Raw genomic sequence first — 72,089 nt, 5'->3', positions numbered from 1 at the left:
TTATCCAGAGCGAGCAGAAGGGCTGCCAAAATCACTCTGGACCCCTCACACCCAGCACACTGCCTCTTTGAACTTTGACCTTCTGGTCGACGCTACAGAGCACTGCGCACCAGAACAGCCCGACACAGAAACAGTTTCTTCCCTCAGGCAATCCATCTCATGAACACTTGATGATAATAATTGTGGAACCAACATCACTACTGCCATACACTTTTATACACATATACACTTATTTAACAACACACTTTACATGCCAATTTGCACATAACAGCTGCACATAAAACCTTGTATATAGTAATAAACACGTACATACACTTGTCAATCTGTATATTTGCATTCACTACTTACTTCTATTTTTTTTAATATATTTATTATCTGTTTTTTGTCCTGTCTCTGTAATCCTGTTGCACTGTAGAAGCTCTGTCACCAAAACAAATTCCTCGTATGTGTGAACATACCTGGCAATAAAGCTCTTTCTGATTCTGATTCTAATATTCGCCAGAAGTTTATTTGTGGTTGAAAAACTCTTGCTGTGCATAATGCCCATTAGTATTTTCATTTTCTGATTTTACTATTTGATCAGATGCTTCATTTTCACTTGCCGTGCCATAAAACAGATGAAACCCCCACAGATGCAGACAGACAGAGGTGTTCAGTCAGTATAAATGTGCATGTCTTACCCGGTGTGTCCTGTGCAGCAGCTCTTTCTTCTCCTGCCGGAGGGAGCTCAGTGCTTTCTCCTTCTCCTTCTCCATCTCCTTCAGCTGCTTCTCCAGATGCTGCACTCGTTCCTGCAACACAGCGAAGCCATCATCATCATCACCATCATCTGCAGGTTCAGTGGTGTTTCAGTGAAAGCATTAGTGAAGGATGAAGGTCAGAGATCTGTCATGAGGAGCAGCTGAGTCAATGAACAGCATCTCTCTCTCTCACCTCCAGCTGCAGACACAGCTGCATCACAACACAACACCAGACACTACTGCATCAGCTGAGGACAATATTATTCACCTTCCTGTGAAATTATAATTTAATATTTCCCAAATGATGTTGAACAGATTCAGGAAATTTTCACAGTATTTTCTATAATATCTTTTCTTCTGGAGAAAGTCTTATTTGTTTTATTTCGGCTAGAATAAAAGCAGTTCTCAATTGTTTTAAAGCCATTTTAAGGTCAATATTATTAGCCCCCTTCAGCAATATTAGTTTTGGATTGTCTCCAGAACAAACCACTGTTATACAATGACTTGCTTCATTACCCTAACTTTACCCTAATTACTCTAGTTAAGCCTTTAAATGTCACTTTAAGCTGTATAGAAGTGTCTTGAAGAATATCTAGTCTAATATTATGTGCTGTCATCATGGCAAAGAGAAAAGAAATTAGTTATTAGAGTTATTAAAACTATTATGATTGGAAATGTTTTTAAAAAATCTTAAAGGTGATTATTTTTTCTTGAATTTTATAAAATTGTATATAAATACAGCATATTTTAATGTTTTATTCTTGTGCATGTATGAGTTTAATATGTAAGCTGAATCTGCTTACAGGAGCAGAATGGTAAAGTCTCATTCAGAGTCTCCATCAATCTGTGAGTGTCTGTTTTGGCGTAACGCTGATGTGATTATATTGTTTTCTGCATCATGTGTTTGTTGTGTCAGCAGTGTATTAGCGCACATGCTCGGTGCGTCTCTGCTGATCCCAGAACAGCCAATCAGAGCAAAGATACAAAGTGCTCCATTCAGATTAAGTCAAGAATTTGAAACATTCAACTTGCAAAAGTCACTTGACATCATGTTTACAGCTTCTCAACTGTGAATATTAAGCCGGCACTACAGGTGAAGTGTTCATTTATCAATAAACATCTATTCAGAAACAGCAGATCTTACAGGACAGGAGTGTAAATGACGATGTGTGTGTGTGTGTGTGTGTGGTGAATTGTGGGTAATCTGAGCTCACCTGAGAGGCGTTGCGTGTGTGTTGTACTCTGGTTATTTCTGTCTCGATGACGGTTTCAGTCTCTCCATCCTCTCCGTCTCGCTCTTCTTCTACTCCACTCTCCAGCTCTAGAACGCTGAACTCCAGGTCCTCAAACACCCGCAGTGTGGCCTCCAGAGCATCCTTCTCCTGAAACACAAAGTCAAGTCAATTCCATGTTTGATTATAACATGCCTTTAAAAACAACAAGTGTTTACCAAGTGCATGTACTAGCATGTAGCATTTAAAATGAGAAAGAAGCAAATCTCCTACCACAGCTATACTGATGACACTCAGATCTACCTAGCCTTACTGCCTAATGACTACAGCCCCATTGACACCCTCTGCCAATGCATTGATGAAATTAACAGTCGGATGTGCCAAAACTTTCTTCAGTTAAACAAAGAGAAAACTGAAGTCATTGCGTTTGGGAACAGAGATGAGCTTCTCAAGGTGAATGCGTACCTTGGCTCTAAGGGTCAAACAACAAAAAATAAGGTCAAGAATCTCGGTGTAACTCTGGAGTCAGATCTGAGTTTCAATAGTCATGTCAGAGCAGTCAGTAAATCAGCATACTATCATCTCAAAAACATTGCAGGAATCAGACGCTTTGTTTTCAGTGAAGACTTAGAGAAACTTGTTCATGCTTTTATCAGCAGCAGGGTGGATTACTGTAACGGCCTCCTCACTGGCCTTCCCAAAAACAGTCAGACAGTTACAGCTCATCCAGAACGCTGCGGCCAGAATTCTGACCAGAACCAGGAAATCAGAGCACATCACACCTGTCCTCAGGTCTTTGAATTGCCACTGTGTATGAAATGTGCTATAGAAATAAACTTGCCTTGCCTAGTTTGACTTATTTAGATAATCTACACTCTTTATTCTAGTAATTATTATAATTTATAGCAATATTGTCTATTTTTATTCCTTTATTATGTAATTTATTTCTTATTTGCTGTATATTTTATTAATTTATTGATGTTAATATATAACATACTTTATACATATCCAAAATGCTTTGGCAATACTGTACTAAATGGCATGCCAATAAAGAAACTTTAGAGAGAGAGAGAGAGAGAGAGAGAGAGAGAGAGAGAGAGATCAGCATTACCTGTCAGCAGGTGGACATGGCTCTTAAATAGCATAAAAGTAAAAGAAATAGATTTCTTTTATTTCAACAGACTTTTTAACAACTTTAACTCATTCAGAAATGGTGTATAACAGTGTCATAATAAATAAATATAGCTATTTTGTTTGTTGCACGTTGATGACCATTTATGCGTCTTTTAATCCGACTACCACCTCACGTATATTTCAAACCTGTGGGAAGCACTGATTATAATATTTAATTTAATGATCAACTATTTTTGGTGCTAAAATATTATTGATGCCTCTTAGTATTATCAATGTTAAAAACAGTTTTTCCTGCTTTTTTTCGTGGAAACCATGATAATCTTTATTATAATAATAATAATAATTTTTACTGTAAATTTTAACCGTCATTGAAAAAATAAAGCATACATTTCTTACTAGTCTCAAACATTTAAAAATAATAATTTGTTTCACAGTTCCAAAATATGAAGCTGCATGACTGCTTCATCACTACTAATAATCATAAACATGTCGGCGCAATAGCCTAGTGGTTAGCGCGTCGACATATGGTCAGGGCGTCACGAGTTCGAATCCCGGCTCGAGGACATTTCCCTACCCTACCCCCCTCTTTCTCTCCAACTTCGCTTCCTGTCCTAAATACTGTCCTACCTAATAAAAGGCAAATTGGCTAAAAATAATCATAAACGTTTTGATCTTCAAAATCCTCATATTTTACTTATTTCTGAAGGATCTCTGAAGACTGATGCTAAATATTCAGCTTTACATCACAAATATAAATGACACTTTACTGTTTATTCACACAGAAAACAGCTCATTTACATAGCAATAATATCTCATGATTTTTGATTTTATGAACAGAGTCTCTTAACAGAATTGCCTGTTATCTCCCCTCACCTGTTGTAGCTGCAGCATCATCTGCTCTCTCTGGTCCTCCGGCTGTGACGGGATCTGCTTCTCCATCTCCTCACACCTGCTCTTTATCTTCTCCACCTGCAGACGCTGTTCCTCCAGCTCCACACGCTCCTGAACCACACCACAGCGTCAGCAAATCATCAGCAAAGCTATCTTGTACATGTCTAAAGGAGTTTTTGTCCTAACCATCTGCAATGGCGACATACAAAGTTTGTATTTCATCACAGCAGAACAACAGCATAAACTACTCATAAACTACTATGGCAAAGATCACCTCAAGTACAGATTATGAGCTTTATTCAGAGCTAAAGCAGCATTCCCAGCACACTGTAAAAAATCTGAAATGTTGTTAGCTCAAGCCTTACACTGTTTCCCCTAGGTTTACATGTTTGGGCTGGGGGGATTGGGGATGCTGCGCAGTGTTCAGACTGACACAGGGAGTCATCATGGTGTTAATTTGTTTCCTTTAATGACAGCAGTAAATGACTGAACAATTATTTAAACTGTACAAGTGTTAAGTTAAAAATGAACATTTACCTTTATATCTTTTTTATTTACAAAGTGTGCAGAGGTAGGGGATGCTTCGATCAGGATTTTTGCAGCCGATCCCGAGTACCGATTCCTTGTCATGATGATCGGCTGATACTGAGTACTGATTCTAATGCTTCAAGCTTTATAATGCATTGAGCACATTTTCCCTCAAAGTATGAACCTTAAGAGAAGATCTTGCCTTACCTAAGAGAATAAATGAAGGATGCTGCATATAATCCTTTAATCACGTCTCTTATAACCATTTAGGTGTGAACGTGTCATGGCCAGAAGCAGCTTTACAGGAAATAATTCATCCGTTCATTCATTTGATTTCAGCTTACTCCCTTATTTATCAGGGGTCTCCACAGCGGAACATGTCGGATCCATGCCGGATCCATCACCCCAATCTGTTGCGGGACCTCACAATTCACAAATTAAGCACTGAATGTTCCCATCTTAACTGCATATCAGAGTGAAACATCATGTGTTGTATCATATTAAAAATGATTTCCTATTATGACTTAAGCCTATTATGACAGTGAAATATGCAAATTTGCTTGTAAGTTTTTTAATATGTTTATATTTATGCCATTTTAAATTTAAAAAGGGGCAGTTTTATTTAATACATGGAAAAAATACTTGAGTATAGGCTAGCATTTGAGTTCTTGAAGAAGTGTGCTTCGCTTTTGTGGATTTATGCAGATTTATATTTATGCAGATTTATTTACGTTGATTTATATATATATATATATATATATATATATATATATATATATATAGTTAAAGTAATTATAACAATATAAAGAAAAATAAAAACAACATACAATACTTGATATAGCTGTCATGAAACGTGATTTTTTTGTACAGTATTAAAATAAATACTTGTTTTTTTTTTTATAGGCTCATTTTACAAGTTAAACAGTTGGTTTTACCCAGGTTTTACCACAGCTTAATATACTCAGCCAATCTCTGGGTGTGCTGGGGGCATTATTAGCCAAGCATAAACCAATGAATAGGATTCGCCTAATAGCATCTCACTCTAAAATTAAAATATTTTCCTTTTTTAATGTATAGTTCACGCAAAAAAATTAATATTGTCATAATTTACTCAACCTTTACTTGTTCCAAACCGGTTTGTCTTTTTTATTCTGTTTAACACAAAAAAGATTTTTTGAAGAAAGCTGGAAACCTGTAACCATTGACTTACATAGTTTATTCCCTCTGTGTAAGTCAATAGTTACAGGTAACTTATGTTAAATATATATATATATATAGCTAATGAATAAAAGAAATGACTTGCATTGCTTCTTTGCCTACTTTAAAGCTTTGGGTTGGGTAGTAATAGTACACCACTTATTTTTTTTAGGACTACACCACTGGTCCACACACAGACTCAACACAGCCCTACATTAGTGTGGGCAGATGGCGATTTCTAATAGATTGAATACATTTAAATTATGATGTAAAAACTATTTGTTTTTGTGAAATGATCCAAGATAAAATGCACCTAAACTAAAACAGGATTCATATACTGAATAAATGCTAACTCTCTCTATTCCAGCAGGGGGCGCCTATGAAACAGCAGAAATAACTACTTTGCCTTGGTTACTGCAGTTAACACAGCAGCCTGATGTCAAATCTAGCAGGATTGTATTATTATTATTAAATTCAGGCAAACATTAGCATACAACTATACACTGCACAATCAAAAGTGCTACAAAACTGAATAGCTTGTGAAAATGCAGTTAAGGCTTTTTAATACTTTAAGGGCCTTAATTTTTGAAGACCTTCTCTCTCCGTGTGGATCGCTGGCTCCTCCTGTGTTTGTGTTTCTCCTGCAGCACCTGCAGCTGATCTGTGTGTCTGTGCAGACGCTCCTGCTCCGCCTGCAGCTCCGCCCGCAGCAGTGCCACCTCCAGCTGCAGCTGCACAACACAAACACAACAAACTCAACACACGGCATGGACAGAGAAAAACAGAGCTGGAATTTTTAGTCCAAGTGGCTCACAAATATACAACTCATTATAGAATTGTGGGTACTTTTTAAAGCATTGTTCATTCATTAAAATCCTTATAGCGTTACTTGACATGAAGTACAAACATACTTTTTCCATTTTAGTTCAGCTAGCAAGGCAACATAATTATTTTTAGTCAAAGGATTAAAATAACTAAAACTTTATAATAATTTTACTAAATATATTAATTTTATAATAATTTTGACATGTTATTGACTTGGCTGACTGTTAAATATGGATATTCTAATGTTGTGTTATGCATCCCGCCTATCTGTTGCAGCGCAGGAACATGTTGAATGTAAAAAAAGCATTCGTGAGCTAAGAAAGACATGTGGAGGAGAGCAAGTATTGAGTATTTAAACTGATAAAACCTGAAACATGCAAGTTAGCAGCATTAACTGTGAAAGAGAAGCTGTAAACTCTGGAGAAATTGACAAAGTTAAACTGTGATGGCACAAAACGTTATTATTCTATTATTATTCCCTCCAGAACTGTCTTGAGCCTCTGTCTGCGCTCCCAAAGAGCGTCTCAAGCCTCCAAAAGACACTGCATTCACTAAATTCATTCTAAATCACTAAATTCTTCAGCGCACTGAAACTTTTAGTCACTTAAAAGTCCAACAATGCACCATGACAATCAGGGCACATCAATTCGCATTATACAGAGCCTCTGGTGTTTCGCGATCGCTGAATCCTGCAAAATTCTTAATTAAACGCTAAATAATTGCAAAAAATGTAATAAAACATCCAGATAATCAAATATTTCAGTTTGCAATTAACTGTTTCACATGACTTACAGACATTGCATACGCAGCCACGTGATGTATTTGAGTGTCTCTCGAGAAATGTAGACGTCTCACCTGCGCCCTCACAATACTAACATTACAGGGAATGGAATGGGGGGGGGGGGGGGGGGGGGGGGGAGTTTTCAGCTTGTGCAGTAAGCAGACGCAGATGAAGCGAAAGTGATTTACATGTGAAGTCATGGCAAAGATGAGATATAGACATCCTGTGGCGCAAATTGGGCGTTTTGTGCGTTTGACATGCTTCAGACTGCAAAAGAAAGTTGGAGCAAACGGAGCAACAGAACAGACAGATGGAGATTGGTTCACAGATGAAGGCTGCAGGACGGGACCGAATTGAAGGACATTATTTGTGCTTTACAGTCATGGCTGCTATTATGATGTGCGTCAAATCGATGAATGATTTCATGTGAACGAGAGAAAATGCTTCCCTGCTATTGCCTGCTGTTTTAGGTCTGTGTTATTAACGCTTGTCCTATGTGTGACATGATGTCAGATGCTTCGGGGAGTGAAATCTGAGAGAAAGTAAGATCGTGGATAAAAATAAGAGTTATACAACCTTCCTTTGGCTTAATCCCTGCTGTTTTAGATCTTGTCTTGGTCAAAATAAAAAAGCTTTATTTTTATGATTTGTGTCATTGTCATTGTGTCGGATTGCACACCTAACACAGTAGGCTATCCAATATGGTAAATAACATATATATATAATTATTTTTAATTATTATAATATATATAATTTTTACATTTTACATTTTTACATATCTTTAAATTATCCTCAAGTTTCTGATTTAATTTTTAATCGCAAAAAAATCATGAAAAACTATGGCGTCTGATTAAATCTACCCTTAACACAAGCTGAATATGTATAAGCTGAACAAAATATGAACCACATGACGCAAACTATAAACTGTAATGATAAAAAAAGAGACGATTTTCATAAATTAATCCATTATTTGATTAGTTTTAACATGAACGAACATAGCTAGACAGGTTAGGAAAAATCTAGCAAACATTTATAATTGTTTTATGGTTAAATGTTAGAGGTGTGAAGCTATACTGGTCTCACGGTTCGGTTCGGTTACGATTATCATGCCATCGATTCGATGTTTCAGTGCATCATGGTGCATTGACAATGCTTTCCATACACAGTGTTGTATTTTTGGAGGGTGGCTATAACAAGCTGTCTGTATAAACACACACACGGACACACAGCACCACACTGTCTCTCATTCACACACATACACAAACATAGACAGCACCAAACAAACACACGCACTCACTCACACTGAAATTTATTTCCGCGCTGCATGAGATCTGGTCGGGTCCCGCAACAATGCACAGGTACAGCCGCGGGAATGCATATAGCCGAGAGGAAAAGATAGGGGAGGAAGAGTCACACCAGCAGCCGAGAGGAAACGTAAGGCCAGCAGGTGAAATGGGCCACAGTGAGAGAGAGAGAGAGACTTTCATTCCCTCAATCACAGAGAAATAGGGGCTTCTGCTGTAAGTGCCAGTGAAAGACTTTCCAGAAAACACACACACAGTCAAATTTAAGTAGTTGACGCCTGTAGTGTTGTAAATACACTACTCACTTTCCTCGCGACAGAGCGCATATGAGATAAATGACTTCAGTACATAACCCGTTATGATTATTACTGAACCGATACAGAATTGTATGCGTCTGCATCACGGTGCACTGAAAAAACAATTCATTTTGACACCCCTATTAAATGTTGCTGGCATTTGAAACTATTATTTAGCTATAATGTACTTTTAAAGTACAATTAACATATGGAAATTATTAGTTCTGCTGTTAGAAACTCCAAATTTGATGATGTACAATGAGGACTGTCAGTGTGTCCTAATGTGTAGTGAACCAAGCTCATCGGTGCACTTACTAGTAGAGCTGTGCGATTTGGGGAAAATATCTAATTGCGATTTTTCTGACAGATTTGATTTGCGATTAAATTTTGTAGTCAAGATTCAGGTCAGTAATCTACAAGTCGTGGCAACAATTCTGCGAGAGCTCTTAAAACAACCTTTTTTGTTTGGTTTGACTGAATATACCAAAATATTTCCATATTACCGATGTCCTGTTTTTTTAATATTAATTGGTCTATTAATGCTTCTGAAGCAGCAGATGCCATTATCCCAATTGTCTGTGCATAGTTTGGTTGTGCAATTCGGTTTGGGCAGAACAGAAGTGTGCTCACTCAGTTGGCTAGTGAGACTGTCACACATAGACGGCAGACACGCATTTACTCTGGCCGGGGAAAATTAAATAATACATATATATATTTCATATCGCAGCTTCTTCCGATTAGCTAATGGTAACGTTTCAAATTCGAATTGCGATTCAATTTCGATTAATCACACAGCCATACTTACTAGCGCTTGAATTCGCACACAACCTACTGATGAACGACCATGGTGGACACAGCTTTTGACTCCTTAAAGGTTGCGTGGAGTGCTTTGAGATGTGCATTTTTGACTTAATCTCAACTGAAACATGAAGAGAGGGCGGGACAGCTCCTCCCCTTTTATTAACAGCCAATAGTGTTTCGTTTTTCTCCCAGCACTGCCAATGAGAGTGGTTGAGCTCAAGCGCATCAATTGAAAAGCCAATAAGAAAAAAAGGCAGGGCATGTCAAACACTAGAGAGCATTTGATTGGTCAAAAGATTTGATGAGAAACTGAAGTATGAGGTGACGGCAAAAAAAGTGACAAAGTGACAAACTACAAAATGTAGATGTTTATATCAGGTTTATATCTTCTAAATATGAATTTAAGCACTGTTTTGGAGCACACTAGCTAATAGATATCTTTAAATCTAACATATTGAAACTATTGAGTACAAACATATTGAGTTATTCACAGCTTAATTAATCAGTGAAGACACACCCACTCCAAGCCCACCTCTATTTTTAGCTCCTCCCTTTGCTGGTCGAGCTCTGTGATTCGCTGCTGCATCATGGAGGGCGTGGTCAGGATCTTCTCAGAGTCTCCGCCTGTGTGTTTGATCCGGTACTGCACAAATGAAGAGCGAGAGCTGAATGTGCTGTTATACTGAAGCTCATGTTGTTTTTATCATAACTCTGGTTTACCCGCTCGCTTTCTGTGCTGCTGCCCTCGGTGTCGGACTCGGCTCCTGATGAAACTGGGCTCTGCTCCACAACTCTCAGGATCCAGGGCGATCTGCGAATGGTGTCCATGTTGTGTCTGGGCATGTCTGATTCAGCAGAAATAAAGAAACAGCTGAATTGTGGAATTATGGGACAATTGCACATTACTGTAATTCAATCTGGCTCTGGGGGAGAAAACAAACAACGGTCAAATGACTGATACTAACATGCACTGCATGTGGAGAAAGAGTCTCAAAAACACAAACAGAACTGGAAATCAGCTTATATTGTGTTTAGCAAATGATGCTTTATTAGATTTATCAGAAAAAGGTTTTACAAAACTACTCATTCTCAAATAAAAAGCATTCATTTACATGCGTTATATTCTAAATTAATGCTGAAACAATTCTGACGTAACATGTTATTAGATTTATTTTGTTATAAAATATTTGTAACAATTTTGTTTTGCTATAAAATATAAAAATATATATATTTAAATTAATTAAATACAATAATTGTCCTGGACAGCACGGTGGTGCAGTGGGTAGCACGATCACCTCACAGCAAGAAGATTGCTAGTTCGAGCCCCGACTGGGTCAGTTGGTGTTTCTGTGTGGAGTTTGCATGTTCTCTCCGTGTTGGCGTGGGTTTCCTCCGGGTGCTCCGGTTTCCCCCACAGTCCAAACACATGTGCTATAGGGGAATTGATGAACTAAATTGGCCGTAGTGTATGAGTGTGAATGTAAGAGTGTATGGGTGTTTCCCGGTTGGGTTGCGGCTGCGTAAAAACATATACTGGATAAGTTGGCAGTTCATTCCACTGTGGCGACCCCTGATTAATAAAGGGACTAAGCAGAAAAGAAAATGAATGAATGAATAATAATTGTCCTTGTGTTAGTGTATAAATAGACAAATAACATTTTCATTCATTATTTCATTTTCCTTCGGCTTAGTGCCTTTATTTATTAGAGGTCGCCACAGCGGAATGAACCAACAACTATTCTAGCATATGTTTTACACAGTGGATGCCCTTCCAGCCACAACCCAGTACTGGAAAACACCCATAAAAAACATTCACACACACTCATACACTACGGCCAACTTAGTTCTTCAATTCCCCACATTAGGTAACTTGAAGTTTCTAATTAAAGGAATGTTACATATAAATGAAATATGTTTCAATTTTAAAATAATAGTAGAACATACAAATCTAACATATGTGAAAACTGAACATTAAAATGAAAAGAACAAACATTACATTTTTAATAAAAAACATTTTGATAAATTACTTCACATCTAGTGTACTTATGTTAATACATTAATATTAAATCAAAAGAATAAAATAAAAATGTGACATTAAACATTATAATAAATGCATGACTAAATTTAATAATAATGTAGATGTATTATACACACACAGTTTATATTTACAGTTGAAGTCAGAACTATTAGCCCCCTTTGAATTTTTCTTTTTCTTTTTAATATTTCCCAAATAATGTTGAACAGATTCAGGAAATGTTCACAGTATGTCTGATAATATTGTTTCTTCTGGAGAAAGTCTTATTTGTTTTATTTCGGCTAGAATAAAAGCAGTTTTTAATTTTTTAAACACCATTTTAAGGTCAATATTATTAGCCCCTTTAAGCTTATTTTTTTTCTATCACCTCCAGAACAAACCATCATTATACAATAACCTGCCTAATTACCCTAACCTGCCTAGTTAACCTAATTAACCTAGTTAAGCCTTTAAAAGTCACTTTAAGCTTGAAGAATATCTAGTCTAATATTATTTACTGTCATCATGGCAAAGAGAAAATAAATCAGTTATTGGAAATGAGTTATTAACACTATTATGATTTCTAATATTATGATTAGAAATGAGTTGAAGAAATCTGCTCTCCGTTAAACAAAAAATAGGAAAAAAAATAAACAGGGGGGCTAATAATTCTGACTTCAACTGTACATTTTAATAAAAACTAATAACTAATCAAAATTATCTGGTCACACTTTACAATAAGGTTTCATAAGTTAATGTATTTACTAACATGAACTAATTATGAACAATGCTGGTTCAGCATTTAGTAATCATAGTTCAACATAAAGGTGCAGTTTGTAAGTTTGACACCAAGTGGTTGAACTAGATATTGCATTCTTTGATCAAAACAAATGCAAGCACAGGCTACCAAACTGATTTAATTTGAGTTGTAAATAAAAGCAACGGCATCAGAATATCTGACTTCAGCATTGTTTTTCAGATAAACAAGAATTTTCATTTAGCACGTATCTGAAATATCTGCAAACATATTTTTATGCTTTAAAAGAGTCAACAACTTACATACAGCATCGTTGAAATACAAATGCATGCTTGTTAACATTAGATAATCCACCGTGAGTTATGATTAGAACATGAACTAACAATGAACAACTTTATTTAAATTAATTAACCTTATAAACAATGTAATTAAAGTATTGTTCATTGTTTGAACATGTTAGTAAATGCATTAAAATAACCTTATCGTAAAGTGTGACCAAAATAATATTATATAACATAGTGTCATTTATTGTAAAAGTTCCTCTTTCATTTTCCTCTATGTACACACTGACATAATATGATAACAATGGTCTTTCAAAAGCCACCATACCACAGTAAAGCAGTGAAGATGAAAGCACAAGTGAAAGATAAAGACGGTGGATTTTCAGCAGTTTGCTCAGGTGTTTCTCACACTGTAAACGCCTGACTGAAGCTGAAATGCTGAACTGAGGAAGTCACAATACTCATAATATCAATATAATAATGATGTACAGAGTTAATACCACATGGTTCAATATTATGTTGAGTATTGTGACTTCCCTAATTCAGCACTCCAGCTTCAGATAAAGAACCAATGCATAAAATAAATAAATATAATTCATCACACATGTCTGCGGTGCATATATAGCATCATTCATTCATTTTCTTTTCGGCTTAGTACCTGATTTATCAGGGGTCACCACAGCGGAATGAACCGCCAACTATTCCAGCATATGTTTTACATAGCGGATGCCTTTCCAGCTGCAACCCAGTACTGGGAAACACCCATACATACACTACAGCCAATTCAGTTCATCAATTCCCCTATAGCGCATGTGTTTGGACTGTTGGTGAAACCAGAGCACGCGGAGGAAACCAACACCAACACGGGGAGAACATGCAAACTCCACACAGAAACGCCAACTGACCCAGCGGGGACTCGAACCAGCGACCTTCTTGCTGTGAGGCCTCTATAATGATAGTTTTGCTTTATATTGTGCAGCCCTATAATTGTGTGTTTTTCCCATCAGTCGGTCCGTCCAGCACAAACCTTATTAGGCCTGGGCAGAACCGCTGGGATAAATATAAAACTCTGATATGAGGCGTTCTGCAGGAGGAAGTGGCTTCTGAAATGTCACAGGCCGGTTTCATGTTTCTGTTCCCAGAATAAACACACACTCTCACACACTGCAGCACAATGGCCAGCGCAGACGGGAATTTACCCATAAAAGAGCGATTACTGCACGCAGATATTGACTACATACAGCTGCTTTAATTAGCCTAATGTCACTGAAAGCATGAACACACACACTTCATGCAATGCATTATGGGACATACTATATACTGGGAAAAGGGGAAAAGAAATTCAGGGAAAATGAGGGAAAAAAGCAATAAAATAAATAAATAAATAGCAAGGTGTAACGGAGGCCAGCTAGTAAGTGCTGTGCAGGTAAACCTCAGTCCTCTGACCTCTTAAGGTGCTCTAGAGACAGACGCTAGAGGCCATGGTCTTTAGCCTCCTTGGTAGAGCACCCAACTCCCATGCGGACGGTCGCTGGTTCGATACCAGGTTGGGTGGCGTAGGACCGGTGGGTTTACAAAGGCATTTATTCTTGGATTCTCGTGATGATCGCCCACGCAATACCGTTCTTTGTCATGAGCCGCAGTATCAGTTATAACTTGATGTATACAGTGTTAGATTTTACATTTAGCAGCCGTTTGCATTGAATGCGCAGTGAATGCAATGCTTTAAGATTTGGGTCATTAAACAGCAGATCCACTCCGAGATTTTCAGCACTCTCTCTGAAAACACTCTCTCGGATGGCAGATCAACATTCACCACATGACCGCTCTCATCACCTTTAGGTGGGTTTGCAAGCCTTTGTAGCCTACTTTTCACTGCGTCTTCCTCAGACATTTGCATTTCCCGCAGCCATCTGAAAGCAGAAAGCATTGAGTGATTGGCAGCTAATATGAGCCAATATAAGATCTACGCGGTCTTCGCACTACAACCGTTATATGCAGTCGTACAAAAGAATATATTAGGAGGTCGCACAGATTCAATTTTTCGAGCCCTGTAAAATGCTAATTAGCTTCAGGGTTTTTGCATACAAACTGACATCATAGTTTGCCCACTCTACTGCTGCGTCCCAATTCGCATCCTAGTATCCGTCCTAAATGCAACATCGGCTCATTCTGAAAATGTATCCCCTATATACGTTTCTGAAGGTATCCCACGTCTCAAGGTATACCGCGGTATGGAAAAGTCAAGGCTTTAAAACCGCCAACATTTTCTGCTATACCGTTCCTAAGGTATGGGTAAAATTTTATATTTACATTTTTTTGTTTTGTTTTTTAGGAAAACAGTATATTCAGCAGAAAAAATATCCAAGGATGCCGTTTTAAACCGTAAAGAAATCTGTGCTTTTGAAACTAATGAAGACAGCAGAAGTCACTGATTCATTTTCATTATTATTTTCCTTGTTTATATACACTATGAACATCAGCTACGCTAATTATTTTCTTTATTCTCCATTTCCACCTGGGGATACTCTTCCCGAGGCCCTCAGACTATGCAGAGTCACTGATTCGATCCAAGACCAACGACGAGATGATCCCAAGGTTTCCATATCCTGGACCAGGCCGTATCCTGAGCAGCTACTGTGATAGTCATGGAGGAGTGGAGAACATGAGACTGATTCCTGTGACGCTCCAGAGACAGACGAGTCTTCGCTGAGGCCAGCTTCCAGCCTCCGCCACTGAGACTGCAGCTCTGCACAAGACGTTTGGCCAGCGGAGAAATTAAAATGGTCGTGCCCAACTGAGCCTGGTTTCTCTCAAGGTTTTTTTTTTCTTCACTTCCGCCTTTAGTGAAGTTTTTTTTCCCTCTCCGCTGTCGCCACTGGCTTGCATGGTTTGGGATCTGTAGAGCTGCGCATCGTTGGATTTGCTCTTCAGTATTTGGACTCTCAGTAGTGATTATTAAACCACACTGAACTGAGCTCAACTGAACTGAACTTAAACACTACAAACTGAACTACACTGTTCCTATTTACTGTGACCTTTTATGTGAAGCTGCTTTGACACAATCTACATTGTATAAGCGCTATACAAATAAAGGTGAATTGAATTGAATTATTTAGCCTGACGTGTTTACTGCTCCAAAATATTAGAAATCTTCAAAAAATATAATATATTGTTTTCAAAGGGGGAAAAGGTTTTGTTTTTTACGCAGACATTTAAAAGGAGTATATTTTAGAGGAGTAATCCCAATACCGTTGTTAGATAAATTAATTTTATTCATTTCCATATATTCTATTTATATTCTTTTTATATATGTATACTTTTAAAGGAACAGAACATTAATGTTAAATGTGTGTGCTTCTTGATATAAACACATGCTCAACTTTAGTTTCAATCAGTTCAATCAGTGCCAGTTGCAGGAATATTGTTCTGACAATGATTTGATTATTTGATCAATAGGATTCTACCAAACACACCGTTTTGACCAGTGTTTCCCAACCCTGTTCCTGAAGGCACACCAACAGTTCACATTTTCAACCTCTCCCTAATCAAACACACCTGAATCAACTCAGCAGAACATTAGAAGAGACTCCAACACCTGAAGTTAATGGGTCAGATAATGGAGTCATCCAAAATATGTACTGTTGGTGTGCCTCCAGGAACAGGGTTGGGAAACACTGGTTTAGACCAATGAATAAAGACAATGCATCATCATCTGTTTGTACGCCTGTATATAAACTGGACTCAAAGGACTACCCTTTAAGCAAGCAGAATGGAACCTCTTGTGTTGCTTCTGTATTGTTCCCTTGCTGCAAGAACATTAAATCATTTAGACGCAGACTTGAGACGCAGAGAGGAGTTGACCACAATGAAGGGGTTCGAGTCCGGTGAAGAACGGTTCCAGAAAGCAGTTAAGACAAAACCAAAAGCCAAAAAATAAAATAAACAAGTGAATAACAGGGTGAGAATGTGGTAAAATCTGAAAATGTGGTAAAAATAAGGGCTTTTCTTTTTCTGGATTGCTTTTTAAGACGGTTGGGTTTAGGGAAGGAGGAGGGTGGGTCAATTGATCGGTCAGTCAGTCAGTTGACAGCGGCCTCTGGTGGATTTACGTGAGAACAGCAGGCACGAATGGCATCCGAGAGAAATTTAAGATCTGAAAAAGCATACAAAGCGGCGTCTGGAGGATTTACAAAAACAAAAACTGCAAAAAAATGTAGCTCCTGGGACGTATTTGGTGCACTTCAGAAATGTATACAGAGGTACGTTTTCAGAATGAGCCTGGGTTGCCTAAATAGTATACGAATATAGAATGAGTGTAAATGTAGAACAATCTGTACTTTAACCACAAATATTGCCCACAATACATTGGATGTGAATTAGATTAGAACTACAAACTCTGATAAAAAGTGTAAACAAACTACAAAGACCCTGACGTCTGGCTGAGATCAAGACCTTTCATTACATTCGGCTAGCTAAAGCGATTTACTCCCGGGAGGGGGTAGAAATCAGGGGCCGTGCGATTTACTTCCAGAAGGAAGTTGAAATTGGGGGGCACGTAATTAGAGCTGTAAAGCTTAACTTTTCGACATTAGGTGAAAATTAGAATCTGCTGGAGACGTCCAATAGATTAATAGGTACCGAAAACATCCACAGAGGGGGGAGGTGATCACCAGAATGGGGAAATCCCAGAGTAAAATGAGAAAATATGCCACACTGATGTTTTGGAGTATGGAAAAACTGTCCTTGCGCTGTTTTCATCTGTTCTTATATTATTTGTTTCTATTTTATTTATACTTGTCCCTTTTATTCCTGTTTATGTAAAGCACTTTGAATTGCCACTGTGTATGAAATGTGCTATAGAAATAAACATGCCTTGCCTTACAAACACGGCTGACGGAGACCAACCATCAAGTAGAGAGGCTTCAGTAAAGTTGTTTGAATGACTATTAATGAATAACTAGTTTACAGGAAAAAAATATTGAAATCACATTTTTTAATGTTATATTTCATCTGCAACAACACTGTGAACGTTTATAAAGACATTAATATCTGAATGGAGAATTATCCAAACACCTGAGGAGATTTCTCTACATGAAAGACTCGTGAATGTCAGATTAACCTGCTGCGGCTTCACCAATAATGTAGATTAAATTAAACATGTGTGTAGATGATTGACAGGTAACTAAGCAACAGAACGTCCCAAAGATTGGATACTCTTCTGTTACACACTCAAAAATATGTACTTTTTTAAGTGTGCAAATTGGGACGCAGCATATATTTGCAGAGCTCTGATAAATACTAAACCCTATTGGCTACTTTTAGAAAAAGTAGGAGGAGCTAATAATAAGCCCCGCCCTCTAAGTTGAAATTACAACACACATCAAACAAAACTGAACACAGTTCAAAGCACTTTACTGGACATTTAACTAACCATGATTACACAACACGTGACAGCAGTGAGTCTGAACATAGCACTGATCTGAGGTCTGAAGTCCAGATGTGATTCAGTGCTATTATGTGGAGAAAGGAGCGTCAGTAATGAGGGAATAATAGCAGAGGAGTGGCGGAGAGATAACATGAGCCATAAACATCCGTTATATAACAGCGCCCGCGCCCTGATCATCAGCACTAACCAGTGTTCACACTCGCTCACTAATGAGTGCACTCGCATTCCTCACCAACACTACAGCTCTGCCACTATATCACAGACAAACCCTGGAAAACCAGTTCACTGAAAACCCAGAGGACACTTCACATTTACGCACTAAAACACCAGGGGGGTTGTGCAAATAAATCTCAACTACTTTAAATAAAATATATGGAAAAACAAGAAAATAACATGGTGTGTTAACAGATAAAAATATTAAATTCATTTTAAATATTAGTAATTCCAAGTACATCTTATGATACCGATGAGCTTTTGGCAGGGGCGTAGTGGACATTTTAAAAGTAGGGAGGACGGCTGTATGAGATCATATGTTCATATAATTATTAATCACCTGTTTCTAAATGGTCTGTCTCTAAAAGTGAGGGGGACGGATCCCCCCCGTCCCCCCCAGTTGCTACGCCCCTGGCTTTTGGGAATGCAGTTTTCACTCAAAAATTACTTCAATGTATATGACAAATAATTACCAAAAAAACTGAAGTAATCTACTTTATTATTTAAACTAAACAAGTCTTTTCTTGTTAAACATACACAAATAGTTTATTTTATTTATGACCTGAAAAAAAGCGATCATTTACAGCATATGCTTAAAAAAATTGGCATTAATATTTAAAAATTCCTTGTTATATTTTCCTAAAAATATACATTTATTTCTTATTTAATTTTATTATTATAGTTAAATTTTTTTTTTTTTACAAATTTCTCATTTTCATGATCCAATGTTATATTAAAGATCCAGTTTTACTGTGAAATATTACGATAATAAACTTGCTTAATATATAGTTTTCATTCCTGTAAATTACAGTATTAATTATTTGTTTTAATTGTTTATATTCATTTACATATTTTGAGTAAATATGTTAATATTATCTTTTATATTACTACATTAATGTTATGTATCACCTAATGTATTCATTATTAAAATATTTTAATTAAATGTGTGAAAATATTATGTGCATTTTTATTCATTACAGAAATTTTATGTATTTAGATTTTTCATTAATAGATTTATTTATTTATTTAAAGTGCACTTTAATATTTTCTAATTAATTAATTTAATTAGATTTTATTGTATGATAATAAAATGATTATTGTATTGTAATATTGTAATTTATTATTATATTATTATTATTAAATTATCTATTTATTTCATACTATTTTTCCTGAAGCTGATGAATGCATCTATTCTAAAACTGTCAAGCAAATTAATTTCATAATCAACTACAGAAAATAGCATTTCATTAAATACAATTTTGATCAAAATCTTGCAAGAAAAAAATGAAAAATGCACTTAACACAATCAATTTAAGAGGTAAATTAGTAGAATTTTAAACAGCTTTTTTATAAAACATCACCGTTATTTCAATTAAAATAAACACATTTTCTGCAGTGTACACTGATTTACTCAGTTATTGCTAATAAATGTCACAATTACAAAGAAACACCAAGTTAAATTTGACATTTGCATGTGAAATTATTCATTCATTCATTCTCCTTTTCTCCTTCCATTTATCACCACAGTGGATTGAACCACCAACTATTCCAGCATATGTTTTGCACAGCGAATGCCCTTCCAGCCACAATCCAGTACTGGGAAACACCCATACACACCCTAATTCCCCGGGGCCCTAAGCGGCTGCTTACCTCTCTTATTGGTTAAGTCCGCCCCTGCATACACACATATTGTCCAACCCTACGCAGCGGATGCCCATCCAGCCCATTCACACACACACTCATACACTACCGCCAATTTAGTTCATCAATTAGCCTATAGCGCATGTGCTTGGACTGTGGGGGAAACCGGAGCACCCGGAGGAAACCAACACAGGGAGAACATGCAAACTCCACACAGAAACGCCAACTGGCCCAGCCGGAACTCAAACCAGCGACCTTCTTGCTGTGAGGCGACATCGCTAACCACTGAGCCACCATGTCACCCCAGCAGAAATCAAATATGTTAAAGAAATCATTGTTTACATTACTGAAATGGTGGTAACCTTTATAATGTTTGTTATTCTTGGAAAAATATGTGTCTTACCTGTACAGAGGTGTCTGTGGTGCAAAACTGGTCTCAGAACAGCATTCTTCACACTGATGGCTCACACTAAACAAAAACACACACAGCACCATCAACAGACCGCACTAACAGCGTAACTATAGTTTATCAGAAACCAAAAACATCCCATTATTGTGTTAGAGATGCTGTTATTGGGAATCAGTTTGAACATTTGTGTGTACAAAGAAAAATCTGAAATATTATTATAAATATGTGCACAATATCTGGATATTTTAGTGACTGTTGTTATGTACTGTATTCATGTACAATAACAATTAAATTATTTCATTAAATCTACTTAAATATACTTTTTAATATCTTTTTATATTAATTCATGAATAAAAAACATGTACATTGTTTTGTCTTATTTACTTAAATATACATTTTAATCAACAGCTTTTTACTCTAATATAATAGTAAGTAAAATAATAAACAAATGAATTACTTATTAATATTAGTTATTGATATAAATGTATTGCCATTGAGATATTATTAGAGAGACTGTTATTATTGTTATATTGATTATTTAGTCACTCTAGTACTGTAATGATGTGCTTTTAATTATTTTTACTATTTACTTATATATTTTTATTTAATAATTTTACTTTGATACATACGAAATTCTCCACAAAAGTATTTAAAAACATGTATTTACGCAAAAATATTTTTATTTAATCGCTTTTTACTTGAATAAGTAAAACAATAAACAAAGGATTTATTATTCATATTAGTTATTAAAATTCCCTTATGATTATTTAAATATTATTAAATGTATTTAGTTATTAAATGTATGTAGTTATGTATTTTATATATCGTTTTTACATTATATTATGTTACATATTTCTAACATAATTACGTATAATAATATTTAATATAATTACATTATATTGTTATATATTTATGTTTTACTGTTTACTTAAACATATTCTTAATTGTTTTAAATTTTAACATCAATTATTAACATTAATTTCGTTATTTTTACTATTATTTTTATATAATTCAGAAGATTTTTATTATAATTATGGAACATGTATTTACTTCAATATTTTTGTACGCTGCTGTTCTCTAAACTTGTGTTATGCAAATAAAGTGAACTCTTATTCTTCCCATAAACACCTTATAAACACTATTAAGGCTGCTGGTAGCCATAGCAAATATGGATACTGATTATTTTCAATAAACCACTGGAGACTATAAAATTTACATAATTCTAACGTAAATAAATAATAAAATTAATCACTACACCATGACAGTTTGATATTTACATATAGTACATTTCTTTAATCCACCCGGGATGTTTTACTTGAAATGTAAACGGTCATTAACGTTTTACACCATTACAAACCGACACATACGCGGGAAATTAGGATATTTAAAGTTATTTAAAGGTTTCAATGAAGTAAATTCGACAGATTCACTTAAATAAACCCAAACTTATTTTTCTAAGAGCTCTCGCTGACTCTTATCCCAATAATTCACCGAAATCTCCATTCAACAAACCGTCAGATTTTTCGCGCGTCAGTTTCACTCTTATCGTTGATAAATTCTGATGAAGCGATCATACCTGAGATGGACTTCCGTTCAAAATCCGCCAACAGTCCCGGCAAACACGGCAGAATAACACACACAACTGCGGGTTTAGTCGATGAACAGGTTTGAGGAAACAAGCGAAACAACAAACACACACTTTCACTCAACCGTTTGACTGAAAGAGAGAGAGAAACTGCGAGAGCGAGAGAAGCGGATGTGTTTCGATACTCCTCGCGTACCCTAGGTAGTGCGCGAGTGGGCGGGGCCTGTGGAGTCAGCCGACGCTCCAGCGCGCGCTCCATTTAGGGTCCTCGGTATGGTTTGAGACGCAGCCCCGCTCAATGTGACCGTCAACAGGTGAAAAACTACAGACTGACACATTCATGACCTCACAACAACGGGGATATAGGTTAGCTAAATATAACTCATGTCTAAATATATGTTTATTACACAGTATGAGAAATAAATAAACACTTAGGCATAAGTCACATTTATTTCTGGAAATAATATGACTCTATAAAAAGATGGGTTGCTGTAAACCAACGTTGGGTCGACTTTGTACCCAACTGTTTAGTTTAGAAAGCTTATTTTACATTTAACTGAAAACTCACTATTTATAATAACCCAGCATATATATATATATATATATATATATATATATATATATATATATATATATATATATATATATATATATATATATATAGACTATATTTTGAATAATTATATGTATTAAAATAAAATATTAAAATATTATATGATTTTTAAAAAATGTTTCTTATGTGTTTATGTTTTTACTATCATTGCCTTCTCATTCGTCAGTCTTTCTAACTAATTATTATTACTTTTATGTGCTTTTATATTTAATAAATCTTTTGTTATAACAAGTTTTATGTGTTTGCTTTCAAACAGAACCAGTGTAACACAGATTATATCTAAAGTAGCCAATAAATATCTTCATTATATCTAAAAACGCATACATTTATTAAAATATTAATGTTTAAGGTCGCTCCTACAGTACAGTTTACAAATAATCAGTGCTAAATGAGCTGTATTTGATCCAGATATTATCTTAATACCGTCCCATGTAGTAAAAGTACTCTTGTAATAGTCATAAAATTAGCATTGGAATACAAATCAAACAAATAATTAGGTTAGAAAATTAGAAAATCTAAACAAAAAATGCCTAAAAATAAAAAGAAACTAAAAAATAAAGAGAATTTGACCTCCATTTATTAGCAGCGTTGCGTAAAGTGACTTTATATGTAATATATTACAATATTATGTCTTTTTAATAAATAATCTAAATGTGTTAGACACTTTTTAAGGAAAACAATGTGAAAGTATGTGTTTTATTAATTGTGTGTGTGTTTAAACAGGCTGAAGATTGTAATATATTACTCTTAAAAGTAACTTTATCCAACACTGTTCATTAATTGGTTGTAAAGCTACTTCACAAATGAAGAAACAAATAAAGAAATGAACATCGTGAATGACACGGCGGTGAGTAAATCATCTGTAAAATGTTGTGGAAGTGAATTAATCCATAAACACAAACATTGAAAAACAAACAAACAAACAAACAAACAAACAACAGAACTAAAATAGTAGTTTCAGGCGTTTAGTGTGTTTAGTCTGATCAGTCGTAAATCTGAATGAAGTTCAGTGTCTCTCTCTCTCGCTCTCTCTCACACACACACACACACACACACACACACACACACACAAAAGCAGAGCAGATGGAGGACAGCCGAGCAGCGAGCCGCTATTGTGCAGCTATAAACAGTGACCTGCAGAGAGCATCAGTTCAGTCTGTTTCTCTTTAATCTGCTCAATAAAGGCTGGTGTTGTCCTGCTGAAGCACATCTGTTCTGTTCTGAGGTCAGTGTTTGTCTCTACAGGTGAAGAATTACAACACACCTGCTGTCAAACTGAGCTCAAACACACTCCTGAATGTCTAAGAGACGCCCCGCCCACACCCACCCACTCACACCCCATTGGCTGAGCTGGTGTGAAGCCACACCCACTCATAACTTAAATACATGAACTTGAGTTTCAGGAGCTTGTTTCTTGTGTTTTTTGAGCACATCTTGCTTTTTTGTCAAAGATTAAATAAATAAATAAACAAGTGTGTGTGTGTGTGTGTGTATTTGCAACATTTTATATTGTAATTGTTTAAACTCACAATTGTATGTTTTTCCACATTTTTTACCCCAAAAAACATAAAATAAACTTTTGCAACTGTTAAATTAATTAAATTAATTACCTCAATTGTGAACTAGTCTCATGAGTTTAAATTTCACAATTTCAAGCTATAAACTCATATTTATTTAATAAATTCCAGATTAAACTCATATTTATTTAATAAATTACAGATTAAATGCAGATTTATTTAATAAATTCCAGATTAAATTCAGATTTATTTAATAAATTCCAGATTAAATTCTGATTTATTTAATAAATTCCAGATTAAATTCAGATTTATTTAATAAATTCCAGATTAAATTCTGATTTATTTAATAAATTCCAGATTAAATTCAGATTTATTTAATAAATTCTAGCTAAACTGTTTCTTTCTATCTTTCAATTATTATAACAGCGACTCTATATCAGCTGTTTTTTTAAATAATCTTTACTTTTATTATTTAAAAATTCCACAATTCTCACTATTTACTCTCAGAGTTTACATCTCACTGAGCTGTTCTGAGATCAGAGCTGTACAATTGTAAGTTATCATTGAAAACTATAATAAATTAAGCTAAAATAGTACTGTAACTGTGAGAAAAGAACGCATTCAATTCTATTTTAAATGTCTGAATTGCAATTTATTTTCATTTATTCAGTTTCCCTTTACAGTCCCTTTATTCATCAGAGGTGACCACAGCAGAATGAACCACCTGGGGATACTCATTCCGAGACCCCTAGAGACTATGCAGCAACACTGATGAGATCCAAGACCTGTGAAGAGATGATCCCAAGGTTTCCATAATCTCGGACCAGGCCGTATCCTGAGCAGCTGCTGTGGTGGTCATGGAGGAGAGCATGAGACTGATTCCTGTGAGACTCCAGGAACAGACGAGTCTTCGCTGACGTCCAGCTTCTCCAGCGCCTAGACTGCAGCTCTGCACAAGACATCTGGCCATAAGAAAAATGGTCATGTCCATCTGAGCCTGGTTTCTCTTGAGGTTTTTTCATTCTTCGCTTTCGCCAATTGGTGAAGTTTTTCCCTCGCCGCTGTCGCCACTGGCTTGCATGGTTCGGGATCTGTAGAGCTGCGCATCGATGGATTACTCTTCAGTGTTTGGACTCTCAGTAGTGATTATTAAACCACACTGAACTGAGCTAAACTGACACTGTTTAAATTCACTAATATCTTCTAGGTGAAGCTGCTTTGACACAATCTAAATTGTAAAAGCGCTAGAGAAATAAAGATGAATTAAATTGAATAGCTGCAACCCAGTACTGGGAAACACCCATACACACTCATTCACACACATGCACTACGGCCGATTTAGTTCATCAGTTCCCCTATAGCGCATGTGTTTGAACTGTGGGGGAACCCGGAGCACCCGGAGGAAACCCACGCCAACATGGGGAGAACATGCAAACACACAGAAACGCCAACTGACCCACCCGAGGCTTGAACCAGCGACCTTCTTGCTGTGAGGCCACAGTGCTAACCACTAAGCCACCGTACTGCCCACAATTGAATTGTTTATTAATTAATTTTCCTTTTTTTAAATGATGAAAACAGCAGACAGATCAGCCTCTCAGTCAGTGCGATGAACTGCAGAATCACAGCCAGACTCATCAGCACATAAACACTCATGCAAAGCACACTCTGTCTGAAACCTCTGCTTATTTCACTCGCAAATCATCTGGTTTTTCTCGTCTGTCCTGACGGTGAAGGCATCGCTGGAAAAACAACACTCTGAATGTGTGTGTGTGTGTGTGTGAGCGACAAAAAGAGCGGAAAACCTGCAGGACACAGCAGTGTTTCAATTAACATTTATTAAAAACAGATTAAATAGATATATATATTAGAGATTTCCTACTAAAGATCCTATTAGATGAGCATTTGTGTGATATTATGAATGATTATCAATAGTATTTCTGTACTGCTCAACAATAAAAAGCATGATATTATATGAAACAGCACACAGATATGTCAAGTATTTGATGAAACCCAAAAACAAACAAACATGTAGACGTGATTAATGAATGGAAACATCATGTCTTGATTTCTCATAGTTCTGTCTGCTTACCCTGAATCAGAAGAGCACATCGATGCAGACACCACCGTACTGTATTTAACGTATAAAAATAAAATCGTCTGCCTAAAATCTTCAAATCAGCACGCGCTCAGATGTCGTGAAGTCCACACACCAGGTTTGCAGGCACTGAGATATCTGTGAACACATCAACAGTGCAGAGATCAGCTGATGAAATGAGAAGAGCTTTAGTTAGGGTGATCATACGTGTTATCTTTACTGGTCAGGATTTCTGTATTTGGCTTTGTTTTACTGTTTTCATAGCTGCTGATGGTCATGACTGAAGCGTAGTTTCACCATTAATGTACAGCACTGAACATAATCGCATGACAGGCCGGATTTACTGTCAGTTTGTCACAGTATTTTAACATAGTGAGGGTTTTATTCTTACTTTCATCATAGTATTGTCACATTGTGAATGTCTTAATTGTTACTTGTGTAACATTTTGAATGTCGATTGTTTTGTTTCTATTGAATGTCTATTTTGAATGTCTAATTTATATTGTTACTTTTGAAACGTTAATGTAACATTGGGAATGTTTTTATTGGTATTTGTGTAACATTATTGTAACATTTAAAAAATTTTACTGTTACTTTTGTAACATTATTGTAACATTTTTAATGTTCATATGGTTACTTTGTAACATTAATGTAACATTGTGAATGCCTTTACTGTTAATTTTGTAACGTTATTGTAACATTGTGAATGCTTTTACTGTTAATTTTGTAACGTTATTGTAACATTGTGAATGCTTTTACTGTTAATTTTGTAACGTTATTGTAACATTGTGAATGCTTTTACTGTTAATTTTGTAACGTTATTGTAACATTGTGAATGCTTTTACTGTTAATTTTGTAACGTTATTGTAACATTGTGAATCCCGTTACTGTTAATTTTGTAACGTTATTGTAACATTATGAATGCCTTTACTGTTAATTTTGTAACGTTATTGTAACATCGTGAATGCTTTTACTGTTAATTTTGTAACGTTATTGTAACATTGTGAATGCTTTTACTGTTAATTTTGTAACGTTATTGTAACATTGTGAATGCTTTTACTGTTAATTTTGTAATGTTATTGTAACATTGTGAATGCTTTTACTGTTAATTTTGAAACGTTATTGTAACATTGTGAATGCTTTTACTGTTAATTTTGTAATGTTATTGTAACATTGTGAATGCTTTTACTGTTAATTTTGTAACGTTATTGTAACATTGTGAATGCCTTTACTGTTAATTTTGTAACGTTATTGTAACATTGTGAATGCTTTTACTGTTAATTCTGTAACGTTATTGTAACATTGTGAATGCTTTTACTGTTAATTTTGTAACGTTATTGTAACATTGTGAATGCTTTTACTGTTAATTTTGTAACGTTATTGTAACATTGTGAATGCTTTTACTGTTAATTTTGTAACGTTATTGTAACATTGTGAATGCCTTTACTGTTAATTTTGTAACGTTATTGTAACATTGTGAATGCTTTTACTGTTAATTTTGTAACGTTATTGTAACATTGTGAATGCTTTTACTGTTAATTTTGTAACGTTATTGTAACATTGTGAATGCTTTTACTGTTAATTTTGTAACGTTATTGTAACATTGTGAATGCTTTTACTGTTAATTTTGTAACGTTATTGTAACATTGTGAATGCTTTTACTGTTCATTTTGTAACGTTATTGTAACATTGTGAATGCTTTTACTGTTCATTTTGTAACGTTATTGTAACATTGTGAATGCTTTTACTGTTAATTTTGTAACGTTATTGTAACATTGTGAATGCTTTTACTGTTAATTTTGAAACGTTATTGTAACATTGTGAATGCCTTTACTGTTCATTTTGTAACGTTATTGTAACATTGTGAATGCTTTTACTGTTCATTTTGTAACGTTATTGTAACATTGTGAATGCTTTTACTGTTCATTTTGTAACGTTATTGTAACATTGTGAATGTATCTACTGTTACGTTTGTAACGTTAATGTAACATTATAAATGCTTTAGTTACTTTTGTAACTAATGTAATATTGTGAATGCCTTTACTGTTAATTTTGTAACGTTATTGTAACATTGTGAATGCTTTTACTGTTAATTTTGTAACGTTATTGTAACATTGTGAATGCTTTTACTGTTAATTTTGTAACGTTATTGTAACATTGTGAATGCTTTTACTGTTAATTTTGTAACGTTATTGTAACATTGTGAATGCTTTTACTGTTAATTTTGTAACGTTATTGTAACATTGTGAATGCCTTTACTGTTAATTTTGTAACGTTATTGTAACATTGTGAATGCTTTTACTGTTAATTTTGTAACGTTATTGTAACATTGTGAATGCCTTTACTGTTAATTTTGTAACGTTATTGTAACATTGTGAATGCTTTTACTGTTAATTTTGTAACATTATTGTAACATTGTGAATGCTTTTACTGTTAATTTTGTAACGTTATTGTAACATTGTGAATGCTTTTACTGTTAATTTTGTAACGTTATTGTAACATTGTGAATGCTTTTACTGTTCATTTTGTAACGTTATTGTAACATTGTGAATGCTTTTACTGTTCATTTTGTAACGTTATTGTAACATTGTGAATGCTTTTACTGTTAATTTTGAAACGTTATTGTAACATTGTGAATGCCTTTACTGTTCATTTTGTAACGTTATTGTAACATTGTGAATGCTTTTACTGTTCATTTTGTAACGTTATTGTAACATTGTGAATGCTTTTACTGTTAATTTTGTAACGTTATTGTAACATTGTGAATGCTTTTACTGTTAATTTTGTAACGTTATTGTAACATTGTGAATGTATCTACTGTTACGTTTGTAACGTTAATGTAACATTATAAATGCTTTAGTTACTTTTGTAACATTAATGTAATATTGTGAATGCCTTTACTGTTAATTTTGTAACGTTATTGTAACATTGTGAATGCTTTTACGGTTAATTTTGTAACGTTATTGTAACATTGTGAATGCTTTTACTGTTAATTTTGTAACGTTATTGTAACATTGTGAATGCTTTTACTGTTAATTTTGTAACGTTATTGTAACATTGTGAATGCCTTTACTGTTAATTTTGTAACGTTATTGTAACATTGTGAATGCTTTTACTGTTAATTTTGTAACGTTATTGTAACATTGTGAATGCCTTTACTGTTAATTTTGTAACGTTATTGTAACATTGTGAATGCTTTTACTGTTAATTTTGTAACATTATTGTAACATTGTGAATGCTTTTACTGTTAATTTTGTAACGTTATTGTAACATTGTGAATGCTTTTACTGTTAATTTTGTAACGTTATTGTAACATTGTGAATGCTTTTACTGTTAATTTTGTAACGTTATTGTAACATTGTGAATGCTTTTACTGTTAATTTTGTAACGTTATTGTAACATTATGAATGCTTTTACTGTTAATTTTGTAACGTTATTGTAACATTGTGAATGCTTTTACTGTTAATTTTGTAACGTTATTGTAACATTGTGAATGCTTTTACTGTTAATTTTGTAACGTTATTGTAATATCGTGAATGCTTTTACTGTTAATTTTGTAACGTTATTGTAACATTATGAATGCCTTTACTGTTAATTTTGTAACGTTATTGTAACATTGTGAATGCTTTTAATGTTAATTTTGAAACGTTATTGTAACATTGTGAATGCTTTTACTGTTAATTTTGTAACGTTATTGTAACATTGTGAATGCTTTTACTGTTAATTTTGAAACGTTATTGTAACATCGTGAATGCTTTTACTGTTAATTTTGTAACGTTATTGTAACATTATGAATGCCTTTACTGTTAATTTTGTAACGTTATTGTAACATTGTGAATGCTTTTAATGTTAATTTTGAAACGTTATTGTAACATTGTGAATGCTTTTACTGTTAATTTTGTAACGTTATTGTAACATCGTGAATGCTTTTACTGTTAATTTTGTAACGTTATTGTAACATTATGAATGCCTTTACTGTTAATTTTGTAATGTTATTGTAACATTGTGAATGCTTTTACTGTTAATTTTGTAACGTTATTGTAACATTGTGAATGCTTTTACTGTTAATTTTGTAACGTTATTGTAACATTGTGAATGCTTTTACTGTTCATTTTGTAACGTTATTGTAACATTGTGAATGCTTTTACTGTTAACTTTGTAATGTTATTGTAACATTGTGAATGCTTTTACTGTTAATTTTGTAACGTTATTGTAACATTATGAATGCTTTTACTGTTAATTTTGTAATGTTATTGTAACATTGTGAATGCTTTTACTGTTAATTTTGTAACGTTAATGTAACATCGTGAATGCTTTTACTGTTAATTTTGTAACGTTATTGTAACATTGTGAATGCTTTTGCTGCTACTTTTGTAACGTTATTGTAACATTTTGAATGTATCTACTGTTACGTTTGTAACATTAATGTAACATTATGAATGCTTTAGTTACTTTTGTAACATTAATGTAACATTGTGAATGCTTTTACTGTTAATTTTGTAACGTTATTGTAACATTGTGAATGTATCTACTGTTACGTTTGTAACGTTAATGTAACATTATAAATGCTTTAGTTACTTTTGTAACATTAATGTAACATTATGAATGTTTTAGTTACTTTTGTAACGTTAATGTAACATTGTGAATGCTTTTACAGGTAATTTTGTAAAATGAATGTAACATTTTTTATGGTTTTATGGTTACTTTTGGAACTTTATTGTAACATTTTTAATGTTTTTATGGTTACTTTTGTAACCTTTTGAATGTATCTACTGTTACTTTTGTAATGTTACTGTAACATTATGAATGTCTGTACTGTTACTTTGGAAACAATAATGTACTATTGGGAATGATTATAACTTTATTGTAACATTGTGAGTTTTTACTGTTTCTTTTATAATACTGTTGCATTGTGAATGTCTTTATTGTTACTTGTGTAATGCTATTTTAACATTATTGTGTTTACACTAACTTTAGTAATGTTATTGTAACATTGTAAATGCCTTTACAGCTACTTATGTAAAACTATTGTAACATTGTCGTTACTGTTACTTCTGTAATGTTATTGTAACATTGTGAATGTTTTACTGTTACTTTTATAATACTATTGCAACATTGTGAATGTCTTTACTGCTACTTCTGTAATACTATTGTAACTGTCTTTACTTTTACTTCTGTAATGTTACTGTAACATCTTTATTTTGACTTTTGTAGTTGGCATGCATAGCCACGCCCCTCCAACAGTTTGCAGCGAGTGAAAGACGAAAGGTGGAGCACAAAACGTAAACCCTGCCCCCTACTCAATATTCCGTTTCAGTTGGAAATACTATCATCATACTGAAATAAAAGTCAGCAGCAACTTCCAGTTTATGCCGATTTTAAAATATAAAAATCAGATTGACCTTTTATTCTAATACCTGTGCAAATGCAAATTTGTGGGGTTTTTTTATCCAAAAGTTTCTCTCTAACTGTAAAAATCTGCCCTGGATTTTCTGCAACCATGATACTTACGCACCCATCTGTATGTTGACAAACATATAATTAACATATTAGCCGTGTTCGGTCATTTGCGTGAGGTTGCAGAGACTTAAGTGTATAGTCGATTCAATTCAAGTTTATTTGTATGTTGCTTTTCACAACAATTAGTTTCAAATTAGCTTTACAAAAAGTGCACACTACTGCATTACAATCAAATTCTGAAAACTTACGGTTGTTAGTTACCATAACTATTAGTTACTAATAACTTTAACTTATAGCTTTCAACTGTATATATTTAACAGTATATCATAGGGATGTCCAGATCCGATCATGTGATCGGAAAACGGGCCAGATCATGCAGTTTCAGACTAGATCAGAATCAGACATTACCTCCCGATCAGGACTTTTATATTAGATTTTTAATATTTACTGTTGCACTAAAGTCCAAAAGTGAAGAATTGATGTTATTTATTACTTGATTGTTCAAGCTACCTCACAGATGTGCTCTTGTTTGTTAACACAGTTGCTGAATGTTAAAATAAGGTGAATTAAATAAAAGAATAAAGAGCAAAGAAACAGATCCAGGACGTATTGGTAGAAGTATTGGTTTCGGTAGATATTCAAAATCAAGCGACTCAGACTCGAGGGCAAAAAAACCTGATCGGGACATCCCTAGTACAGAAGTGTATATAAGACACTATCAGTCTGCGCAGTGCAAACAGGACATTTCTGGCAATTTAGAAATCCTGGCCTGGACAGGTCCCACAAAAAACATCAGATATGGTCATCCCTGCTTTCATAGCTGGTTCTTCATCAGACAGTGAATGAGTAACTGACACACCCAATCAGAGAGAACCACACCAGCTCTTCATAATGATTGAAACTGACTGATCCTCCATGTGTTTTCACTCATCCTGCAATTATAAGGGCATTTCTAAAGAAACACTCCCCCAGAAACTCCACCGTCATCATTTACTCATGCAAACCTGCCTGACTTTACTCTGTCCAGCACAAAAGCAGGCCTGGGTTTGACTCATGCTGTTATGAAGACAAAAACAACACAAACCTTTGGGTTTGTAAATGAATGAACACTGAATTCTGGGTCTGTTCATTACAACCCATGATCAGATTTCAGACGGTTATAGTTACAGTCATTTGTTCATCAGTGACTTGTGTTGACTAACTATAAATGTCTGAAATCAGATGATGGATTGTGATGAACAGACCCAGAATTCAGTGTTCATTCGTTGTTATTATGATTTAATACAGTCTTTTAATATTCTAACATGATGACTTAATGATCAAGAAACATTTAAGGTTATTTTAAATGATGAAAATATTTGCTTTGCGTTTTTATGGAGGATGTGCTACACTTTATTTATTCATCACAAGCTTTTACATTTACATTTAGTCATTTAGCAGACGCTTTTATCCAAAGCGACTTACAAATGAGGACAAGGAAGCAATTTACACAACTATAAGAGCAGCAGTGAACAAGTGCTATAGACAAGTTTCAGGTGTGTAAAGTCTAAGAAGCAAAGCATTAGTAATGTGTTTTTTGAGAGAGAGGGCACAGTTAGTGGTATAGCCAGAGAGGCAGTTACAGATGAGGAAGGAAAGTGGAGACTAAATAGTTGAGTTTAGTCGTTTCTTGAAGACAGCAAGTGACTCTGCTGTTCTGATGTAGTTAGGGAGTTCATTCCACCAACTGGGCAGATTGAATGTGAGAGTTCGGGAAAGTGATTTCTTCCCTCTTCGGGATGGAACAACGAGGCGACGTTCATTCACAGAACGCAAGTTTCTGGAGGGCACATATATCTGCAGAAGTGAGAGCAGATACGAAGGAGCAAAGCCAGAGGTCGCTTTGTAAGCAAACATCAGAGCTTTGAATTTGATGCGAGCAGCAACTGGCAGCCAGTGCAAACGGGTGAGTAGCGGAGTGACATGTGCTCTTTTGGGTTCATCAAAGACCACTCGTGCTGCTGCGTGCTGAAGCAGCTGAAGAGGTTTGATAGAGTTATCTTTTGTAACCTCATCCATGTTTTTACTGTTACTTTAGTAACATTACCGTAACCTTTATCATTTCTTTACTGTTTTGTTTATAAATTCCTTTGTTACTTTTGTAGCATCACAAACATGTTTGCCACTTTTTACATCTGTAACAGTGTAGTAACCATATAAATCTATTCTCTGTTATTATTAAAACTTGTGAATGTCTCTACTGTGACATCTGTATAGACCTTTTTCTTCGTTGCTGCATGGAGGGCGCCATAGCGACCAGCGTCTTCCGCTAGAATGCTAAGAACTTCCATTTACAGCGTTTACAACAGGTAAATCTTGATCTGAAAATGGTTTACATTTTTAAATCGAAGCAACTTAAATCCAAGTCAATCTTATCCTAGTGATCAATAAAACTGTCAATGAAACATCTGAGGCAGAATTGATCAGTTAAATTAGTTATTGCAATTAATATGCTGTACTAAACAAAAACAAATGATAGTATATAATAGCTAAAACCAAAACTCTAATAAAGCCAGGTGTTACCATTTATAATACTATAGTCATTTATAGTAAAGGGAAATATTTAGCACGAAGCATTATATTGTTTTACATATTTACTACTATTAATTAATGAATTACACTACATAATGTAGTATCAATGTAGTATAATAGTAATTACTATAGTATACTTTAGCCTTTACTAGAGTAAACTACATATACATTTACATATATATATACACACACATATACAGGATGAAGCTAAAGATTGATGGTGAATAAATGGACGGACGGACAGACAGATAGAACTCGATATCGATAGTTGTCGATATCGTTTGGAGTGGCTTGCGGAGTGTTTTATGGCCCGTTTCCACTGAGTGGTACGGTACGGTTCGGTTCGGTACGCTTTTATGGCCGTTTCCACTGTCAAAAAGCGTACCGTACCGAACCGTACCACTTTTTCGGCACTCTATTGAAAGGGTACCAAACACAAGAAAGGGTACCAAAAGGCGGAGCCACATGCGCAGCTGAACGCTATTGGTTTACAGAGATACGTCATTCGCTTACGCAACAAGCCAGAATGAAAACAAAAAACCGCCATGTTTAAATACACAGCCGACGAGCCGAGACATTACAGAGGAATTATTTATACATATAATCACGAGCCATGGTCGATCTGGGCTCAAACAAACCTTGTCGTCGTCTTGATAAACAGCCACAAAGCCAAGAAGAAGAGCAGATTTACCCTGTGCCCCGTGGTTTTTTACGAGGCAGTCTGAGGCGCGAGCGGTTTCGCTTTCTTGCTAGCGCTCGTCGCGCGTCTAACATTATATCTGAAATAACAAACTTCTTGAGCTGATGATAATAACCTGCGCTTGATTATTGACGTGCTTTTGAAACCCGATCCTGTCAGACACTGACAAACGCGAGAGTGAAGCGTGAAGAAACAAAGGAGAAGCCGGAAAAAAGGAGCACATTATTTATCAGCAAACATGAACAAAATGCCATGATTAACTAACTTATTATCTTCATATTTTGGACTAATATGAACTGGGAATGAGGGAATTACTGTCTAACAGAGGCTACATGTGCTGCTGAAGATTACAGACACAGATGAGAGGTTTACACTGACTGTGGGCTATATTTTGTGTTGTTTTGAACCTAAATATGGACGAAATGTCTGCTTTATGTAGTTCTTCTGTAGTTGGTAACATATCTGAGACTGTAAGGGGCTGTATGTGTTTATAATTGCAGCATTTATTTAGTTATTTAATATAATTACAGACGGTACAGTAGTCTATTTGGCACTGTCATTGATCTTCAGTTATAATCAACTCATGTTCATAGTAAAGTTAGTAATAAACATTTCTACACAAGTATTTATGTGTATGAAGCGTCTGTTTTATGAGAAGAGCTTCTCATATGATATGTAAGTGACCCGAACAGCTTTATTGTAGACATTTCCTCCAGCAAGAATGACGTCGACTGAAACTTTCTGTCATACACCACGCCCACCAAAAGGGTACCCTTGTTAGTGGAAACGCAAGCCTGATAAAGGTGACCCGTACCAAACCGAACCGAACCGTACCAGTCAGTGCAAACGAGCCATTTGTGATCCACAACTCTGATTTTGAAAGGTGTGTGTTAAAGCCGTTATGTTTCTGTCAGATGCGGCTCAAGCGCGAGAGAAAAACTTTCTCCTAATTCACTGCCTTCAGATCAGATGCTAAAATACAGCGTCAGTGTTCCTGACCTGTCAGCTGTTATACTGTACTCCGCAGCTCTTCAATGCACACACACACACACACACAAACAATATCTCACTGCATTATAGCAAGCCATATTACTGGCAGTCCATATTCTGCACTTCAATCACCGTCTGGTTCGGCTCAGCTGCCAAACCCGACCTCCGTAGACTACAGCGAATAGTCCGGACTGCTGAACGAATCACTGGCACAACCCTTCCTACACTTCAAGAACTGTACTCTTCCAGAGTCAGTAAAAGGGCTCGCAAAATCACTCTGGACGCCTCACACCCAGCACACTACCTGTTCGAACTGTTACCGTCTGGTCGACGCTTCAGAGCACCAAGCACAAAAACAGCCAGACACAGGAAAAGTTTCTTTCCTCAGGCTGTCTCACTTATGAACAGTTAAATATTCCCCTACTGTGCAATAAATATGTGCAATACTTTCTCATACGCACTTGTACACAGCACCTTATATCAATATACAATGCAATACTCTCTACATTGGTATTTGAACACAGCACCTTCTGGCCTGTATATTTATAACGCATCTGTACATACAACTCAACGTCCAGATTTCTTGACTAACTGCATCTCTGTTTAATGTTTATCATCTTTTTTATTGTTCTTATTTATTTATTTTGTGTTGTCACTTGTCACTTTATGTACACTGGAGGCTTCTGTAGCCAAAACTAATTCCTTGTGTGTGTGAAGCACACTTGGCAATAAAACTGATTCTGATGACACTAGCAGGTATTTAAGCCATGCTATTTCCAATAATTGACCAATAAAAGTGAGTTACTGATACTATTCTGGCTGATTTGCTCGTTGATTCTAATCGGGAGCAGTTATGTTTCATTTAGTTAGTTTGTGTTGTGCAGTATTCACCATGGTTTATGTTTTTCTAGCATTGAAAACGCACTTTATTTCCACTTTGTGACACTTATTAAATCAGTGTGTTAGTGGGTCAGTACAGGCTACATGTGTGTGTCAAACATTTTGGTGAATTACATTTGTTTGGGTTGGTTATATATTTGAAAAGAAGAGAAAATATTGACTTTAGCCATGACGAGGCTTCATTTAAACAGCAGAAGATGCCGTCTGACAACGAGGGAAAAATACCTCGCAGCAGTTGTTTTCTATCATATTAGATCACATTATTTAAATGATCAGTCCAGGAGGTGGCGCTGATCGACAGCAGGATTAGTTTAACTACGTTAAAAACAAATAAAATAGAGTAAAACTATCATATCAAAGCTGTCCAAATGTGATTGTTTATACGCATCAGCTGCTGACCGGAAGTTCTTAGCATTCTCCTTGCGCATACACGCAAAGCATTATGGGTAATCATGTGTTCCAAGAAAAAAGGTCTATATTGATGTAACATTACAAACACTTGTTTTCATTCATTCATTTTCTCTTCGGCTTAGTTTCTTTATTAATCTGGGGTCGCGGAATGAACCGCCAACTATTCAAGCACATGTTTTATGCAGTGGATGCCCTTCCAGCTGCAACCCATCACTGGGAAACACCCAAACACCCTCATTCACACTCTTACACTACGGATAATTTAGCTTACCCAATTCCCCTACAGCGCATGTATTTGGACTGTGGGGGACACCGGAGCACCCGGAGGAAACCCACACCAACACGGGGAGAACATGCAAACTCCACACAGAAACTCCAACTGACCCTGCTGAGGCTCGAACCAGCGACCTTCATGCTGTGAGATGAGAGCACTAACCACTGTGTCACTGCGACACTTTTTTTGTAATGTAGAAATTATTATTATTGTTGTAACTTTTTACCATTGTAACATTACGAATGTCTTTACTGTTAATTTTACAATATTTTACACATATTTGTCACTTGTAACATTACGAATGTCTTTAGTCCCACTTTTGATCAGTTTAATGTCGCTGACAAACAAATACAGGACTATTTTATTAATTTTTTTCAATTGTTTACATATTTAATTACCCCAAGCAAATGAATTATAATGCAGCATGTCTTCCACTAAAATGTGAACTGCTTTCAACATGGAGAATAATGAGAAATATTTCATCAAATCAGCATAACAGAATGATTCCAGAAGGATTATGTGACACTGAAGACTGTAATAGTGCTTCAAATTCAGTTTTACATCACAGCAATAAATCAGTTTACTATATAATCAGCTAGAAACTGTGATAATACGTCACTGTTTTTGATCAAATAAACAGCTTGAAGAGCATTCATGCTGGTATCCTTTATCTGCAGATGCAGCATGAATAAACTAATACTCTACCTATTTTCTTCGGTTTGGGGAGATTGAGATTGTCCATAATTTTCACAAACTCCTCCACAGTTTTGGTCAGACGTGGATTAAACTTCTTTTCCTCATCGACGGTGGACACTGTCTGACCTTTAGATCACAACAAACAATGCAGATATTACTTTTATAATGCACAAAACAGTTCATGATATGACAAATCATCTGTAGTTAACTGTAGTCAACTCGTCTTCTCTCGTACCCTTGTAGTCGTGTGCGGGGTAAATGAAACAGTGTCCCGGCAGAGTGAAAATCTTCTGATGAACGGATTCATACAGTCTGTGAGGAGAACCTGATTGAAGACATGCAAACAGCTTTACTGTGCTGCCCTCATGTGGACGCCTGAGGTACTACAATAACACAGGAAAAATCAACACTGGGAAACAAAACCATAAATAGAGCTGCACCAATTGGGAAAATACAACTTTACTAACTAACTAACTAACTAACTAACTAACTAACTAACTAACTAACTAACTAACTAACTAACTAACTAACTAACTAACTAACTAACTAACTAACTAACTAACTAACTAACTAACTAACTAACTAAGTAAATAAATAAGAATAATATAAAATAATAGTTTCCATGAAATGATAAATAAAAGAATAATAATATAACTTGGTATTATGCATAAATAAATAAATAAATAACAAATAAATAAATATATTAATTAATTAATTAATTAATTAAAAATCTATTAATTAAAACTATGATGTAAAAAAAACTCATTATGGCACTGTAAATAAAAACAACTGTAATAAATACAAATGAAAGTGCATTAGTATTATATGAGTGTGTTTGTTTGTGACCTTGCTGAAAGTCCGTTCGGCCACATCCACGGATCAGCAGCGCGTCTCCAGTAAACGCCATTCTCTGATCGCCAGTGACGTACGTTACGCATCCGTCTGTGTGTCCCGGCGTCTCTCGAACCATCAGAGACTGAAAGACACACAAAGGTCTGATCACTTCTGCATGGCGCTGCACGATACAGCAAAAAATGACATTGCAATATTTAGTTTTTCTGCGATATGAATATAATTTCACAAAATGAGATGGAAAGAATGCATCACTGTACATTGACGGGGGTGATTTTTTACTGGAATGCGTCAAAAATGTACAAAATTATACAAAAATAATTTTTTTATACACACAAAATAAAATAAACTATTAATAAAACAGAGTTAAAAATGTAATAAACTCAGCTTTATGGGTTTGGGTGGAGTCTAACAGTACTGAGGTAGAGAAATTCAATAATCAAACATCAAACAGCACAGTATAGTCTTCACTGTTTAACTAATTTAACACAATTAATCTTTGTTTAAGTGGCAAACTTCATACTATCTTGTCCAAATGGTTTAACTTGACTTGAAACTGCTTGTCATCCTGTGATGTGACTTCTGCAGATGTGCACACTGCATTATCGATGCTAAAACTAAATACTGTGCAGCTCTACTTCAGCATTTTATCCACATTATCAGCTGTTCAGATCCATCAATACACTCAATAACAGCACCGTAAAACCACAGCCTTTGTGTTTATCTCACTTTATCACTGCACAAGATTAAATACATTAACTATTGCACATAAATGAACCACCTGGCCGTGACCTTGCTCTTCAACTAGTGTGAATTTGAGGCTTTATTGCATCGCTTTAAAGATTAATATTCTGCTATTAAATATATACTAAATGATTATAAATGATGTATATTTTAAAGCAGGACATGCATATTAGCCACTATTCACTAGTGTGCATTTATTGCATGGCTTTGATCACCTTTTCAAACATTTAATTTAATATACACAGGATGACAGTAAATGACACAGGAATTCATTTGTCTTGTGTGGATTTTAAAATGCATTGCACTGATATCAAATAGCACGCTTTATTCATTTATTTATATTTCAAATGTAATTATTAAATGATCACACTCATTCATTCATTTTCCTTCAGCTGAATCCCTTATTGATCAGAGGTCGCCACAGCGGAATGAACCGCCAACTGTTCCAGCATGTGTTTTATACAGCGGATGCCCTTCCAGATGCAACCCAGTACTGGGAAACACCCATACACACTCATTCTCTCACACACACACACACACACACACACTCATACACTACGGCCAATTTAGTTGAATAATTCCCCTATAGCGCATGTGTTTGGATTGGAGCACCCGGAGGAAACCCACGCCAACACAGGAAGAACATGCAAACTTCACACAGAAACGCCAATTGACCCAGCCGGGACTCGAACCAGCAACCTTATTGCTGTGAGGTTACAGTCCTAACCACTGAGCCACCGTGACGCCTGTTATTACATTATATTAATAAATAAATTATCATTTCAGTGAAAGAGAATTTTCTCAATTTTTCCAAAGCTGTTTATAAGTTAATAGAATATTATACTATAGAATATGTATAATAACACTGCATACCGTTAATAGTCAAGCATAATTAATTACTGTAAATAATCAAGCATAATTAAATTAACTGATCAACTGCTCCCTGTCACGATTGGATTTTTGAAACAGCTTGAATTTGACTAGGATTTGCATATTCATATAATTACATATGAATATGAATTATATTAATGTGAATTATAATTGCATGAATATTCATATAATTACATATTAATATGTAAATACATACATATTCATATAATTTTGCATATAATTTTTTTAAAGGGGACTCATTATGTTTTTTATGAGATGTAAAATGTGTCTCTAGAGCAGGGGTGCCCAAACTTTTTCTTATGAAGGGCCAAAAACCAAACTTGATTGAGGCTAGTGGGCCGAAGGTAAATATAGCTGACATGGGTCATTTTCTAGTTTATTTAATAATGTTTAAAAATGACTAGAAAACTTTGCTTAATATTAACTAATAGAGTAAAATAATGAACTTATTCCAGTAAAAACTAAATCTAAAAACAGAATTACACTAGTTTTTGCCTTGATTTGCTTGCCGATGTCTTCTGCAAAGTCCTCTATTGGTCAAGTGACAGTATTTACACTTTAAAAATTCTGCTTTATTTACAAAACTGAATTGAATCCTTTAATTTCAGTTTGCTTTTTTGTAGCTCAGCAATAAAACTAACAAAAAGGTTACGTCAAAATTAGAAATGGCGATCTCTGTGTTAAAAGCATTCACCCCAACGCTCTCCATCATACTCGCTCTCCTCTGAGATGGGCCAAATCAAAGGTTACAATGGGCCAACTTTGGCCTGAGGGCCCTACTTTGGGCATCTCTGCTGTCTCTAGAGTGTGTGTGTTTGAGTTTGAGCTGATAATAGCACACAGATAATGTTTTCTGACTCTCTGAAGCTGACCCTTTCAGGCTTTGATCCTGATTGTGGTGTTTTGGTGACTGTCGCTTTAAATGCAAATGAGATTGTGCTCTTTTCAGAAGAGGGCCGAGCTACAGACACCTGTGCATCACCATAGTGACAGATGTAAAACAGCAGTGTGTGTGTTGTCAAGTGTGCATGTGTGCTTCAGTGTGAGTGTGTGCTTGATGCTTCTGTCAGTCTATGTCGCTCCTGTCTCTGTTCATCTAAAACTCCACATCTATAATCCTCTTAGTCTATGCTGACATTATCTTCAGCAGCTCAAACACTCTAATGGCTAATGGACAGACGGCTGCTTCTCACTCAGGGCTGCCGTTTATGCTAATGAGGGAGAGATGGGGACTAGTGGGCGGGGCTTTTCCCCTCTGATGACACGTACAAAGGGAGAATGTCAATCAAAGTGTTTCATTCATCAAGTCTGATTAGAACAAACACAGTTAATTCATGTTGACCATTAGAGACTGCTGGAGATATTCACACACTGCTGACAGACGCACAACCTCACATAAAAGTGATTTTTGCATACTAGCTTGCCTTTAATGTAAATCTATCATTAAGCGTCTATAAATGTGAGTGTGTTGTCATACGTGTTTGCCGAATGTGACGCAGTCTCCGTCTGACAGCTGAATGTCCGCTGCGGCGCCGCTGTGTTTGGAGATCCCGCTCTTCAGCCCAAACACTTTCTTCTTCAACAGACCAGTGCCCGTAATGTGATCCGCATGGCAGTGTGTGTTCACTACACACACACACACAAACAAAAACACAAAACACATGAATGAAATGTATGTATGCATGCATGTATGTATGTATGTATGTATGTATGTATGTATGTATGCATGCATGTATGTATGTATGCATGTATGTATGTATGCATGTATGTATGTATATATATATATATATATATATATATATATATATATATATATATATATATATATATATATATATATTTATATATATATGTATATATATATGTATATATATGTGTATATATATATATATATATATATATATATATATATATATATATATATATATATATATATATATATACACATACATACATACATACATACACACATACATATATATACATACATATACATACATATACAGGTGTATGTAAATATATATATATACACATATCTATATATATATACACACATAATAAACATTTATTTCAAGTAGACTGCACGAATAAACATTTTGTAAATTTTTTTTTGTTAGGTGTTCACGTGAAAATCGTGATAAATTTTTACACAGCAGAATAGTGATTGTCAGTTCATGCAGAATCATGCAGCTCTATCAGAATATACAGATTTATAATGTATATAGTATTTACAGGCTACGGTGAGATTGAGTCCGAGCTGTTGTATGAGCTGCAGGTCTCGGTCCACCGTCTCCAGCACCGGGTCGATCAGCACAGCCTCTCTGGTGTCTGGGTCGGCCAGCAGATATGTGTACGTGGAGCTCTCAGACTCAAACAACTGCAAAATACAACAACACCAGACCAGAGTCAGCATGACTCAGCTAAATGAAGGAGTACACCAGCATTCCTCACATACCAACACACATCTGCAGACCCACACGTTTCAGGACACTTGATCCGGGTCGAACCATATACGAGTTATGATTAGGGGTGTGAAACTTTAGGGACTTCACGATCTGATCTGGGGCTGCTCGGTAATGGGACAATCATAATCTCACACAATCATAATCTCAATTATTTTGGTCATAATTATGATTACGATTATTTAAAGAGCCCCTACTTTGGGTTTTTGTCGTTGTTATAACTTGGGGTTGTGGTTAAGAGTAGAGTATATATGCTGGTGTTTAACTGCATTGCTTTATTGCATTCCTGCATTGAGCTCTCACATACTCTCGGCTACTTCATACTGTAGCCATGATGGGCATTTCTGTCTGTCTCACGCTGAATGCAGTCGACCAATCGCAACAGACTGGATCATCGGTCCAATCAGCGCAGATTAGCCTCGCGCTAAGGAGGGGTTTGGGAACAAATTAATTGCTGAACGATTCATATGGGAGTCACTGGGATAATGAGGTAAAAATAAATGCAGATTATAAGACAATGAACGTGTTTGTTGACCCTGCATGCAGATCAGCCTGATGTTGGAGACCCCAAAACCAAAATATGGCTTTACATCATATCCTTTGTTATAAAGTAGTGTCTCACACACAGTACTTTGGGTTAAGTTACTTAAAGATGACAAGTTAACATCAATGCTGAGGAAGTGCACTATTCATCGCCTTCAATAAAGTCTTCTCCTGTAAGAACTTTGGTCAGCTTACTTTATGTAATAGAGTCATCTAATACAGTGTTTCCCAACCCTGTTCCTGAAGGCACACCAACAGTACACATTTTCAACCTCTCCCTAATCAAACACACCTGAATCAACTCATCATATAATCAGAAGAGATTCCAACACCTGAAGTTAATGGGACGGATAATGGAGACATCCAAAATATGTACTGTTGGTGTGCCTCCAGGAACAGGGTTGGGAAACACTGATCTAATACATTGGCAAGCCAACCAAGAACGGTTAAGCCAATCACAGCAAAATCTAACACTGCTGTGAGAATAAACCATGTTTATTATTAAATCTGTTTCTTATTAGAGCTACAAAGGTCCTTTTTGTTTGATTAATAACGATAAACAGTATCAGGAATATAGTGTACTGTCGCTTTAAGAGCCCTGCAGTTCTGTTCATGTTTTCACTTTCACATGCAGTTTCATTAACTCTTTATCTTCAGTTATTTCTTCATAACAAACAGGGGTTAATGTGAATAATCACTATGTGCTGCATTTTGACACATGTTTGTAGTATTTTAGCCTTTAGGCGCTCACCCTAAGATGACAACATAATGTTTGTGTGTGTTCTGCTGGTCTCTGAGGCTGAGCGCACACACAAAACATGAATGAATCAAATACATGTCAATAAATGAAGCGTGTCCCACACTGTCAGAGTCACACTGCATGATTTTATTGTGAAAATAAGCTTGAGAGGAGCGAATTCAGACTGCAGTAAAGAGGTGGGATATGACACATCATCGTTTTGTCTTGATTCATGATTTTTCATAATTGTTGGAGACCAAAATCAAGATTGAATTTGGATTAATTGTGCAGGCCTATCACAGACCTTAAAAACACACACAATTGATAAACATGAGAAATAAGTCCTGTGCTCTGATCTGTTGTACCTGGTCAACTATAATCCTGACTAAGTGCCTTAATACCTGAATCGTTTGGTGTTTTGTTGATAGTGTCTGTTGGACTCATATGAAGTAGCAGCAGCATATCAAGCTCTATTGCAAATCTGCTATTTTATCAAAAATAGTGCACAGGAATGTGTGTGTGTGTGTGTGTGTGTGTGTGTGTGTACGTGTTTTTGTGACATATCAGGACACAGATCTGTATAATGACATAGGTATGACACAGGTATTACAAAAAGGAGGTGAAATATGAGGACATTGGTGACGTCCTCATTTCTCAAAAAGCTTCTAAATCCCACAGGATGAGTTTAATCAGAGAGTAAAGCTGCACACTGTCTCCTGTGATGGTTGGGTTTAGGGGTAGGGTGGGCTGAGGGCTATACAATATACGATTTGGACTGTATAAAATGGATAGAAACCTTTGTGATGTACCCATTTTTTACAAAAACAAACGTGTGTGTGTGTGTGTGTGTGTGTGTGTGTGTGTGTGTGTATCTGCCTTTATAAACCCTGTGCAAAGATCACAGTATATCAGATGACCTCCTATAAAACTAAACTCTTACTGAAATAACCAGAGTTGTATTATAGTAAAACTCTAGTGGTAAGTCATGGTGCATCGATTACCATTTGTATACCAACAATTTTACTATAAATACCATGGTTAAACTGTGGATATTGTTGCAAACCCTTGGTGAAAAAATACTTTAGGAATTTATAGTAAATGTTGTAGCGTTCCTGAACCATACTAAAGTACTTGAATTAACATGCTTTAGTAATCGCTATGTGAACGCAACAATTTTAGTAATATAAACAAATTAATAAATACTGTGTCTATAACTATGCAGCATATAAAACAAGGGTTTACTGCAGTAAATAAACTATAGTTTATGAGTTTACTATCGGTAATAAATCATTACGGTTTAGGTTTACTCATAATCAACCCTTACTATAATTAATCATAGTTTCACTACAAATAAAACAACAAAAAGGTAATTATGGTGTGTTCAAATGTGAAAGTTTGTTTCTAAATTTGTGTGCCAATGTAGAAAATGTATTAAACCAAACAGGGTTTAAATCATAATGAAAATACTATAGTAATTTTATAGTAAATTCTATTGTTTTTTATTATACTATGGTAAAGTATATTATATTTAATTTAATTTCTCTTTGTTTTCACCTTATTAAGTCAAAATTAAGAGGTTTTTCCTTAAAACAAGCAACATTATCTGCTACTGGGAAAATTAAAATTATCTCATTTTTGATTTAAAATGTAAATGTTTGTGCTAAAAACAAGACAACAATTCTTAAATTCTTTTATCATTATTATTTTTTGCACAAATTGTATAAATAATTAAATACAATGAATCTTCAAACATAATTTTTTGTGTCCAAATGTTTTAAACTCTCTCAATTGCAATTATAGGTCTTAAAAACACATGTAAATGATAAACTTTAACTCTATTATGGTTAAGCTTATCAGTGACTCTACAAATCACACATGTTCTGTAGCTCCTGGTCAACTATATTTCAGACTCAACATCGCATATCTTGTGATGGGACTGTTGCAGATGCGCACAAGCTGAAACCATATATTCTGAAGCCCTAGTATGTATATCTAGTATGTATCTATCACAAAAACTACTGTTTCAAATCAGCTTTACAAAAGGTACGCATTATTGCATTACAATCAAATTCTTAAACATTACGGTTATTAGTTACCATAACTTTATTAGTTACTAATAACTTTACAGAATTAACTAGTAACTGATAGCTAGTATTTGCACAATTCCAGCGTTATGGATGTGACATTTGCAGTAAAAACGTAAACATAATTCACAAAGGAAGGATATATATATAACTATTATATTGAAACATGTTTATATTTTTTCAAATCAACTAACTAGAGTTATGAGATCAGGAAAATATCAATCTGTAAACATATTTTAGATTTGAAATAAGGAAAATAAGCATGCGTTATGGATGTGACCAAAAAAAAGGAAAGCAAGTTTACAGTATGCAACATACTTTGTAGAAATTCTGTGAATTAAACTGCACAACCCAAAATAAACAATGCTCATTAACAGGATCCTTGTTGGCTATAGAACAAACATGATTGAGTTTATTTTATTTGCCATTTTTGCATTTATGGAGAGAAAGCTCCGTTATGAATGTGACATGTGAAGATTACCACTTGTGTGACTTTGGTAAATCACATATAACTGTTTGAAAACACTGATAGAGACATTTTTGTGTATTTTTACAGCACTGTTTAATACAAACAACAAACAACTTAGAAAGGGTTTCGCTGTTTTGGTGAAAACGTGATCTTTTTTCAATGAAAGGACATTTGCATGGACTTGCTCATTTCCTATAAATGACTAGTGTTTTATTTAATAGGGAAGATTTCTAAACATTTTTAAATATTGTGCAAATATAAAACCAACTTTACCCAAATAATGAGCGTGTGGGTGCAGCGGGACTGACCTGTCTGAATAGCGGGGCTGCGGGCTCCATCAGGCCGCTGTAGAGTCTCGCTGAGGCGGCGTAGCGGAGGCTGAGACCGGGCAGAGCGGTGGGACTGGAGCTCCACAGGCGGAGGGCGGAACTCACCGCCGGCTTGAGTCTGTTCAACAGAGCTGAACTCATGTTATTCCGCCGATTATTCTGACCTATAAACCGGTCCGGTGAGTTTCTGATTAGATCTGAATGTGAATGATCACCGTCTGGAGCTTCTAACGTTAGTTACTTTCACCGAGAGACACGCCTTCTTCCTCCGCGGTCAAACACCGCCTCAGACACACACGAGTACTGTATACACTGTAATTATGAAGTACAGATAACAACTGTATTGAAACGCCCTCAGTCAGACTGTTATGTATTTCGAAAGAGTGTAAACGGTGAACTTTGACGTGTCCGCGCATGCGCAGTGAGATTCGCGCGTGAACGTGGAAGTTAAAAACGTAAACAAAAGACAGCATCATACGTTCTTATTCTGCTCTGCTTCATAAATATATATATATATACGTAAATATCTATGATTCTGCTTAATGTAGGTTAGAATGTGACAGCAGAAGCTCACGCTATATGAAATAAAAAATATTTTTTATCATAGGTGACGATTATTTTATTTTCTTCATAGGCAACAGTTTAAAAAGCGACTTTAAATCTCAAATTATGACTGTTTTTCTTAGAATTATGAGTTATATCACGCAATTCTGACTTTATAACTCATAATATCAAATTTACATTTCACAATTCCGACTCAAAAAGTCAGAATTTGGCTTTAAAACTATCAAATACCGCAATAACTTTTTATTTATTGTATTAAACTCGTATCTGTGACTTTATTTCTCAGAATTTTGACTATATATAATGCAAGTCAGCCTTTCTAATTCACAATATCAAGTTTACATCTCACAATTCTTACAAAAAAGTCAGAATTTTGACATAAACAGTATAAATTTGATATAGTTTTTAGTCAACGGAGGAAACTGGCTTACATATTATTCAGACAATCATTCAGTAGCTCACATATAAGTATTTACAGTGATTTTGAAGCTGCCCAATAATACATAATCAGATTAATGATATAACTCACCTATTAAGTTGTTTGTAAAGCAGAAAAGGCTCTGTCTGCATCTAAAGCGTCTGGCTGGAGATGAAACTCAAAAACACTGAAGAGCCTCTGAGGAGCAATTACAAACCCAAAACATGACACTCCCTGACTGTGGGTTACCTAACAACAAGAGCACACATTCATTAATATTCATGAGCTCCCATTTTCATATGAGGAAGAGATTAGAAAAGAAGATGTTTAAAGGGCAAGTTCATAAGAGTTTGAGGACCAGTTTTTCCAGCTGAGGGATGTTGTTATATTTCGCATGATCATGAAGAGACTGAACTGTCAGAGTGATTCAGCTCAACTCCACAATTAATATTTTTATTGCCGTATTGAATAACCACAGGCTCTCTTCTGAGCCTACGTGACTCCAGTCACACTGAATCCGGCCACACGACAAAATTAAAGTCATTATCTTTTATTACAGTCTGTTTTACAGAGCATTTCCACCTCTTATCAAAGTTTTAAAATTAACAACACTGTACAATCACATACATGTTGAAGATGGAGGACCAGGAACAGCAGTTGATATACAGAGAAAATGAAGACATCCCCAGTTAAGTGAAGTATAATTGTTGCAGAAATGGTAACCTCACTCATTTGGCTTTGCATGTTATATTTACTTGTTATTTTTATTCTTTGCATAATTGTATGCACAGTGATCTATATTTATATGGTATGAAGGTATAATGTATTTATTTCCTATCCTGCCTAATTTTAATGTGACATGCATATGTACAATGTCTCATTTTTTTGTTGTTGTTGTGATTTCTCTTCATTCTTTTTTAATTTGCATTGTTAAAATTGTATATAGAGCAGCACAGTAGTTCAGTGGTTAGCACTTTCACCTCACAGCAAGAATTGAGGTTCGAGTCCCGGCTGGGTTTCCTCAGTGCTCCGGTTTCCCCCACAGTCCAAACACATGCGCTATAGGGGAATCGATGGACTAAATTGGCCGTAGTGTATGTGTGAATGAGTGTGTGTGGGTGTTTTCCAGTACTGGGTTGCAGCTGGAAGGGCATCAGCTGCGTAAAACATATGCTGGATAAGCAACCCCTGATGAATAAAGGGACTAAGCTGAAGGAAAATGAATGAATGAAAAGTTTATATTAAACTAATTAAAATTAAAATAAACACTGTACAATCTGGATGCACCAATACTGAACGGCACATTGTCAGAAGTGTGTTTTCGGTGTGGTGGCCATTGGAAGAACATCTTCATTTTGTTCCTGAAATCAAACCAAATAAAATAAATGTCAGCATATTGTGTATTGACATTACATTCATATTGATGTACATGTGTGTTAAGGGGCTTTTTGTACATTGGATTGAGTATTTCTTATTTTTTAAAGCAAAAAAACATTGACTTTTATTGGAAATATTATTTTAGCTTGTTTTTTTTTTTCAAAAACTTAAACTGAAGTTGAAATATTCCTCAGTCAGAATTATGATGATGATGTTTGTGTTTACACTCATTTAATGCATTTTGATTATAAAGGAATGTTTCAGGTTTTCTGATTTCAGCGTTTCTCTGTTAAAGGGACAGTTCATCCAAAAATGAAAATTTACTCACTATTTTCTCCTCCTCGAGTGATTCCAAACCTTTAAAAGTTTCTTCATTCCGTTCAGCACAAAAGAAGTAATATTGTTGAAGAAAACTGAAAACCTGTAACCATTGACTTCCACTGTAGACAGTCAAATATTATGGAAGTCAATGGTTACAGGTTTTCATTCATTCATTTTCTTTATGGCTTAGTCCCTTTATTAATCAGAGGTCGCCACAGCGGAATGAACCACTAACTTATCCAGCATATGTTTTACGCGGCGAATGCCCTTCCAGCCGCAACCCATCTCTGGGAAACATCCATACACACTCATTCACACACATACACTACGGACAATTTTAGCCTTCCCAATTCTCCTCTACCAAGTCTTTGGACTGTAGGGTAAACCGGAGCACCCGGAGGAAACCCACGCCAACACGGGGAGAACATGCAAACTCCACACAGAAACACCAACTGACCCAGCCGAGGCTCGAACCAGTGACCTTCTTGCTGTGAGGCGACAGTGCTACCCACTGTGCCACTGCGTCGCCTACAGGTTTTCAGTTTTCTTCAAAATATATTCTTAGTGTTTGACAGAAAAAAGGTTGAAACATATAAGCCGTAGATTTTACTAAAAGAGTTTTTAGTTTTGGGTGAACTATCCCTTTAAGATCTGTTTAAAGTCTTATATATATATATATATATATATATATATATATATATATATATATATATATATATACATATATATATATATATATATATATATACATATATATATATATATATATATACATATATATATATATATATATATATATATATATATATATATACATATATATATACATATATATATATATATATATATATATACATATATATATATATATATATATATACATATATATATATATATATATATATATATACATATATACACACACACACACACATACTTACCGGCCATTTTATTAGGTACACCTTACTAGTACCGGGTTGGACCCCATTTTGCCTTCAGAACTGCCTTAATCCTTCGTGTCAGAGATTCAACAAGCTACTGGAAATATTCCTCAGAGATTTTGCTCCATATTGACATGATAGCATCACACAGTTGCTGCAGATTTGTCAGCTGCACATCCATGATGCCAATCTCCCGTTCCACCACATCCCAAAGGCGCTCTGTTGGATTGAGCTCTGGTGACTGTGGAGGCCATTTGAGTACAGTGAACTCATTGTCATGTTCAAGAAACCAGTCTGAGATGATTCACGCTTTATGACATGGTGCGTTATCCTGCTGGAAGTAGCCATCAGAAGATGAAGACACTGTGCTCATAAAGGGATGGACATGGTCAGCAACAATACTCAGGTAGGCTGTGGTGTTGACACCATGCTCAATTGGTACTAATGGACCCAAAGTGTGCCAAGAAAATCTCCCCCACACCATTACACCACCACCACCAGCCTGAACTGCTGATACAAGGCAGGATGATCCATGCTTTCATGTTGTTGAGGCCAAATTCTGAGCCGACCATCTGAATGTGGCAGCAGAAATGGAGACTCATCAGACCAGTCAACGTTTCTCCAATCTTCTATTGTCCAGTTTTGGTGAGCCTGTGTGAATTGTAGCCTCAGTTTCCTGTTCTTAGCTGACAGGAGCGGCACCCGGTGTGGTCTTCTGCTGCTGTAGCCCATCCGCCTCAAGGTTGGACGTGTTGTGTGTTCAGAGATGCTCTTCTGCAGACCTCGGTTGTAACGAGTGCTTATATGAGTTACTGTTGCCTTTCTATCAGCTGGAACCAGTCATCTCCTTTCCTCCCCATTCTGATTCTCACTTTGAACTGCAGCAGATCGTCTTGACCATGTCTACATGCCTAAATGCATTGAGCTGCTGCCATGTGATTGGCTGATTAGAAATTTGCGTTAACGAGCAGCTGGACAGGTGTACCTAATAAAGTGGCCGGTGAGTGTATATATATATATATATATTTGTTCATTTATTTAGAGCAGAAAACATTGACTTGTGTATCATTGCAACATTTTTCTTCAAACACAAATGAACTTGAATCTGAAACATTGATCAGATGTTTGTGCTGGTGTGTGTGTGTGTGTGTGTGTTTACACTGATGTACTGCTCCATCCACGTCAGCAGCTGTGTGACTCTGGTGTAAACGCCGGGTTTATTGGGTCGAGCGCATCCTTCACCCCAGCTGACCACACCAGCCAGCCTCCAGTCCCCCGCTACTGTCCTGCAGACCAGAGGACCACCACTGTCCCCCTGACACACACACACGCACGCACACACACACACAAGCAATACACGCACAAACACGCGAAACACAGGAGAAACACACACACAAGAAACACGCACACATGGGAAACACACACAAACAGGTTACACATACGTTAAACACACACATGAGAAATACACACACATGAGAAACGCACACACACACATTTTTTGAGTTTTACCACGTTGTGTGTAGCGCACCTGACAGGAGTCGACTCCTCCCTCCATCACTCCAGCGCACAGCATTCTGGGAGAGATCTGAGAGCCGTACACCTGTGCTAGCGAACACACAGACTGATTGATGAGCTGGACCGAGGCCTGTCTCAGGTGTGGCGACACTGAGCCTGTGTGTGACAGAGAGAGAGAGAGAGAGTGGAGGATTGTGGGTAATGATGCAGAGCTCACAGCACATGTTCAGAGTGACTCTCACCGCCCTCTCGTGTGTAACCCCAGCCTGTGACCCAGCAAGAGGAGCCGGCCGCAAACACCTCACGGAGACGCGGCAGACACACAGGCCGCACTCCATCTACACAACACACACACACACACCTGTGAGAAAACTCCATATGCACAACACACACACACACACCTGTGTGAAATAGTCAAATGGAGAGCTTTCTCAAGTATGTGGTGCCTCAAGGATCAGTTTTAGGCCCTTTGCTGTTTCCAATATACATGTGTAACCCTGCTGGTAAATATGTCACACTTCATACAATGAAGTATAAACACAGATCAAATACAGAACGATAAAGTTCAACAGCAGTAAACTGGAGTTTCAAGAGTTCACACTGAGCTGATGATTGATTATAAAGCTTGTTTGGCATGCTGTACCTGGAGAGAGCCCTGAGCTCAGAAGATCCTCGAGCCTGGGGCTCCCTCCCGTTTGCAAGGCGAGAGGGGAGTTTGAGCTCAGGTAGATCTGGAGAACTCCCCTGCTGTAGTAGCTAATGAACAGATAGTGATTGCTCTTAAGAGATAACTACTGACTAGGAGCATGTCTATGGTGCTGATTTGGATTAGTCAATTAACTTAAGCTGCATGTTTTTGGACGGTGGGAGGAAACTGGGGAACCCGGGGGAACCCACGTGAGCATGGAGAGAACGTGTAAACTCCGCACAGAAACATCAGCTGGCTTGGTAAGGACTAGAACCAGTGACGTTCTTACTGTGAGGCGACAGTGCTAACCACTGGGCCACTGTGCCACCCATCTAGGAAAGGAGGAGGAGTAGGGGTGGAAGGGGGGATTCTTCAAATGAAGATGGCTGTGATATGAAGCTCAGGGGATTTATAGTGGATTAGGAATCGTCTGATTGGTGAATCATGAATTGGATAATGTGGGAGCAGCCGCAAGCAATCATAAGCACGTGATCCTCTTGACATTAGTTTATAAAGAAACTTCACAAGAACAAGTAAACTCTGTCTTTACTGCACGTGTGCTGCTGTAGTCTAATATGCCAGTGGTGTGGTAAGAACAGTACTGCACTTGTGCTCCAAGGGGTTTCGTCTTCAACATCTTGCAACAATATTTAGTTTTAGTTTTTTTCAGGAATGTTTTTTTGGATTCAAGTCATTTTTTAATTAGAATTTTAAGAGTTAATTTGCAAAAACAAATAATAAAAAATAACTGCAGTGAACTACAAGGCTAGTTAGCCTACAATGATAACTGGCAAAATGCAACGCAACTGCAAAATTGCAGTATAATGAGGTATAAACACAGATCAACTAGAATACAATAAAGATCAACAGCGGTAAAACCTGCTTATTTTAAAGGGCACCTATGGTGAAAAATCTACTTTTCAAGCTGTTTGGACAGACATATGTGCATGTATGGTGTATAGAGCGTCATATTGGGGTGATTATAAACACACCCAGTCCTTATTTTCAATTTAACAACATTAAAACGGTGGACCAATTGGAGCGGTTTTCAGATCGACCGCAACTTTACGTAGGGGTGCGGTCCCCCCGCCCACCAATATTGATTGACAGCTGCGTATTAACATGTCCGGTAGTCACGTGTATAATCATATCAGCAAGAGAGGACGAGCGCAAAGCAGCCGGGAATAAAAGCTCTGTTCAGTTCACTAGGATCATCAATCATCATCAAACGTGATCAAGAGTGAGTTTCACATGTTTAACATGTTTTAAAACAGAGCATGTGTGTAATGAAGTACAGCGATTTAGCTTAGCTTTACTTCATCAGCACAGCCGCGTGTCAGAACAATTATAAAGGAAGACGCTTCAGTCCTGGTTTGTGGACATTAAATCAGGTTTATTTTGTACATTAATATAAGAGATCTCCATACAGCAGTGGAGATTAACCTGTATCCTGTCACATATGCGTGCAAAACGAGTGCAAAGCTAAACAGGCGCTCTGTCTGTCTGTCTGTCTGTCTGTCTGTGTGTGTGCGTGTGCGTGCGTTAACTTTGTGTGACTCATCGATGCAACTGCACAACAAGTCCTCATTGGTAAAGTTCTTACTGTAGTATTTCTCTCAAACGCTACGTGAGTTCTGCTTCCTTTAAGTCTGTCTGTTGTCTGAATTAGCCAAGGGAGGAGATTAAGGCACGCAGACAAGCACGTAGAAACAGTGGGCGGGGAGGACTAGCCTTAAAGGAGCAGTACACCTAAGCAACTCCTCCAGGATTCTTATATAAACATGAGGCTCGTCAAACTGGTCGTGGTGGTGGAGTCGCGTCAATCTTTAGTGATATTCTTAATGTTAATCAGAGAAACGGACTTATATTTAGCTCCTTTGAAGTACTAGCGCTTAATGTTGTCCTTCCAAACACTATGCAAAAACCTATGTTATCTCTCGCTCTAATCACCATATATAGACCTCCAGGACCCTATGTCAATTTTCTAAAAGAGTTTTCTGATTTTATCTCTGACTTACTAGTTAAAACTGATAAAATACTAATTGTAGGAGACTTTAACATCCACATAGATGACGCTAACGACACATTAGGGCTCGCGTTTATGGACTTGCTGGTCTCACTAGGACTAAAGCAAAATGTTATTGGTCCAACTCATCGCCTAAAGCATACACTAGATCTAATTCTGTCTTATGGAATTGAGGTCATTGATGTAGACATTATACCACAAAGTGATGATATTACAGACCACTACCTCTTACTATATAAGCTGTGTTTACCTGAAATTAGCAGATCCGCTTCGATATATCATCCTAGTAGAACTATTGTTCCGTCCACTAAAGATGAATTTATAAATAACTTACCTGATCTTTCTCTACTTCGAAATGCACCCGCAAACGCAAATGACCTTGATGTAGTAACCAGCAGTATGGATGCCATCTTTACTAGCACTCTAAATACTGTGGCACCCATCAAACTAAAAAAGGCTAGAGAGAATAAATCTACACCGTGGTATAATAGTCATACCCGCGCTCTCAAAACAGCAACCCGTGCCCTGGAACGTAAATGGAAAAAAACTCATTTAGAAGTCTTTAGAATTGCATACAAAGACAGTATGTCCAGCTATAGGAGGGCTTTAAAATCTGCCAGGGCTGAGCACCTCCGACAACTGATAGAAAATAATCATAACAATCCTAGATTCTTATTTAACACCATCGCTAAATTAACAAATAATCGGTCATCTTTGGAACTAAACGTTCCACCGCAAATTAGTAGTGATGACTTCATGAATTTTTTCAGTGATAAAATAGAAGGCTTTAGACAGAAAATAGGAGATATTAAACTTTCTGCACCGCCTTATACTTCAGATCCAGTAAACACGCCTCTGAATCTAAATAACCTACAGTGCTTTAAAATCATAGAACAGGAAGAGCTAGACAAAATTATAAATAGCTCTAAATCAGCTACGTGTATATTGGACCCAATTCCAACAAAGTTACTGAAAGAATTGCTACCTGTTATAGGAGAACCTCTTAACATTATCAACTCTTCTTTATCTTTAGGCCATGTTCCAAATCCTTACAAGTTAGCTGTTATTAAACCTATTATTAAGAAACCACAACTGGACCCCAGCAACTGAGCTAATTATAGGCCTATTTCAAACCTTCCATTTATATCTAAAATACTAGAAAAAGTTGTTTCTGCTCAATTCTGCTCCTTTCTGCAGACCAACAATGTTTTTGAAGTGTTTCAGTCCGGTTTCAGAGCTCATCACAGTACAGAAACTGCATTAGTGAAAATAACCAACGATTTACTCTTAGCTGCTGACCGAGGGTGCATCTCGCTATTAGTTCTACTCGATCTTAGTGCGGCATTTGACACCATTGACCATGGTATCCTTATTAATCGCTTAAAGTCTACAGGTGTCCAGGGACAGGCCCTACAATGGTTTAAGTCATACTTATCTGACCGTTACCAGTTTGTAAATATAAATGGACAACCTTCACAAATCAGCCCAGTAAAATACGGGGTGCCTCAAGGATCAGTTTTAGGCCCTTTACTGTTTACAATATACATGCTACCCCTGGGAGACATTATTAGAAGACATGGGATCAGCTTTCACTGCTATGCAGATGATACTCAATTATATATTTCAACTAAACCTGACGAGACGTCTAATCTGTCCAAGCTAACTGGGTGTATTAAAGATGTTAAAGACTGGATGACCAACAATTATCTTCTCTTAAACTCAGACAAAACAGAATTATTACTTATTGGGCCTAAATCCTGTACACAGCAGATCTCACAACTCGATCTACAATTAGAGGGATACAAAGTTAGCGTTAGTTCTACTATAAAAGATCTGGGTGTCATATTAGACAGCAATTTAACTTTTGAAAATCATAATTCCCATGTCACAAAAACTGCTTTCTTTCATCTGAGAAATATCGCTAAGTTACGAAGTATGCTATCCATCTCAGATGCAGAAAAGCTAGTCCATGCTTTTATGACTTCTAGGCTGGACTACTGTAATGCTCTGTTTGCTGGCTGCCCAGCATCCTCTATTAACAAACTTCAATTAGTACAAAATGCAGCTGCCAGAGTTCTAACCAGGTCTAGAAAATTTGATCACATCACCCCAATTTTATCCTCCTTACACTGGCTGCCTGTTAAGTTTCGTATTGAATTTAAAATATTGCTTCTTACATATAAAGCTCTAAATAATCTGGCTCCTGCTTATCTAACCAATCTTCTGTCTCGCTACAATCCAACTCGCTCTTTAAGATCTCAAAACTCAGGACTTCTGGTAGTACCTAGAATAGCAAAGTCGAGTAAAGGAGGTCGAGCCTTCTCATTTATAGCTCCTAAACTCTGGAATAGCCTTCCTGATAACGTCCGAGGCTCAGACACACTCTCCCAATTCAAAACTAGATTAAAGACCTATCTGTTCAGTAAAGCATACACTTAGTGCACCACTTAGGGGGCTTCCACACAGGTTATGCATCTTGCTGATATACACTGTGAACATCAGCTACGCTAATTATTTTCTTTATTCTCCATTTCCACCTGGGGATACTCTTCCCGAGGCCCTCAGACTATGCAGAGTCACTGATTCGATCCAAGACCAACGACGAGATGATCCCAAGGTTTCCATATCCTGGACCAGGCCGTATCCTGAACAACTACTGCGATGGTCATGAAAGAATGGAGAACATGAGACTGTTTCCTATGACGCTCCAGAGACAGACGAGTCTTCGCTGAGGCCAGCTTCCAGCCTCCGCCACTGAGACTGCAGCTCTGCACAAGACGTTTGGCCAGCGGAGAAATTAAAATGGTCGTGCCCAACTGAGCCTGGTTTCTCTCAAGGTTTTTTTTTCTTCACTTCCGCCTTTAGTGAAGTTTTTTTTTCCCTCTCCGCTGTCGCCACTGGCTTGCATGGTTCAGGATCTGTAGAGCTGCGCATCGTTGGATTTGCTCTTCAATATTTGGACTCTCAGTAGTGATTATTAAACCACACTGAACTGAGCTAAACTGAACTGAACTTAAACACTACAAACTTAACTACACTGTTCCTATTTACTGTGACCTTTTATGTGAAGCTGCTTTGACACAATCTACATTGTATAAGCGCTATACAAATAAAGGTGAATTGAATTGAATTGAATTGAATATGCCCAAGAAGCAGACGTCATAAGCGAGAGTCGTTTCTGATGTGACAAGCTTGTCTTAAAGATTACCGAGAACCTGCTGAACTGCTGATAGTTTCTTAAGAGTACTGTAACAAATAGGGAAAAATAATAATGTAAATCTGAATTTTTAAAAACAATTGTACATTTACTTAATCTACAATAAAAAAATAAAGGTACACAAACTGCCATGATGTTTCGACGGGTTAAAAGAGAACATTGTATTTTTGAGTGACCAATATATACACTTTAGGTACTAATATAGTTCAGATACTAAAGTGGAGCTTTTAGATACAGACACAAACTTTGAAAAAAAAAAAATAGCCCCAGCTTTAGAAAAATTACTGAGAGCGTGTATCAACGTATCATCATCATCATCAAAAAACAACATACCTGAAGACTTTTGTAATAACCACCCACCAAAGATGTTGGCCAGTTTTGGAAAGTATATCACAAGCATATCTGAAAGCTTGAACAGGGTTAAATCATAATAATACATTATAATTTTAGGCAAACTCTGGAACAAATAAAGAAATACTAAAAAAAGGGGCATGGAACTTTTATCATACCTCTGAATAGGTGACATTTTCTTGTACATTTAATTGCCGTCTTCCAAGTCCAGCCATGGTGAGACGCAGTTCTGCCTCTCCTTTTGGTGTTTTTTCATGCTGTTTGTAGAGCAGGTAATATGTATTAAAATAGCTTTTGTCTTGCCACGTATACGGTGCAAAACAGCTGTTCTCTCTACGCTCCTTTCGAAAAAACCCAGGAAATGACCTACAAATATTTTCTCATTAGTGTAGGAACAATTTCTATGAGAGGAAAAAAACACATTAGGTACTTCCACAGATAAAGTCTTTCACTGAATCTCACACCTAGCCATCTCTTGCTGAACTGACTGGCTCTGGAAACTTGATGTTGTCCTCTCTCCCTGCTGTGCTGAATTAATCTCTGTAATTTGGTTGGATCTCTGGTGATATTAGGGTGAGCCTCGACACCAGGCTTTGAGCAGCAGATATTATTTCTTCCAATGGAACCTGATAAACATTAAGATAAAATTAACCTGTTAGTCATGCAGAATCATGATAGACAATGGTTAAAGAGGGTTGACAGATGGATGTATGGATGGATAATTTTATTTAGATTAGAATTCTGTTCATTGAGACATTGTAAATTACCATAAATATATAAAAACGTAATTGCTGCTTAGTACTGTGGATTGCTACCACCTTACTTTGTTCAAACTTAAAGATACTATAAAAACTTATATCTGAGCATATCATCTCTTCATAAATCAATGAGGAGCTTAATTATTCAGCTTTCAGACGATATACAAGTCTGTTTCAAATGATTGCCCCTCATGGCTGGTTTTGTGGTCCGGGTCACATATTTAACCAATTGCTAATCTGCATAGACTTTATTACAATATTCAATATATTTTCCGACTCATTGGGTGATAATAAGACAAATGACCGTAGATCCCAAGTTTTTTTAAACAATTAATCGATTTGATTCAGTGTCATAAAAATGTTTAGCACAAAAATGATAAGCACAAACCCTCAAATATTTAACCTGCCTTTTGCTGATATCTTCAATATAAAATAGATCAATAGCCTATCTGGCTTTTTAAAAAGGTGACTTAATCAACAGATGTCATGTTATAGGTAAACACCGTTAAGTGATTCACTGAGAAACTCTGCGCTTGCTGCCTGTCACGTTCACTTACGTTGTGCTAACTTAGCTTGCTAACCTCAGCCCGTTCTTAACCTTTCTAAAGAGGCTTCAGCCCGAGTCTCAACCTTTATTACAGCTCAAGGAGGACATTTCTCAGAGGGAATAACAAAAGTCTTACCTGAGACGGTGTGTGGGAGCTGCCCAGCCATTTTGTTCGACGGGCTTCCTTCAGTTAGGATTCAGGATCTCATCACGCAAGCGCACCGCTGTGATCGATGGCTTTTGAGGGTTTATTAATGCCTGTGACAGCGGTGATGTAATTTTGACAGTGGAGTGTCGCTTTTTGATTCGTACCCGTAATCAGATCGTCGTATCCGTGGTGAAATTGTATTTCGTGTTTATAAAGTAACGTTACGCCCACCGTAGATTTATCAGTCATATACAAACAGACAGAGTAAATGTCGTATCTGTGTCTGTTCTAATCGCAGATTTTGGAATTGCACCCTCGTAAAATTACGAGTATGTTCCGTTTTCCTTTACGGTTTATAATTACAGATGCCTGAATTTTATGTACGAACTATGTAATGGTTGCTCAAGCATAAGGAGTCAAGAAGATTTCATGATCAAGAAGTTTTATTAGCTTCAGAGCTAAACAGCAAACAGCTCAGCATGCCACATGGTTACCAACACATGGTTCTCGCTACACATTCTTCTTCTACCCTTTTATAGAACCCAAAGTAACCACTAGCGCCCCCATGTGATTCAGTGACTCAATACAAGAACATAACATTCCCCCTTTACTAAAAACATATCTTTCTCAACAATCCCATAATTTTAAAGTTAATACAATGGTGTCACATTAAACACTAAAGTGCATCATCAGTTTAACAATACAGCATAACTGATCATTACTATACTCAATGAAACCATGCATTACTTTAATACCAGTTACTTAAATACTAAGTAACGTAATCTTGCAGCCAACGTGGAGGTCGTCTTACACGTGCTGAAAGTCTTTCTGAAGCAGATGGAGGATCAGGAGGAGGTATTTGAATAGGTGAGCTCAGTTCATTTTTAGGCAACATTCCAGCAGCAGAAGCAGCAGCAGTCTGAATGGGTAAAGCCACAAGTTGATTTTTAGTGGAACATTCTATAGGTGCCAGAGTAGAAGACAGATGAGATGCATGCCACTTTTTTCCGTCAGACAACTGGTAGGTACATGGACCAATTTGACGAGTAATTTGCAAAGGTCTTGAGAACTTTGGGTGTCCTTTTGGAACATGAACTGGACTTCTTACACGTACCCAGTCTCCCTGTTTAAAGTTAGGAGTACAAGCTTTTAATCTAGAGTCTGCATACATTTTCATTTTCTTCTGTGACAATGACACTTTCTGACTCACAGCACTTTCGCTAGTTGCAGGAGGAGGAAGAATGTTCAAACAAGTCCGCATCTTTCTGCCACACAGCAATTCAAATGGAGAGAGTCCAGTTGCAGAATGTGAAGTAGCACGATAAACTTGAAGAAACTGTGTTACTGTTGGATTCCATGCTTTCCCAGACACAATAGCTGACTGAATACAGCTCTTGAGCACACGATGAAATCTCTCAATGGCACCATTTGCAGCTGTATGATAGACTGATGTAAATGTATGTTTAATACCTCTCTTTTTCAGAAAAGCAGCAAACTCCATTGACCGGAATTGACATTCATTGTCAGATACCAAGTACTGAGGATTTCCAAATCTACTAAAAACAGATGTTAAGAACTTTATCACATTTTGAGTTGTGATCGAGGAAGTAAATGCAACTTCAGGCCACTTACTATGGTAGTCAATCATAGTTATAATATACAGACAATCCCAAGTAGCAGTTTCAAATGGGCCTACAATATAAACAGCCACTTTTTCCCAAGGCCCAGAGGGGTAAGGTACAGGTTGAAGAGAAGCAGCAGAAACAACAGCAGTCTTATCGGAGGAAGCACAAACTTGACAGTTTTTAAATCATCTGACTGACCAAAGAATCCATACCTGGCCACCAATAGAGTTCCCGGAGACGTTGTTTTGTACGGACAATTCCTTGATGACCATCATGGGCCAGATTCACCAAAACGTGTCTTAATGAAACAGGAACAAGAAGACGTGATCCTCTGAAAACATAGTTGTTTTGAACGCTCAACTCATTTCTTACATGGAAATAGGGACGTACATCTTTGGCCACAACCACTGATGATGAAGGCCATCCATGGTCAATCTGTGCACATAATGCAGTTAATTCTGGACATGATGCAGAGGCAGTAACAAACTCAGCTGGAGTCACAGCAGACATCTCAGATGACAAAAATGCAACGAATTCAGGTTCTGCATCAACCAGATCCTCTTCAGTAGCTGGCAAAGGCAATCGAGACAAACAATCAGCAGTGTGATTTTGAGAACCAGAACGGTAAATTACCTCATAATTAAAGCATAAGAGTCTTGCTCCCCAACGTGCAATTCTCATTCCAGCACGATCTGCACCTTTTGAAGAAAGAAGCACCATTAAAGCTTGATGATCAGTGCGCAAGAAAAATTTCCGCCCCCAAAGATAAATTCTCCATTTTTCAACAGCCCAGACACAGGCTAAGGCTTCCTTTTCAACTGTTGAATACCTGCGTTCAGAAGGTGATAGTGTTCTCGAAGCAAAGGCAACGATGCGTTCAGATTTATCTTCATGAATTTGAGCCAGCACAGCTCCTACTCCATAGCTCGATGCATCAGTTGAAACCACAATCGGTAAATTAGGATCAAATAACGCCAATGCAGAACTTTTGATCAGCAACTCCTTCACAGTGTCAAAACTTTTCTGTGCTTCTGCTGACCAACTAAAATCAACTCCTTTCCTGATACAAGCACGCAATGGCTCCACTACAGTGGCAAAACTTGGAATAAACTTGTTGTACCATGAAATTAGTCCAAGAAAAGACCGAAGCTGATGTGCATCAGTAGGAATTGGTGCATGAAGCATGGCATTAAGATGATCTTCATTTGGATGAACACCTTGTGCAGACACAGTGTGGCCTAAGAAACTTAAACTTGTCTTGCTGAACTGGCATTTCGAAGTGTTCAACTGAAGTCCTGCACTCTGCAAAAGCTGGACAACTTTGTTAAACATGCTATCATGTTCACTCTGTGTACGACCCCAAACAATGATATCATCCAGATAGTGAGCTACATTTGGCAATCCTTGCAGTACAGTAGATAGCATTTTCTGGAATGCTGAAGGTGCCGAAGCTAGGCCAAAGGGTACTCGGCAAAACCTAAATAGGCCATTGTGCGTGATAAATGCAGTTAAATCACGGCTCTCTTCATGTAGTGGAAGTTGAAAGTAAGCATTCTCCAAGTCAATTTTAGTAAAGACAGTAGCTCCACATAACTTAGACAACAACTCATCGATATGAGGAAGAGGATAACTGTCGATGATCACAGCTTTATTTGCTTCTCGTAGATCTACACACATGCGAATGTCTCCTGATTTCTTCTGCACCACTACAATTGGTGAAATCCAAGGTGATGCATCAACTTTCTCAATAACTCCCAAGTGAAGTAGATGTTGAATTTTTTCAGAAACAGCACTTCGGACAGATAAAGGCAACCGCCTTTTTTTTGGCGTACTGGGACAACATTAGAAGAAATCTTTACCTTATGCAGGAACCCTTTTGCACATCCCAGTTTATTCACAGGTGCTGAAGCAGAAAGGTCCATCACTGGTGCTGAAGATTGAGCAGATTCTGTCAAAACAGAAGAACCTCCAAAGTGAAGGTGCAGGCCATTAATTAAATCCATTCCAAGAAGAGCAGTGCCAAATTCAACTATAAATATTGATGTCTTGCAATTAACATCATTCTTTGTGACAGTAACAGGTAAACAACCAAGCACTGGTATTGGATCACGGGAATACGTCACCAATTTAACAGAGGGAGGCAGCAAAGAGTCTTTTTTAAAATGTGTCTCATACACAGACTTTGGCAGGATGGAAACAGATGACCCAGAATCAACTATCAACTCCACAGGCACCAAAGCAGAAGCAGTCGCAATTGTAGCAGTACACTTTATCTTATCAGTTAGCACATTCTGCATGTACAAAATCTGAACATCAGGCAACTCAATTTTATGAACCGAACGTGTTTGTTGAGAGCGGCACACTCTTGAAAAATGTCCCATCTTTTGACAACTATGGCACTTTTCTGCAGTAGCTGGGCATCTAGGATCATTTGCAAGATGTTTTGTGGATCCACAACGATAACATGCACGAACTGAAGACATCTTAGCAGTTTTAAAAGTTGTAAATGTTTTTGAAGACCTAAAAGGCTTAGTGGATGCAGAGAATTTAGTTTTATACTGACCAACAGCTATCAACTTTCCTTGAACTGCTTGAACAGGCACTAAACTTTGGTCTGAAATGGTTTCAACTTGCTCAGCAGCTGCTTCAATTCGAGTAGCAATTGTGATGGCTTTATTGAGTCAATTCAGTCTCCAACAAAAGTCTCTCTCTAATTCGATTGCTGGCCACATTTTCCACTAATTGATCACGTAGCATTTCATCAAGATTGGATCCGAACTCACATGTGGTTGCTAAATCTCGAAGTGAAGTTACATACTGTAAAACTGTTTCACCAGATGTTTGAGTACGTTTTCTGAAAGCATGCCGTTCTGCAATTACATTCCTTCGAGGAACAAAGTAAACTTCTACAGCCCCAATAGCTTCTTCCATAGTCTCTCCTTGATTTGGTAAAGTGTAAAATAATCTCTGACCCTCTGTCCCCAGACAGTGAAGAAATAAAGCTCTTTTCCTTTCAGCAGGCCATTCATCTCCAGATGCATTCACAACCAGTAAGTAATTCTTGAACATCTTCAGCCAAACATCAAAAGGTATTGAAGGCTCACCAGGACATGACAGGAACGGTGTAGGAAATGAAGCAACTGCAGCCATCTTCAGCTCAATTCAGTTCACATTGAGTAGCATCCTCGTCGCCAATTTTGTAATGGTTGCTCAAGCATAAGGAGTCAAGAAGATTTCATGATCAAGAAGTTTTATTAGCTTTGCCACATGGTTACCAACACATGGTTCTCGCTACACATTCTTCTTCTACCCTTTTATAGAACCCAAAGTAACCACTAGCACCCCCATGTGATTCAGTGACTCAATACAAGAACATAACAAACTATTTATGACAGCGATTTTATTCCATAGGTTAACGAGTTCATACATTGCCGCCAAGACATCCTCGTTTCCATGTCAACTAACATTAGACTCCGGAGGTTTATATTTCTTAGCAGTAGGTATAGGTAGGTACAGGTATTCGTGTTTATTCTGAAGGTGAAGGTGAAGTGGTATATTAACCTACTGTTAATATACCACTTCACCTTCACCTTCAGAATAAACACGAATACCTGTACCTACATGGCCGCCATCTTGGTCTCCCTCTACGCTACGTCATAAATAGAACGCGTTCTAAGCTGGAATGTCAGAATTTACCAGATGCCTGACAGAGCAGACATATATTGAGAAACTCCGCATTTGGACACTCAGACAAGGCGAACAGATTTACAATCTGAGAATTAATCGCAGTAAACTCATTTTTACACCTTAGAGAACGTGATTTACTGCTAATAAAAATGGAACAAAGTATGTCTAATGTTCCAGGTCCTTCGGGACGAAGCAGACCATCGTCTACACAAAGATTAGGGCCTTCTCCTGGATCTGGTACCTTTTAATGTATTTTTATTGTTTTTTTTTTTTATATGTTTTGTAACCCTTTTGTTGCCGTTGGTCGTTTTCATTCAATCTGAGGTTACTTTGAGGCTTAACTTGGCCTCCACTTTCTCTCTGTTTCAGCAAATGGAGTGATTTTTAGTCACAAAAACTATTTTGACATATTTTAGGAAAATGCTTTGGAATTAAAAAATTAATTCAGGGCAAATTGGCTCCGCTTTGTTTATGTTGGCGGCTGTTATGGGTTAAATTGCTTTATTTTTTATTCTGTCTGTTCATAACAAGAACCTGTCTCAAATGAACATGCTGTTTATCTTTCAGTGGAAAAAAAGTATGACGTGAAAGAAAAAGTGGGAGAGGGCTGCTACGGCCACGTCTATGTCGGTATCAGAAAAGCGGACAGAAAACGGGTAAGTCTATTCTCCCTAGTCCAGTTTAGAGGACATCAACTTTGGAGAAATCATGTTTGATTGCTCACTCATGTTTTATTCTGATTTCATCCACAGTTTATCATCAAGTCGACTACTTCAGAAGTTGACAACGATGTGGTAAGTCTGAAAACATCATCTGTGATTCATATTTGAAGCATCACAAAATACACTTAATAGACAGACTTTTGCTCAATATCTAGATAATACCAACGCATGAAAATCTAATACTGTCAGAAGCCGAATTACCAGATTTTTACACCACAATTGACAAGACCAGTACAGATAATATATATCAAGCTCCCATAATGCAATTTAAAAGCATAAATAAACACACACACAAAACATGAATCACAAAATACAGAAAACTGCTGATTTACAGATTTTCTTTTACAGTTATATTGAAAAACAGGATTATATGTTGTTGATATGCAGCTAATGTGCACTTTATTTTTAGCCTGGATATCCGAAACCCCTACCAAACGAAGTGGCAATGATGACAATTGCAAGAGACCCCCCCAGCCCGCTGTTCATCAAACTCCATGAATGGTTTTTGGTTAAAGAGGAGAAGTTGGCGGACGGGGTAAGTCTATTTCTACAGCACATTTTACTGCAGGAGGGTTTGTCTCGTTTCTTATTGTCCTCTTGATTTTGTAACTTAAAATTTCTGAAGCATTTCTGGACAAGAAAATAACTTTGTCTTGTTTTCAGAAAAGCTTGTGGGTTAATAATATGCCGGTGCGGTAAGCGAATTAAACTCCTTTCTACTTCATAATCTATCCTGTATGTAACTGGAAGTCAATGTAAAGACTAGGCATGGGTCGATAACCGTTTTCAAGGTATACCGCGGTTTGGAAAAGTCACGGTTTTAAAACTGCCTAAATTTTCTGTAATACTGTTCTTAAGGTATGTGCACGATATTTCATTTACATTTAGTTTTTTAGGACAGCAGTTTCTCCAGTAGAAAAAATATCCAAAGATGCTGTTTTAAATTGTAAAGAAATCTGTGTTTTTGGAGCTAATGAAGACAGCAGAAGTCAATTAATCTTTTGAATTATTTAGCCTGACATGTTTACTGCTCCAAAATATTCTAAACCTTTTAAAAAATTAAATATATTGTTTTCAGAGGGAGGAAAATACGTTTGTTTTCTTTACCCAGATCTTTAAAAAGACTATATTTTAGAGCAGTAATCAAAATACCGTGTAACCGTGATATTTTTATCCAAGGTTATCATACCGCCAGAATCCTATACCGGCCCATGCCTAGTAAAGACTGACCTGAGGACTGCTGTCATGTGCTTTATTTTAATTCACTGCATTTGCTTTCAGGAATTGCAGAAGACAATAATGTTGGTGATGGAGCATCTCGGCACGTGCGGGACACTAGCGGATTTCCTAGAGAAGCACCAAGACCTGGAGGAGAGAGACGCACGTACGCTGATCCTGCAGATTGTCAAAGCAGCGCAGGAGTGCACAAGGCGGAAAATTTGTCATCGTGATATTCATCTGCGTAATATCCTGGTCATCGGCCCGCCTCTGCAGATTAAGATGATTGATTTTGGCTGTGCGATGCACATCTGTCATGGTGAGTCTGATTATTTCAGGAGGAAACAGTAAACTTTCATTAGTCTCTAATAATCAGTCGATCAGGGTTTGAGCTGAACTGTTTGCTCAACACTACACATCTCTTCCTGACAGATCCAGAGAAATACCCACCAGATACAAGGATATCTCCAAAGGAGGCGGTTAAAACTACGATGAATCAGCTGTTAGACATCGTGCAGGATATAGAAAAACAATGTTCCAGCATACCTGAAGGTAAGAAGATGACTCTAATTAACACGGTTCAATTCTCTCCTGTTGACTTATGGGTCAGAAATGACCCAGTCCCCATTTTAACAGCAGAAAACCCTAAACAATGTTGTTCTTCATCTTGAGGTTTGGTGACGGTTTCTAAAATGAGGCCAACATTACAGAAATGATCATTTTCTACTGTTATATTTTCATGAACACTGAACACTTAGGGCACAGCGGGGGTCATTCAGGTCAATCTTGAGTTGCCAGTCATGAAAGCGTTTTACACCACAAAAACACACTGATGAGGGAAAACAAACATTCACAGAGAGAGAGTGTGTGTGTGTGTGATGAAGATCAGTTTGTTTCTTCATGCTAAATAGATTTGAGGATTGAAATTAAACTGATCTGCTTTATTTTAGAGCTTTAGAGACAACAGGAGGGAAAAGTGTGTGTGTGGTGTGTGTGTGTGTGCGCGTGTGTGTGTCCATGATTAACCCATTTTCTCTTTTAAAATGTTACAGAATTCATGGCATTTATGAAAACCTGCGCTACCCAAGATTTAGAAGATGAGATCCAGCACACAGTGGGGCAGATTCTGGATCAGCCATGGCTTAGAAACTAATAAAAATAAAGACTGTTCCAGACATGAGTAGTTTATGCTTTCCACCCTGAAAGAGGACCTGTTTTAGAGGAGATTTTAGAGCACAAGTGCTTCAGCATGACGTAGAGCCCATCAGCAGCAGGAAACAGGTTTCATTCTTTTATTTCTGTCATTTGCTGTCTTCCTCTTCTGCTTCTTCTCCCTCCTGCGAGGGTTGCAGTCAGAGCTGCATATAAATGAGGGCCGGTTGAAGCCGCCATTAGAGTGACGTCAGCTTCCCTCCTCGCCTGATTGGCTGGAGGAGAAGCTGTCAATCTAGAGCTAATGGACCAATGGGGAGGCTTCAGCCGGCCCTCATTTGCATGCAGCTCTGACTGCAACTCTCACAAGTGTTCACTGAGTTAAAGAGACCCCTGGTGAAAATAAGTCTACTAAGTTGTATTGCAAATATATTTTTAATTTCAATAGTACATTGCAAGTATAAAAACCAAAAGTTTACTTAATTTAAATATATTAAAAGTGTATTATTACCATACTTTTATACTATTTATACATGCCTGAACTACTTTATCTGTGTGTTGATCTGACAATAAGTGTGAACAACACAAAACAACACATAGAAGATCTGTTTTACACACTGCAGACTCAATATAGCCTTTATAGAACAATATTTCTGCATCATGTCATGTTTAAAGCACATTGCCTTGCCATTTGTATGACAATGTGAAATATAAGAGTGTGTTGACTGATTTGAGGAATCCTACTGTAATATCTACTGAACTAGCGCCAGGGCTTTATCAATGTCATCACCAAATGTTGAGCTTTAGCCACAGAACAATGGTTAGAATGGAAATGTCTTCATTTCACAACAGTTTTTAACACTCAGAAAATATTGTTGAAAGTTTTGTGGAAAACTGTAATGCAAACACACACTAATGCTTCAGTTTGTGCTAGCGTTACACTCACACAGCACAGTACACTCAAATATTAGCTAATAAGTGAAGTGAGCTAGCTAGTGTTCACTGAGTTAAAGAGACCCCTGGTGAAAATAAGTATACTAAGTTGTATTGCAAATATATTTTTAATTTCAACAGTACATTGCAAGTATAAAAACCAAAAGTTTACTTAATTTAAATATATTAAAAGTGTAGTATTACAATACTTTAATATATGAAGAGTTCAGATGCAAAAACCTCTAAATGCCATCTGAAATGTTCTCCTAAAATGACTTTTTGTCAGCCTCCTATGTTTATGTTCAAGTATTTCACTTTAAAGGCAATGAACAGACTTGTGTCTAAAATCTAAACTTTTTTTTATGTTTACTATTTTTCTTTTTTTTTTTAAATACTGTTCATTTGATGTGCTTTGGTCTCCTCTCTCACACTGGTGCAGCGCTGCCTGGCACGGTGATTTACATTTAGACTAATGCAACGATTACAATAATATTTCAACATTGAATATAAAGCAGGAAAAAAACAGTGAAGTGAAAAACGGCACCGATCTTAGTTTGGTTTGAACATGAACAGAAGTGAGGGGCTATATAGTGAAAAGTGAAAGTACCCGCCTCTATTACGTCAGGTACCAGATCTTGTTAAAGACATTGAGGGCAGTCAGGCATCGTAATACAGAGTGGACCAAAGCACATCAAACGATCGGTAATAAAAGACAAATTTAAAAATGTATAAATGTATTGTTATGTTTCGGACATACAGTTCAAGTCAGAATTATTAGCCCATTGAATTATTAGCACCCTTGTTTATTTTTTTTCTCTAATTTCCAAATTTTTTAACACATTTCTAAACATAATAGTTTTAATAACTCATTTCTAATTCTGTTTTATTTTATCTTTGCCATGATGAGAGTAAATAATATTTTTCATAACACTAGTATTCAGCTTAAAGTGACATTTAAAGGCTTAACTAGGTTAATTAGGGTAAAGTTAGGGTAATTAGGCAAGCTATTGTATAACGATGGTTTGTTCTGTAGACTATCAAAAAAAATAACTTAAATGGGCTAATAATTTTGACCTTAAAATGGCTTTAAAAAAATTCTAGCTGAAATAAAACAAATAAGACTTTCTCCAGAACAAATATTATCAGACATACTGTGAAAATTTCCTTCCTCTGCTAAACATCATTTGGGAAATATTTAAAAAAAAGAAAAAAAAAAATTCAAAGGGGGGTTAATAATTCTGACTTTAACTGTAAATGTAATGCTTTTATTTGCACTAGCTCTGTGATGCACATCCAAAACTTCATGCATTGTGTTAAATTAGGCTTTCCAGTCTCCGTGTTCAGTCCATTACTTCCACTGTATCTCTTTAGCTGAGGGAACAGAACCAACCTCGTGACATCATACACATCGATATTCTAAAATAGCTGCAACCTAGCTCTAAAAATATAAACTATTGTAAAACATGCTCTTTTCTTCAGTAATGGTTACATTAATCAAGTTTATTATATTTTCACTAAACTGGAAATCAATTTACAAATGAATGTAAACTTGACTGAGTGCTTCATCTCCACTTTAAAGGGACAGTTCACCCAAAAAATCATTTACTCAACCTTCACTTGTTTCAATCCTGTTTAAGTTTCTTTCATCTGTTGAACGTAAAACAGAAAACCTATAACCACAATCCATACTTTTGTTATACTGGTTATAATTTATTTTTAACGGTTAAAATTTTCAGCTTTAATCAAAATATAATGTGTTGCGCTTAACTAAAGAAAGAAAAACCAAACAGGTTTGGAACATATTAGAGGTGAGTAAATGATGACAACATTTAAATTTACCTTAAACCATGTTTATTTGTGAAGAGGTATTAACTAACTCACTACTCTGTAAAAAAACTATTATTTGGTGGACACTTTATAAATATTATTTTAATTGAACAACTATTAATTTTAAATGTATTACCCAAGCATTATGTTGCTTTATCTAATAATAATTATAACTTAATTAAATTCAAGTTCAATGCGGCTTCATTTTAAACTAACGTACTGTAGTCATTTTGTTTAAGCCAGGTTTCAGTAAGACATTAAGATTTGGATTATTAGTGCATTAAGATTGTTGTCTGTTCATTTACAATACGTGCTTTAGGTGCAAGTGGCCTGACGTTTAGAAGACCGAACTTAAAAAAAAAAGTATTTTCACTTATTTGCCATTTTTCTGGTTTGATTTTCAATAGATTTTTTCTAGAACACACAGTAAATTTAATTCTTGATCTAATAATACGAGGAACAGACACAGTTTCTATGGAGTTAGCCAGATATGCATTACTGTGATTTAAGTGGGATGAGCAAAAGTCTACATGGCTAAAATGTGGATTTTCACTCACTAGTCAAAGCATCCTGAAGATATTGTCCTACAGGAACTCAGCTCCAGTACTGCTGTGGTGCAGCCCATCAGCATTG

At 36.5% G+C, this 72,089-nt stretch overlaps 3 protein-coding genes across 3 annotated transcripts in view; all 3 read right to left on the bottom strand.

The window, feature by feature from the left end:
• LOC130242868 (pleckstrin homology-like domain family B member 3) overlaps positions 1–22,237 on the bottom strand; it is a 60,866-nt gene extending 38,629 nt beyond the window's left edge. The window contains exons 1-8 of the mRNA XM_056474806.1: positions 22,070–22,237; positions 20,488–20,553; positions 10,450–10,574; positions 10,262–10,372; positions 6,316–6,453; positions 3,980–4,108; positions 1,955–2,122; positions 681–791 (exon numbers count right to left, since the gene is read on the bottom strand). Of these exons, the coding sequence (XP_056330781.1) occupies positions 681–791; positions 1,955–2,122; positions 3,980–4,108; positions 6,316–6,453; positions 10,262–10,372; positions 10,450–10,572 (780 nt within the window). The 5' untranslated portion in view covers positions 10,573–10,574; positions 20,488–20,553; positions 22,070–22,237. The remainder of the gene's footprint in view (positions 1–680; positions 792–1,954; positions 2,123–3,979; positions 4,109–6,315; positions 6,454–10,261; positions 10,373–10,449; positions 10,575–20,487; positions 20,554–22,069) is intronic.
• Positions 22,238–26,029: 3,792 nt separating this feature from the next.
• ethe1 (ETHE1 persulfide dioxygenase) lies at positions 26,030–48,614 on the bottom strand. Its single transcript, XM_056475829.1, has 8 exons — positions 48,515–48,614; positions 47,401–47,539; positions 43,028–43,172; positions 42,273–42,421; positions 39,155–39,284; positions 38,544–38,633; positions 38,318–38,434; positions 26,030–26,444 (listed from the first exon to the last, which is right to left on the bottom strand). Exons 1-8 carry the CDS (start codon positions 48,553–48,555, stop codon positions 26,398–26,400), a joined length of 858 nt encoding a protein of 285 aa, XP_056331804.1. The 5' UTR covers positions 48,556–48,614; the 3' UTR covers positions 26,030–26,397.
• An 851-nt stretch (positions 48,615–49,465) lies between these two features.
• On the bottom strand, positions 49,466–52,962 carry LOC130243645 (transmembrane protease serine 3-like). Its single transcript, XM_056475902.1, has 4 exons — positions 52,800–52,962; positions 52,571–52,713; positions 52,202–52,357; positions 49,466–49,764 (listed from the first exon to the last, which is right to left on the bottom strand). The coding sequence occupies exons 1-4, from the start codon at positions 52,933–52,935 to the stop codon at positions 49,711–49,713; spliced, it is 489 nt and encodes a 162-aa protein (XP_056331877.1). The 5' UTR covers positions 52,936–52,962; the 3' UTR covers positions 49,466–49,710.
• Positions 52,963–72,089: the final 19,127 nt, after the last annotated feature.

This window comes from Danio aesculapii, chromosome 16, assembly GCF_903798145.1.
Source record: "Danio aesculapii chromosome 16, fDanAes4.1, whole genome shotgun sequence".
NCBI lineage: Eukaryota > Metazoa > Chordata > Actinopteri > Cypriniformes > Danionidae > Danio > Danio aesculapii.
The sequence above is the reverse complement of the archived record's forward strand: the minus strand, read 5'-3'. Positions and strand labels throughout refer to the sequence as shown.

Excerpts from the sequence above, each read along its gene's own strand:
- ethe1 (XM_056475829.1), bottom strand. The coding sequence starts at position 48,555 with ATGCAGACAGAGCCTTTTCTGCTTTACAAACAACTTAATAG. Across the intron at positions 39,285-42,272 it reads GCGTCACATTCGGCAAACAC|TCTCTGATGGTTCGAGAGAC; the intron begins GTATGACAACAC and ends TGTGTCTTTCAG. Across the intron at positions 38,435-38,543 it reads CCCCGCACACGACTACAAGG|GTCAGACAGTGTCCACCGTC; the intron begins GTACGAGAGAAG and ends TGTGATCTAAAG.
- LOC130243645 (XM_056475902.1), bottom strand. The coding sequence starts at position 52,935 with ATGGAGTTTTCTCACAGGTGTGTGTGTGTGTGTTGTGTAGATGGAGTG. Across the intron at positions 52,714-52,799 it reads GGGTTACACACGAGAGGGCG|GCTCAGTGTCGCCACACCTG; the intron begins GTGAGAGTCACT and ends TGTCACACACAG. Across the intron at positions 52,358-52,570 it reads GAGGAGTCGACTCCTGTCAG|GGGGACAGTGGTGGTCCTCT; the intron begins GTGCGCTACACA and ends TGTGTGTGTCAG.